The 71,183-nt window shown below is 35.3% G+C and overlaps 5 protein-coding genes and 1 long non-coding RNA gene across 12 annotated transcripts in view; 4 read left to right on the top strand and 2 right to left on the bottom strand.

The window, feature by feature from the left end:
* Positions 1-2,991, top strand: part of LOC113726937 (NADH dehydrogenase [ubiquinone] iron-sulfur protein 8, mitochondrial) — a 4,122-nt gene extending 1,131 nt beyond the window's left edge. Inside the window, exons 2-7 of the mRNA XM_027250859.2 lie at positions 1-20; positions 897-950; positions 1,038-1,129; positions 1,643-1,756; positions 2,266-2,445; positions 2,523-2,991. The exon at positions 1-20 is cut by the window's left edge and continues 77 nt beyond it. Of these exons, the coding sequence (XP_027106660.1) occupies positions 1-20; positions 897-950; positions 1,038-1,129; positions 1,643-1,756; positions 2,266-2,445; positions 2,523-2,618 (556 nt within the window). The 3' untranslated portion in view covers positions 2,619-2,991. The remainder of the gene's footprint in view (positions 21-896; positions 951-1,037; positions 1,130-1,642; positions 1,757-2,265; positions 2,446-2,522) is intronic.
* Positions 2,992-3,998: 1,007 nt separating this feature from the next.
* On the top strand, positions 3,999-13,292 carry LOC113726936 (phenylalanine--tRNA ligase alpha subunit, cytoplasmic). The gene is made up of 18 exons (XM_027250858.2): positions 3,999-4,307; positions 4,962-5,084; positions 5,555-5,647; positions 6,098-6,154; positions 6,871-6,926; positions 7,073-7,165; positions 7,968-8,058; positions 8,710-8,747; positions 8,854-8,892; positions 9,551-9,627; positions 9,707-9,791; positions 9,868-9,964; positions 10,946-11,042; positions 11,410-11,481; positions 11,556-11,622; positions 12,535-12,660; positions 12,836-12,890; positions 12,974-13,292. The coding sequence occupies exons 1-18, from the start codon at positions 4,161-4,163 to the stop codon at positions 13,040-13,042; spliced, it is 1,482 nt and encodes a 493-aa protein (XP_027106659.2). The 5' UTR covers positions 3,999-4,160; the 3' UTR covers positions 13,043-13,292.
* Positions 13,293-22,076: 8,784 nt separating this feature from the next.
* Positions 22,077-25,689, top strand: LOC113726935 (uncharacterized). Its single transcript, XM_027250856.2, has 3 exons — positions 22,077-24,176; positions 24,890-25,011; positions 25,164-25,689. The coding sequence occupies exon 1, from the start codon at positions 22,191-22,193 to the stop codon at positions 23,868-23,870; it is 1,680 nt and encodes a 559-aa protein (XP_027106657.1). The 5' UTR covers positions 22,077-22,190; the 3' UTR covers positions 23,871-24,176; positions 24,890-25,011; positions 25,164-25,689.
* Positions 25,690-26,806: 1,117 nt separating this feature from the next.
* Positions 26,807-31,490, top strand: LOC113726934 (eukaryotic translation initiation factor 3 subunit B-like). Its single transcript, XM_027250855.2, has 11 exons — positions 26,807-27,115; positions 27,282-27,516; positions 28,082-28,228; positions 28,335-28,463; positions 28,668-28,796; positions 28,876-28,959; positions 29,292-29,416; positions 29,546-29,744; positions 29,831-30,363; positions 30,589-30,697; positions 30,782-31,490. The coding sequence occupies exons 1-11, from the start codon at positions 26,991-26,993 to the stop codon at positions 31,112-31,114; spliced, it is 2,148 nt and encodes a 715-aa protein (XP_027106656.1). The 5' UTR covers positions 26,807-26,990; the 3' UTR covers positions 31,115-31,490.
* A 1,065-nt stretch (positions 31,491-32,555) lies between these two features.
* LOC113726933 (uncharacterized) lies at positions 32,556-35,596 on the bottom strand. Of its 4 annotated transcripts, none has more exons than XR_003457645.2 (6): positions 34,999-35,596; positions 34,367-34,506; positions 34,055-34,238; positions 33,826-33,938; positions 33,410-33,488; positions 32,556-32,993 (listed from the first exon to the last, which is right to left on the bottom strand). It is a non-coding gene; the product is annotated as an uncharacterized lncRNA (long non-coding RNA). The 4 variants fall into 4 exon arrangements; XR_003457647.2 differs by having other exon boundaries at positions 35,024-35,596; XR_003457646.2 differs by having other exon boundaries at positions 32,556-32,666; positions 32,745-32,993; positions 34,367-35,587.
* A 1,338-nt stretch (positions 35,597-36,934) lies between these two features.
* On the bottom strand, positions 36,935-52,069 carry LOC113726931 (DNA replication ATP-dependent helicase/nuclease JHS1-like). 4 transcript variants are annotated; one of them, XM_027250852.2, is made up of 34 exons: positions 51,430-52,069; positions 50,600-50,767; positions 50,278-50,511; positions 50,129-50,191; positions 49,796-49,987; positions 49,673-49,726; positions 49,531-49,592; positions 48,685-48,817; positions 48,413-48,523; positions 48,204-48,300; positions 47,892-47,974; positions 47,341-47,406; positions 46,836-46,985; positions 46,662-46,717; positions 46,326-46,383; positions 46,137-46,247; positions 45,991-46,047; positions 44,453-44,587; positions 44,127-44,363; positions 43,250-43,324; positions 42,795-42,913; positions 42,625-42,697; positions 42,400-42,504; positions 42,068-42,235; positions 41,629-41,698; positions 41,393-41,544; positions 40,297-40,374; positions 40,120-40,212; positions 39,899-40,036; positions 38,559-38,598; positions 38,383-38,456; positions 38,163-38,297; positions 37,432-37,551; positions 36,935-37,192 (listed from the first exon to the last, which is right to left on the bottom strand). In XM_027250852.2, the coding sequence occupies exons 1-34, from the start codon at positions 51,976-51,978 to the stop codon at positions 37,031-37,033; spliced, it is 4,218 nt and encodes a 1,405-aa protein (XP_027106653.1). In that variant the 5' UTR covers positions 51,979-52,069; the 3' UTR covers positions 36,935-37,030. The 4 variants fall into 4 exon arrangements, 3 of the variants coding, with proteins under 3 accessions (XP_027106653.1, XP_027106654.1, XP_027106655.1); XM_027250853.2 differs by having other exon boundaries at positions 50,600-50,758; XR_003457643.2 differs by lacking the exons at positions 36,935-37,192; positions 37,432-37,551; positions 38,163-38,297; positions 38,383-38,456; positions 38,559-38,598 and having other exon boundaries at positions 39,900-40,036; positions 40,120-40,205.
* Positions 52,070-71,183: the final 19,114 nt, after the last annotated feature.

The raw sequence follows: 71,183 nt of genomic DNA, 5'->3' as shown, positions 1-71,183 counted from the left end.
CTCTTTTTCCACTGATAAAGGTATCGTCATCTCTCCTTCATCTGCTCCTTGTTACTTGTACAGCTGCTTGAGTTGGTTGTTGCCAATAGCTGTTAATTGTGGTTTTGTGATGTGCAAGTATGATCCACATATTTCTTTACACCTATATTGTTGAGTGTGGATTTAGTATCCTGCTAAAATAACGTGTGAGCCCATATAGAGCAGTTTAGTAGATGGTTCCACTTTGTCTTTCTGACTTGCGTAGATGAGTTAATTCAGTTGGATATTCTCCAATCTGCAGGATAACTAAGCATTTGTTTTGCCATATGAAGGTGTCTTTATGCCAATATTTACATTGTTGATCAGCAGCAAGTATTTCTTAAGCTCCATAACATATGAGACTAATTTGAGCTTTCTGTGGCTTGTAAGCGCATCTTGCTTTTAATTAGTATGTCAAATTGAATAAGTTAAAGGGCATATCCATGGTGACTATCACACTTTGTAATTGGGTTGACTGATTTAGGAATGAACTATTTGTGATTGTACCATTACCTGCTCATTTTGTGTCCCTGTAGATTAGCATTAAATTGCCCCAATTTTAGAAGATTAAATGTGGAAGGACTAAGCTGGTGTTTGTAGTATTTCTGTATATTTTGCCACTAATATTATTTTGAATGGACTTGAGTGGTTTGAATTCAAGCAATTGGGTGCATGTCACGGGGTTTTTCTTCGCTGTAAAAGGATTGGAGAGTAGATAAATCAGTGGTATTAGAAAGTGAATCAATAATGGTGAAGTTGTACATGCCATTTAATTGGTGATCTGTATTGTGGCAAATCTTTATTGGTTCTTCATAAGCTAAGGCACAGACTCCAGTGTCAAATTTCTTAATTATGTCTGTTGCCTTAAATTACTGCAGATGATGAAGAAAGAGAAAAGCTTGCTAAAGAGATTTCAAAAGATTGGAATTCTGGTAAGAGCTTTTAAGATCTCTCGTTCAGTTATCTCAATTCGGTAATTCTATCCTCATCTTGTTCACTTGCTTGCTAACTGCATCCAGTATTTGAGAGGAGCATAAACACATTGTTTCTGACTGAAATGGTCCGTGGTTTGAGTTTGACGCTGAAGTACTTCTTTGAGAAGAAAGTTACTGTAAGTTCTTCCCTTTTCTTTTTCTACCTACTTTATCTGCTCTTTGTCCTCCCTTTCCTCCTCTTTAAACAAAAAGACTCTCCATCAACAGGCTAGAAAATTTGGTTAGTATACAAAGCAGATGAGATCTGTATTTTGAACCTCCCCTTCACCACCCCCAGAATAAAGGAGAAATATTAAAACCAGGACATATGAATGAGTAGCAGCTGACAAGCCCCCCTCTTCTTTGCTGGATTACTTTGTATCCATGGTTAATGACAACGGCTTTTCCGATTTCCACACCCTCTCTTTTGTGGCAGTTTTGTTTTTCCTAGAATTGGTCTAATATTTCAACCTCCTCCTTGAAGCCCTTCCTTAGTGGCAAGAAAGGTTTATTCTTGCTTTTACTTAAGTACTCAAATGGTACCACTTCATTCTCATGGTTTAAGGGTTTGTTTCTGGGCACGTTCTTATGGTACTTGTATGGCCTTGAATTTGATTTGGACTGTAATTTACGACTTATTTTGTTTTCAGATCAACTATCCATTTGAGAAGGGTCCGTTGAGCCCTCGTTTTCGTGGTGAACATGCTCTCCGACGTTATCCAACTGGAGAGGAACGTTGCATTGCTTGTAAACTTTGTGAAGCTGTACGTACTTCATCCTTACTGACTCTCGTATGCGTGAAAATTCTTTTGTTGTTATTATTACCTATACTCTTATGCATTTATCTCCTTGTTAGATCAATGATCATGATGACTGTTAAACTTTTGAAAACTTAATTGTCTTGCCATGACACATGTTTGTGCAGTTTCTTTAGTGTAAATGACATTAGCTAGGTCTTAGTGTGCCTGGGCTTCATGGGGATAATGCTTGTGATTTGGGTTTGCGTATGGTAGTCATTGAATTTCATTTTCTGCTCGAACCTCGTGTAGAGGCTTTGAGCATTTCACATACTTGGACCTTTTGATTGCTTACATGGATGCGTGGGTATTAGTTCTCCATCACCGTAGTTTACACTGGAACCTGATCTTCTATTTTTTTTTTTTTAACTTTTTCCTTTTCCAGTTCGATAGAAATGTTAAGTATCCTTGGATTTTTGTTCTTTCACGTGCCTTGGTAGTGTTTGTTCATATTATTACTCTTTCATTCGTGACAGATATGCCCAGCTCAAGCAATCACAATAGAGGCAGAAGAAAGAGAAGATGGGAGCCGTCGAACAACTAGGTATGACATTGACATGACAAAGTGCATCTATTGTGGATTTTGCCAAGAAGCTTGCCCGGTTGATGCCATTGTTGAAGGGCCCAACTTTGAGTTTGCCACTGAGACTCACGAGGTTAGTAAAAACATCTGCCGTCAATAGCTGAGACAACCCTCTGATAGAAATGGTGAATGAGATGTTCTTTTTTGTAGGAACTCTTGTATGACAAGGAAAAGCTGCTCGAGAACGGAGACCGGTGGGAAACTGAGATTGCAGAAAATCTCAGGTCGGAAAGCCTTTATCGCTGAGTTGGGCTGGTCATTTTCATACGTAGTTATGTGAAAATGGATAAGTTATGAGATAAAGGGGGACTTGCTTTTTAATAGACACTTTTCAGTCTTTGATTGTGATATAAATTCAGTTCTCTTTTCCCCCAAACTGCTCTGTTCCTACATCTTGAAACCCAGATGGTAAGGCGTGAGAATAAACTTCAAATTGATTTTTGAATGTTGGCTTTGCTACCAAGTCTTCTCACGCAATATGCTTCTCGAATACGCCTGTTTCGTGGTGTATTTTTTTGAAGCTCAACTGGTATGGCTACCAAGGGTAATCAAGGAGCAAATCCGTTGTATTTGTTTGACATTACAGCTCATCAGTTAAAGCTCCACATTTTTTTTACCACATCAGTGTCTAGTGTGGTTTAGACCTCAGGGCATCTGTATATATTCGGCTGTCATTATTTCCAACCACTTCCCTCGAATCAAAAGCAATTCTAGCGCTTGTTACTCGTAAAAAATCTCAATTATGTGAACTCCGTCCCTCTTAAGAAAAATTTCACGCTGTAGACAAACCGGGAAAAAAGGAAAGTTAAAGTTGCAGTACCCTTTCTTGTGGTTTTTCACTTTCCGGTTGCTCTTCTGCATTTGCCAATCAAAATTTAAGCGGCTGAGGTAAATACCGCTCAAATAGGCCGAGCATTATTTTTTTTTAACCAGAAACGTTAGATAATTTCATTGATATGTTGTAAGCTATACAATTGTTGAGCAAAGGTCCAAAATGACTTTACAAGTGCACCTTGGCACTAAGAGTGTAGCCACTCTTCATCAAAAGAAATGCTTAACGCATGCATGCTAACTAAATCAACCCTTTCCTCTGTTAAGTTAGTGGACAAAACGAATGAGCATTCTGTAAACATTGAGCACAAATTTCTGGCGATTTGGATTACTAGAAATGGGGCAATCTAATATATATAAAGTCTTTTCAATCAAATGTGCTTAATTTTTCACATTTACTACATATAGCGATGATGGAAATCAGCGCACATTGATTTACTAATAAATTCAGGCCAGTTTTTATAAGATTATAAAATTTGACAGGATTGTAAAGTTTTTTAATAAGAACGTACGAGTTTCATGATTTTATAAAAACAAAACATATTACTATATCAATAAGTTTGTAATAAGGATTTTTTTTAATATTTTCTTTCTCAATTTTTTTTTTTTAAAATGTAGTATAATTTAACTATTTCCCGTTCAAATAAAACTTTACGTGCTTTTCAGAGGTAGAGTGAAATTAAGTGAGATCTTGGGGAGCGTTGTGTAAATTATCCTATTTTGGCGGGTTGCTGAATGTAATTCACAGTGAGACGTACCAGCTCAAAGCCCTGAGCAAACCTTTTTGACTACAATATACACTGCACCAACGCTATCCCCACCTGTAGCTTGGAATACCCCTAGCATCCGTCATTTGACGGCTTTTTGGCATTCCGATTCACGGCGCCGCTGACGACGTGGGGTTTTTACAAAGTAAACAAGTACGACAACTAAACCTAAAAGAGGAAGAAAGAAAATATGGCGGAAGAGGCCGTGCTCAGATATCTGGAGAAGAACGAAGAGATATCCGACTCCGGCAAGTTCGCGGAGGATCGAGGTTTGAGCCATGACGACATCCTCAACATTATTAAGAGCCTCAACGGATTCAGACTTGTTGATGCTCAGGTATGAATTCCCATTTTATGTTTATTATCTGTAAAAAAATGCATGCTTGGCGCTTTTTTTTTTTTTTTTTGACGGCGAAGACGCTTATTTTTTAATTAGGTATTTAGGTCATTGGAACTTGAGATGAACGGAATTGATATTTACTCCAATTGATTGAGAATAAAGAAAGATCGAGAGACAGTTCTGTCTGTTGATTGCTCAAATGATGAAGTTTAAGAGAAATGTACCTTATAAAGTCAGTTTAGTTTTGGGAATTTCAATTGAGATATTCAAGCTGGCAAAATACTTTACAAAAGGCAGCTCTAATTTTTTTTTCTTTGGGTTGGCATTTTCTGACTCTTTTAGTTATCGTAGCTTGTCAATTTTCACCTTTTCAGATTCCTTATCTGCTTTTGGCCTAATGTTCCACAAATTTTGTTTTTTCTTCTTGTTAATTTTGAATTACAGGAAATTGTTCTGGTTATATTGTGATTATGATCATTTTAATATGCCAGAGGTAGGTGGATTTAGGCATGTGTATCTGCCATTTTAGTTTTAAGTGCCTGAGTTGCTTGTTAAGCAGTACCTTTTTTAAGCTTGCCAAAAAATTGTCTAATTGAGGTTTATGAACTTAAATCTTAGGGATTTTACTTTAGCTGCATGCCAATTGTGCAGGATATTAAGAAAGAGAGATGGGTGCTCACGGATGAGGGAAAAAAGTATGCTGAAGCTGGATCTCCCGAAGTCCAACTCTTCTTGGCTATACCAGCGGAGGGTATTGCACGGGAAGACTTGCAGGTTGTCAAACATTATTTGATTACATATTTTGGGTGCTTTCTGCATTGGTCTTGCGCTACTGTGCTTGATATTATTCGTATTCTACAGTCCTTTTATGTTTTCTTCCCATGCATGTCTTTCTTTCTCTCTTTTTTTTATACTGATTTTACAATCAAATTCCTGCAAAACCCTATATTTTCTGTTACTTGACCTAGAGCTTATAGGTTTGGAGTTTGATCCTGCTGTATGGAGTGAATTTTGCTTTGGTGCTTTATGTCTTCAAGACATTCGTTTCTTGGTTTGACCCTTATAGGAAACAGTAACTTCAGTTGTCACTCCTATAGTATCGTTGTGAAGCAACTTCAAAGTTCTGGCACCAACAAAAACCAACCAAGCTGCAACTATGACATTCTGATCTGAATTTTGGTTCTTTTTTGGGTCTACTTAACTATGGAAGATATGCTTGTGAAATGGGATATCCGTATGTGCAGAAAAAGCTGGAGTCCTCTATTTTCAAGATCGGTTCCCAGCAGGCCATAAAGAATAAATGGATCGAGATGGGAAAGTCACAAGTTTCCAGAAAGGTAACAATTAGATTGGCATGGAACAATTGTGAATTACATGGCTGTCAATTTGTTTTCAACTTTATGCTATATTTCCTGATAACAATATCACCATTGAGTCCAAGAGAAGGGCCAGTGTTAATGACCATCCCTATACTTAGGTTCTAATAGGTGTATCTGCATCTAAAAACTATTTGGCATTTATTTGAAATTATTAGTTGTGGAAGTAAAAGATAAGGTCTATAGTCTGTATCGGCTTCTATTGTTGATTGCGGATCGTTATGTTTTGTCTTATTCAATGTACTGCAGGTTCAGCATGTTGGGGATAAAGTTAAATTTTTACTTTTACGGATCCGAAATGCACTATTAAAAATTATTAAATGTGGAAGTAAAAGATAAGATCTATAGTCTCTGTCAGCTTCTGTTGTTGATTGCGAACCCTTATGTTTTGTCTTATTCAACACTTTGCAGGTTCAGCAAGTTGAGGATAAAATTAAAATTTTACTTCTACAGATCCAAAATGGAGAGGTATTTAGTATTTTCAATAGTTTTAGATTGGTATTTCGTGCATTTAATAGTTTTTGGATTTTCTGTTCCTCCTCCCTTGGTGAATTAGTTGCTTCCATTTTCATTTGCCATTTACCTATCCAAATAGTGCTTTAAGCTGCAAGAACAGGATTTGTTCTAGCCTATCTTAGTAAAATTACATTGGTTTGAACTATTAGTTCTTGTTTAAGTTGACAACATACCGTCAAATGATTAACAATGTACTGTATAGTCATGGTGTTAATAGTCAACATTTTGTTGCCTTTAATTACTAGATTTTTCATTTAAAAACTTGAAACAAAAGAAGAAAGAAGTAGCTTGCTTTCTTAGGGTGAATTGTTTTTACTTGTGTTAGCATTCAGCTTTTCTTTAACAAATCACATTGATTATGTAGCCAAATTGTGGATCTGTTAACTACAAGTGGGTGATGCAATTCAACATTGTTCTAAACAAGTTATCACAAGGTAGCATGTCAATTTAAGTGGGTTTATTTAGGACTGAGCTTTTTTTCTTTTCTGGACATGACCCCTTAGTCTAATTAAACCATTGAATTAGGTTTATTGCTGTCTAAGTAAGGTTGCTCTATAACAAATTATGATGTATCAGAAAATAAATACTATTTGTTGACTACTATAATTTGGACTTCACTGCCGATTAGGTACTAATCTTTTATGCTGCAAATGGTATTGTAATTGCAGGCAGTAAGTTCGGAGGATATTGACGCTCTTAAAAGAAGAAAGCTAATTACTCAACAGTAATGTCTTAAGCAATTCGTATTCATTTATTTATTTACGTTGGAGATATTAAGTTGCTTATTCTGTGTGACCCACCTTTAGGATGAATATTACCTTTTTTTCTTTATTCTTATCTTTTTTTGAGATGTTTTACTTTTTTTTATAGAATATGGAAAGGTTACTCAGTCAGAAAGGGTCCCAAATATGCTCCAAAAAGGAAAAAAGCTGCCACTGATCTTACACGAGAGAATATACAGAGGTAATTAAATGCTTATCTGTTTTTTGTCAAAATGACTGCTGTGAGTCATCGTTAAGAATGCAAAGATTTCTCTTCATGCTAGTTGAGATGGATGACAGTGTAAATTTTTGGTAATACTTCATACTGTTTCTCATTTGTGAGCTATACAATAAAATGGCTTTTTTTTTGTGAATTTACTTTTATCAACTTGTGTGCGTGTTGGCTGGAATGTCTTAAATGTTCGTACTTAAGTAAATTTGATAGCTTTCAATTGCTCACATGTGCTTCAGAGAGCAAATAATTTTCATACTTGTAGATGAGTATCTAATTTGGTTTGGTGTCTTACTATAGAATGAAAATGAGTTTGGATTGTTGATTTGCTGGATGGGAACCTGAATTTGCCTACATATGTGTACTTTAGTAGGCTTTTCTTGCTATGATATGCTTTTGAAGGAAACTGTATGCAGACTTTCAATTTTTACATTTGCAAAATAAATAACTAGGAAATTGAGCAATTTGGGCTTGGCTGGTATAAAATTGTACCATATACTTATTGAGAATGTCTTTAATGTCAACTACCTTTGATAGCTAATTGTACAAAATTTTGGTTTTTGTTTGCACAATATGTCCGTTATCACAGAGATATGTGTCTCTGTGATATCTTCAATCCATGAGCAAGGATGTGTATTGTCATATCGTTTTATTGCTTTATCATGATTGGGAGGTTAAGGATACATGAATTAGTTTATCAACATGAGATATTATCGGGATTAGCATGCTTTTATGGCTGGTGGGTTCTCATATTCTTATTTTGTCCTTGAAGGGGCGACTGGAAGGAATTGGAGTTTAAAGAGTACAACTTCAGTGCTAAAGGTCAACCACTTGAAGGTGGTCATCTACATCCGTTGCTCAAGGCAGGAATCCCTTGTTTCTGTCTGTCTCGCTAGCTTTTCATTATTTTGCTTGCCGGTTTTTCTCTTTCGCTTATGTTCATTAGTTTCCCTGAAGTTGAAGCATGAGGAGTTATGCATTGCAAACTAAAGTTGGTTCTGGTTTTGGTTTTGCTTATCCTAGAAAAGTTGGCTGGGCCTTTGAAGTTGAGGTGATTGAATAGCTTGTTTAGACAATTTATTCATACCGTTTATGAAGTCTCTGCCTTTTACTAGGATGCATAAAAAATTCTTCCCCTTGTGAGCATATTTCTAAGTGAAGAATTTACTGAATATTAGGCACAGAGATACTCATGAGGTGTACCTTACTAAAATGCATGAGACATTCCTTGCCACTGAGTAACTACTTGTGTAATTTCTGGTTGTTTCTTTGACGACTGGGTTTATGTTTCATTACTCAAGGATCCCTGTGGCCTCTTATTATAGGATAACCTACTGTATGCTGGTGTTGCAGTTGGGCTGAATATTAATTTCATAAATGACTAAACTCCGACGTTAGGCACAAAACTAGCACTTGCAGTGATTAGCCGTCAATAATCAACTTCAACAGTCATTTATAAGGTAGCATTGTTCTGTGCGCTTACTAATCGGCTGTTGTTTTTACATTTGCTATAGGTACGGCGTCAAGTACAGATGATTTTTCTTCAGATGGGGTATGACCTGGTCATTTTGTTGATGTTGCATTCGTGCTACATATATGCCTTCATCAGAAGAGTTTTTTTATGGCCTGCACCTTCGTTATTGCTTTGCTTTGTGCAGATTTGAGGAGATGCCAACAAATAATTTTGTGGAAAGCAGGTAGATTATCAAATGCATGCTTACTCCTCAGCTAAAGAAAGCCTTCTCAAGGTTTTGACAAAATTTTTAGTTTAGTAGCTAGAGGAAAGTGATGAAAATAAAGAATGTTTGAGACACTAAAACCTGCGGCTGCTATTTCACATTTAAACTGTGATTCACCCCTCCGTATTATGAGGCATATGAAGCCATTTCTACTGAAGAGCTTTTCTCTTATGTTGCTCAATGAATTTAAATGAATACAAGTAAATTTACTATAGCTCTCTGAGGCCCATTGTTCTCAATTATGAAGTGTGAGGTGATTGGGGAGTTTCTTCTCAGCTTTTGGGTTAGCAGTGGGTGGTAGACACACTTCTCATGAGTTGTCACCAGGAGTGTAGCAAGTAAATGTTGAAGACTGGTTTTGAAAATGGAACAGGGAGATGATTCCTTTTGTAATTATTATGGCCTTTAATTATGAGGAGATTTGTCAGTAAATAGATACTTCCTTTAATATGCAATTGGGTGTCAGCAAAGCTGGAGATTGCTCTGCTTGGTAAAAAATGGTGCCACAGTTTTTCTTCTTTCTATATTAACTGATGGAGGAGCTTTTCAAGTAATAGAAATAATAGTATTTTTGTTATTGAATCTTAGTTGACAAAAATTCTTTCCAATGTTGCAGCTTTTGGAATTTTGATGCGCTTTTCCAGCCACAGCAACATCCTGCGCGTGATTCACATGATACATTCTTCTTGAAAGGTTGGTTTGGTTTTAATCTTAGGATGTTTATCGTCCGTTCTGATTTTCTCTAATAAATGCATGTTCATAAAATTTACAGAACCTTCTACTACAAAGATACTGCCTGAAGATTATGTGGAGCGGGTCAAGGAAGTTCATGAAAATGGTGGTTATGGGTCTCGAGGGTATGCTAGCAAAGGTTACTTGTAATACCATTCTATATTCAGCACTGAATGCATCTAAGTAGAGCTATCTTTGTAGGTATGGATATGAGTGGAAAAGGGAGGAAGCAAATAAGAATCTTCTCAGGACTCATACAACTGCTGTTTCTTCGCGGATGCTGTACTTGCTTGCACAGGTTTTATTTTTTTTTCCCATCTTGAAAGTTCCCAGCTCCTTTTTCTTTATTCTCTAGGTCTTAAAGAAGGATAGAATTTCTAAAGTGCTGTGTGAGTTTTTGGCATCAAGAATATGTTTTACTGGAGTGGGCCAGCCCCAAAGACACTGCTTAGGAGTAGGAAAATTTACTTTTATTTTCTTTTTTCCTTTTTGTTTTGAGGAAATTGTGCAGACTTCAGGGTTAGGACTAAAATAGGCAAGTGTCTCTACCTTCAATAATATAAGAAAGTTTGCACATCACTGGAACTGGGGTATAACTGTGTATTGGCCTTCGTTCAGTTAAATTGTTCTAGATGTATCTATTTCCAAAAATGTTGTATATGCTCATGTAAGTTTGTATGTGAAGGTCTGTGCTTTAGGGGTTGTTTAATAAATGGGTATGAGGTGTAGGAACCGGTTTCGGAGTTATACATGTTATCGACTGCTATAGGAATCATTCAATTGGAATGAATGTTTTAGATCTTGCCACCTATTGTTCCCCACTCAAAACTTGGGTTTAAAATTAATGAGCTCTTTAACAGAATGATACCCATTCGACTTGCAAACCAAACCCCATACTCAGTAGTGGGGTCTATGATTCCAATTCCGATTTCAATACCAAAATTTGACCCAATAACCTCCGTAGTTATCTCCAATGTAATAATGAGTGCAGATTGAGATATGCTTAGAGTTGGTTGTGAGTTTGTTTAGTGCAAAGTGATTCTTTTCTTGGAAATACTTGTGTAATTAGTGCATTATAAAATCTCTGCTTCTCTCTCTCTCTGTCTTCCCCCCCTGTGTGTGTGTGTGTGTGTATTTGTCTGTGTTAGGATGGAGCAGGTGTGAGAGTGGGTTGACTTGCCTGCGTATTTTATGATTGTTTTGTCTGTAATGGCTTCTGCATTTTTCATATAGTGGACAGCCAGTGTAATATCATCTAAGGAACTATGATTGTATGCAGAAACCTTTCGCTCCCAAGAAGTACTATTCAATAGATCGTGTTTTTCGAAATGAAGCTGTTGATAGGACTCATCTTGCTGAGTTTCACCAAATAGAAGGTATTCATGTTTCTTAATAGCACATGTGGATCTTAGGTTTCTTTACTTCCTCAGGTGCAATTTTCCTTGTGTCATGACTCTGTGAAGGTAATTTTTTGCCCCCTAACAGAAGGGGGGGGGGGGTGTTTAATAAGTGGGAAGGGGGAAGGGGGGATTTGAAATGAGGACCTCTAATTTCTGGTGCCTCTACCTTAGCCACTAGAAGATTGATGACAAATCGGGGGAATTATAATAATATAAAATTCTTTCAGATAAAAATGTTGTTCTTGGTCTTGGTCTTGAAGTAATTAATATCTGCCATTGATGAGTACTATGGAAAGATTTTACATGCCTGTATCATCATTGTTTTTTTGGTTTGTGATTGCAGGTGTTATGTGTGATAGGGGACTTGCCCTTAGTGATCTGATTGGAGTTCTTCATGAATTCTTCTCTCGTTTGGGTAATAGTATCATAAGATTTATGCTATGCTTACTGTGTAATTCTTGTGGAATAACTATTGTTCCCTATTCACAGGCATGTCCAAGCTCCGTTTCAAACCTGCATATAATCCATACACAGAACCCAGCATGGAAATTTTCAGGTAGTAATCACCACTTTGTTTGTAAAGGTTTGAGGCATGTCCAATAGTTAGAGGTGGCAAATCAACCCACTTAACTAGATTTATCCATACCCGCCCATGAATAGATGGGTATAGGTATCTTAAATTTTTGTATATGGGTATAAATGGATTATCCAATAATACCCGTTTATTAAATGGATATTATTGGGTAACCCATCAAACCCAATTAATCCATTTAAAATTCTGTTCCTCCCAAGTCTCTTCTTTTCCCCTACCTTTTTTTTTTCAAATTTTTCATTTTGTCATGATGTTAACATTATTATTATTATTATTATTTGTTGGTTTTATCTTATTATTTTATTTTTTCTTAGTTTGTTAACTTGCTCATTTTTTAGCATTACCAATTTATGATAAATTTTAGCCTATTTTCTTATCTTTATAAAATGAAATTTTAAATTTATATATGAAAAAAATGTTAGGGGTTCAAAATTTTTGGATTAAGTTTTTATATTAATTTTTATAGTACTTAATTCAAATTTTTATATTCGTATTATTCAATTATTAAATAATAGGTAATTTTGTGACATAGAGTATAAATGAAAAAAATTGGTAATTAAGTTTATTGAACATTATAAGTAAATATTTAAAACTAATGATGGGTACAAAGAGTGGTATAAATTGATAACTTAGTTTGCAAAAATGAATTTAAATGAGTTTGCAAAAAGTTAAAATAAATGAGTTATAAATGGGTAATTGGGTTATCCAATTCATTTTTTGACTTATCCATTTATACCCATCTAATTAAATGGGTATAAATGAGTTGACTCACTTATACCCATTACCCATTTTACCCAACCCAAACCCGTCCAAGTCACCCATTTTGATACCTCTACCAATAGTAGTAAATATTCTGATGGTACTTTACTTGGTCAGTTATCATGAAGGCTTCAAAAAATGGGTGGAAGTAGGAAATTCTGGTATGTTCAGACCTGAGATGCTGCAACCTATGGGGCTTCCTGAAGATGTTCAAGTTATTGCCTGGGGCCTTTCCCTGGAAAGGTAAACAGATTTATTTAATTGTGACCACATTAACCTGCATACTTACATGTGCCATATATAATTGTGCTCATTCAAGCGAGTGCAAGTCTTTCGATTCTGTCAATGTGTCTCTTCAGGGTGGTTGATAATTATCTGCCTTTTTCTTTTTCCTTTATTATTATTATTTTTTCATTAGGCCTACCATGATCCTCTATGGAATTGATAATATCAGAGACCTCTTTGGCCACAAGGTACAACTTCTTCATTCTATGATAAGGACTGAGTTAAGGTCTGTTCAGTACACAGGCATAGACTTCATTTTGGGTTTTTGCAGGTGGATCTTGGACTCATTAAGAGAAACCCGGTATGCCGCCTTGGTCTCCAGTATATGGACTCGGCTTAGCTTTATCTGCTGTTCATTATTTTTAACATGTTAACTGATAACTGTCATCAAGGAGAGCATCAAAGAGGAAGTTCTTTGTCGAAAATATAGTACATCGTCTTGTGGTTGAGGCTATAGATGAAACTGATTGATAGATGCAATTCCAAAGCATCTGTATTAAGGGCCTTGGGAGACCCTAAGCATTCTTTTTTGACAATGGGTTTGTTTGTTGTTTCTTTGCTCAATGGATTGATTTATCCTTGTTGCACAATATTATCGGGCTTAAGAAATCTGTACGGCTTAAGACTAAACGTCCAGAAAATCCAGCAGCTTTGGGTTAGCTTCGAATTGACTTTGTTGAAGGGTTTGCTTGTTGAAATTTTACTAGGGAGTTTCTGGAGAAATTGGGCTAGCAAAAGAATGAACCTAAAATTTTCAACCCATGATCTTGTATTTGCTTTGATCTTTAGCAGCATTTTAAACAGCATCTTCAAGTTACGCAGAGGAAAATTTATTGTGGCCTTGTGCTTCATTCAGTCATCATGTCAAACCTAGATTACTGCACAAACTTATCCGGGAACAGGAATGGTGCATGAGTAGGTGTGATTTTGAAAAAAATGAGACATGATGGAGACCTCTCTCTCTTCTTGTGGTTTCTTGAATGAGATATAAGATTTAGCTTTCAAAACTCCGGTTTGGTTTTCATGCATGTGAAATAAGAGTTGCGTGTTTTCAAACTTAAGATGGCTACAGAAATTCTGTATTGTAAATCTTGAGAAGAAGGAATAGTCTCTCTCTACGGCTGTTCTTCATGTTTCAAAGGTCGTAGTAACATCATGTCCAGATCCACAGTTTACAAGTAACTCAATCACTTTCCTGTGGTGAATCTACTTGCCTCAGGTTACTTGGTTGCTCTTGGCAAAGGTCTTTAGACAACAGCCCAAGCAGAGTGAATTAAAAGATCAGAACCCTGCTTGAACGTTGTAATTTTAAGAATACACGCACAAGAAAGCAGTGGTTAAGCATATAATCCAGGCAACCTAGCTGAGACTTCATAGTATGTCAAAGACGGAAATTCTACCGTTGGAGTTACCAAGAAAATTGTTAAAGTAGACAGCTATTTAATTTTTCAATTGCAAGTACCCCATAAAAGGGCATGTTTTTACTTTCAATCTCATTTTCTTGGACAAGCTGAATGTTCTGGATAGCAAGCATCACATCTCAACCTGCTGCTGCATGTTAGAAGAAAAACAGGTTCTGGCTATGGAAATACAATTAATCGAATCAGTGGCGGATTTATGGTGGGGGCAACAGGGGCATGGGCTCCACTGCCTCCCTTAAATTCCTATAATACATATAGAATTTTGATATAATTTCAAATGTGCCTTTAGAGTTTTCTTATAAATGAAGTGAAAAAATTATGTGGTCCTCTAAATTGGTTCATGAACTAATATTATAAAAGGATATACAGGTCATAAAATTTCATTTGAAATAAGTTTAAAAAAAAAAAAACTTTTCATTTCAACTTGTTAGTGAATATTTTTTTGTTTAAAAAACTAAAAAAAGAGTAGGTAAAAAATTTTAGTGTTGCTCCGCTGAGAAAAATTTTAGCGTTGCTCTACTGAGAATTTTTTCTGGCTCCGCCTCAAGACGAAATTTTACTTATGGGATGGATACAAAGCATCACATTACCCATTAACTATTGCATGGACTTGGAGCACCTGGTTACCAGTTAGCCACCGGGTCTTCAATTGTCATTTAACTGAATGGGGAAGGTCTAGCCAGAATCACAAATTCTAGACCTACGCCTATTTGATCATTTTAGACATTTGGGTCTCGAAAAGGAGATCCAGACCAAGAAAGGAGAGCAAAACAATTAAAAGATTAAAAGTTCACATATGATCAAGACTGAAAATTTACTTTTGTTCTCCAACGTAGGATGCATAAGCATTATCAAGGATTCTACACTACATATTTTATGGCTCTTGGCAACTGATGGTTTGAGGCAGAAGATGGCAACTGGATATCCCGTTGGTACTGAGGTGCAGGGTGATTATTAGGTGTTTAACCATCTCAAGTTCACTGTTTTGATTCACAAGTACGAGAAGAATAACGTGGCTGGCGTGATTGGGGCTGAATTGATCACCACCAATGACAAGAATCTAACCACAGATTCTCCTGGTTGTGGGATTTTGAAGTCGTACCCTGCAGCGTTCAGCACGATCCTAAGCTGCTCAAGATCGAATCTAACCACGTACTCTAAAGTACCCTTCGCCAATTTCAATGCGAACCGGACAGAGTAAGCATGCCTGTGAAGGAAGCTCAGCCGCTTGCTTTCAGCTATGAGGTCTCTTTCGTCGAGATGGGATGCATATCCGAAGATGGAAGATGCAAAGGTTCATTGGCATCCACACATCAATTTTGCAAAGTTCGGGTGAGCTTTTATCAAGGGATCTCTAAGCAAAGCAATGTCATCATACCATGAATATTCATGATAATAACTTGAGTAATGAGATAATAAGCTCTTACAGCAAGTATAGGCACTACACATTTGGCACAGAAGCCGGTGCGAGGCACCCAGAAATCCAATGCAAAATTCCCTGAGCTCTGACACGCTGAAATGTTTCTCAACCCTCAAGTCTATGCATGCCCTTGAGTTCGACGCTGAACCGCAGTGCGCATTCTAGAACTAAGATAGATATCAACTTACCAGTCTCGATAACATGAAACTCTCGAGCGTATCTCCTCTCATTCTGGGAGACTCCAGAATCATTTCCACCTGCCACATGAAAAGCCCAATACTCAATCCCCTGAGCTTGTTCAAGAAGCATGATATTCTCTCCTCCTCAACCCGGCTCGTTTTCTTCTTTCTTGAATTTTTCATGATTTCCTTTCTTTTCTTCTTTCGGGTTGAACGTCTCTGCCATATATGCCACCTCTGGAGAATCTCAAATTGCAGCATGTGCTAATTAATGTAGATGGCTACGAAGAAGGGAAATTTTCATATTACCCCGCCTCTGGAGAATCTCAAATTGCAGCACGTCTGGTTTCATCTAATTGCACCTATCCTTACTATACTAAAAGTGCCAGTTGGAGTTGCTACAGTGCTCATGGGCCGGTTATCCGGTAATTTTGAGCAACTTCAGTGGCATTTTCATAGGCAGGCCGGTTATCCGGTAATTTTGAGCAACTTTAGTGGCATTTCATAGGCAGATAGACTGGTTATGCTGTAAATTTCGACAATTCCAGTGGCATTTCATAGGCATTTGTTTGGGCTTGCCCTCTTGCTCCTGAGTTCAGACGCTAGAATTCTTTCCCCTCTCCCTCCAGTGGCATTTTTTAGGAAGCATATATGTGCCATATATAAAACTTGATACCCTTTACGGTGTTGCATTGTTAGTTCTTTCTTCTTTTTTTTTTTTATTTTTTTTTTGCCTTTATTATAAAGGATAAAATGGATTTATTCTGTAACAAAATAATAAAACAACAATTTTACCATAACTTCGAATCTTCCCATATTTTTACGTTCAATTTCTCCATGTTTATCTACTATATTTGACACACATTTCTTCAGTTTTTCTTTATTAACATCACCCAAATTAAGTCCATGCACTTGTTTCCCCTATAATACTTCACTTTTATAAGAGAATTATTATTACAAATATTTTTATTCTAATTAGTTATATACACATCTGAGTGCGCCTTAATCACTATTATGTATAACAAGAAAAGATTTTTTGAACATGTTTGAACTAATTCTTGATAAGAAATTTCAGAAAAGTAATGTACTACCTAACCTTTAGTTTTAGATACTTTTATTGGTATTTTTTTCATTCAGAGTTTTAGCTCTCTTGCCTATGTAATCTTGAGAGAAAGCCATCTGAAAGCAACATATTGGATGTGTTTCTTTCTTCAATTGAAAACCTGGATTTGGCAGTTTTACAAGGTGAAGTTTTCACACTCTCACCTGGCTGATCTTGTTGAAACTTATTTCATTTTTTATTAGATACAAATAGTGTGTGCATAATTTTAAAACTGATCAGCGTCACCATATTTATGATATTTGTATGTACTTGTACATTTTAAATGAATGCATCATTTATTTATAGTATCAAGAATTCACAAAGATCTTAAGCCAAAGACTGACTATCTAAGAGAAAATTACAAATCAAATGAGTAAACGAGTAACAACAATATTCAATTTACCTAAAGTCAAAATCTCCGCATTTATTAACACCTATCATGTATTAAATATATAACCAATTTACATTAATCCACTTACCTTCATTTGATCTTGATTAACATATAGCCAGGGCATCCTCACGCATCGCGTGAGGTTGAAAAAACTAGTAATAAATAAGGGCGCGAGAGCTCTAGTTATTGGAAAATTACATCTATTTTCACTAACACTTGCATCATCATGGCTTTTAATCTTTAAAATTGATTCAGTTACATCAACTCTCGTCCTTATTAATTTTAAGAAGCAAGAAAATTAGCAAGATTTTTGTCTAATTCGTAAACACTTGGAAGGTGGTGCAACCATTCTTAAAGAGTTGAATTCTTGAAAAGCAACCAAAAAAAAAAAAAAAATTGGACTGGGGGAGTATGTAATGGCAAAACATCATACATAAACAATTGATTCAGCAACGGATTTGCTTTTGTTATTTGATCTATTAGCCGCATTTGCCACATGAAAAGTGATTTGTAGCTAACAAGGGTGAAAAATAAAAAAGCCCTCTGTGATAATCTTAATACACAGAAAAACCCCTCGTGATTTCAAAACGTACAACATGATACTCCATACTTTGAACTAAATTGTAAAGGTGACGGAGTCAGTTAAACTTAACGAAAATGGACGAAATGACCAAAATGCCCTGATATAATTAAGCAAAAAACAGCTCAAAAAATCATTTGTTTTATTCTTTAGATAGAGAGAATTGAGTGTTAAAGGGTAGAATAGGTATATTTGTTAAAAATTAGGTATAAATTTTTTTTTAGATTCCAATAAGTCATTTTCGTTAAATCTAACAGATTTCGTCATCTTTACAATTTAGTTCAAAACATAAGGTGTCATGTTGTATGTTTTAAAACTACGGGAGACTTTTTTGTGTATTAGATTTACCATATGAGACTTTTCTGTTTTTTACCCACAAGTTAATGACATATGCATGTTCCAAATCCGACTAGCTAGTTAAAAATCGATTCGTTTATATTAGTCTTCTGAATTTTGGAAAGCATTTCTTTATTTCCATCGTTGGCAAGTTATTTTCAAGAGTTAATTATCAGTTCTCAAGTATCCTCTCTGCGAGGGAGACTGATTATATACTTTTTTTGATGTTATACTCGCATGTGCTTTACCGTCTCAGTCTCCCATATTCACTACTTAGTATTCCGGAGTTTCTAAACTCTTGCTGTAAATATTTCTTGATATTCTCTTGTAGTAAAATGTTACTAGTCACTTGAAAAAAGAATAAGAAAAAACCTAGACAGGTATGGAAAGAAGCTTGCAAAATTTTTTTTTGTAAAGTTGCATAACTCTTTTTCTTTTCTTCTTCTCTCTTTTTTTTTAAAAAGAAAAAAATTTAATAACCTGTAGAGAAACAAAACCATGCATGAAGCCAATTCCAATTCTAAGGTTTCATAATATTTCTTTTAGTATTTGAAAATACTAACAATACAACTTACTTGTCTTTTGCATGTTATTAAATAGGGATAATTTCACAAACCACGCCTAAGGTTTGTCTTAATATCAATTAGCATCCATGCAGTTTCAAAATTATCTCTTATCTCCCTTGTCATATTGACTAGACAAGATTTCTCAGTCATGGATGGTAAATTGATGTTATTACCCTTCTAGAAATCCTTAATTGATTAACTAAAATTTGCACAAAAAAAAAAGAATTTGGAAAAAAATTAGGATGATAATTAACAAAACTACCATTTATGATTGTAAGTATGTAACCTTATTTATAGCAATAAAAGGTAGGGAACTTCTAATACTACTAGTATTATCTAACACACTAGAAGCACATCAAATGGACATTAGAAGCAAATTTGGATTTCTTTCGTTTTCGAATCCTAATTGTCACCTTCCTAGTATAATCAATAATATTGATTCTTTATATTAAATGATATTGGTGAATTATAAGAGTGCTTGTTATGATTTGCCACAATATCTTCTACTAATTTCCTCTTTTAAGTTGTTCCTTTGGCCATTAAATTTGTGTCTATTATTTTATTATCTTGTTATCTTTATAATCCTAGAGTAAGAGTATTAGTCATCGCAAGGTTGTAAAATCACTTATCTGTTGCACTTCTTTTTATTGCGCTTACATCTCTTCCAATTTGTCTTTTGCCTATTAAGTTTATTCTAGTCTTAATTGCTGCTCTAATATTTATATAAAGGATAATAAAAGGGAACAAATGAAAGTAAATTATTATCTCTCCTCATCTACTTTTTTATAGTTTAAAAATCTATAATTTAACCCTTCATAGTTTGTAAGTTTTCGAAATAGTGATGGAGATCGTCACATCTAATATTGACAAGCAAAATATCACTATTTCCCCTACAAATAAATGGGTTAAATACAAAACTTCTCATGTGGTTTAGTCAGGGTTTAATTTATCTTCCTATGGTTTAAAAACGTACACAATTTAACCACTCATGATTTTAGAAGTTTTTGAAATTAACACTAATAAATTTTTTGCTAAGATTGTATTGATATGTCAAATCTCTAGTTCTGCCATCTCCTAGATAACATGAAGAAAATATTCCTAAAGACATAGGAAACATGTTTTGTATTTTTTCCTTCACTATAACATAAAATAGATAATAAAATCACTATAAACTAACTAACAATATTCAATTATAAAATGTAAAATTTTTATCTCTTTTTTCAATTCACACACCCCCCCCCCCGGAAATAAACAAGCAAAAATAGTGGGATTGGTCCAATTTAATGTAAATTCTCCATTGTCGTTCTTAATCTCGAACCGAAATCCCTTACTTATATTTCTTTCCTTGGTATTGTTCAAGTCCATCCTCCATTCTAATGGAACCATGTCTAGTTTTTTCTTACGGGTTAATATCATAAACCTCCCTTGAGGTTTCTTCTAATCACACCTAGAACCCCTCATGTTTTCGAAATCACACTTAGCACCCCTAGAATGACAACTTTGGTATCATTGTCAGCCCCCTCATTATTTTTGTTCCACTTTTACCCTCCTTGTGAGCTCTATTTATGTAGAGTTAATTTCGGAAACCTCCCTTGAGGTTTTCCCTAAATTATGTAAAACTATTATGTAATTATGTAATATTTTTTGTACAAAGTGTAATTCTAATTGAACTATTTGTAAAACTTATCAACACAAATACGATTATTACATATTGGACTCATATGTACACTAACAACTTATCACACTTCTATTGTAATGATGTACAAGAAATTTACATAAAATTACAAAATGTTCAAAAAATGTTACACGATTTAGGGATGGTTGATCTAACAATTGTTCCTATCCTACTCCCTAATATTAAATAGCTATAGAGTTTCCAGTGATGTTGACTTTTGGCAATGGACATAGTGCCATTGCCAAAATTGCAATTTCTAAGTGAATAATAACATAATCTAAAAGTAGTTTAAAGATGATGGGAATTCATGAGTATATAGCATTAGCAATCCATTTTTACTTGATAATAGGGTATCGCAATATTAATAACTTACAAACTCCATTCGACTAGGATGCACAAAAAGCTATTTATACCACCTCATTTTCACAAAAATGGAAGAGCAAGTTTATTTACAACTACAACCACATATTGAAACTATTGCTGCCATTATGAGAATCCATAGTCACATTTTTTTTTATCTCCGTTCAGATCAATGTAACATTTTTTAAACAATGTGTAACTTTATGTGAATTATTTGTAAAACTTAATAACAGAAACGCAATCTATTATAAAGATGTACAAGAAGCTTACATAAAATTACAAAATATTCAAAACATGTTACACTGCTCAAGGACGATTTTGTAGTGTTACAAAAGTTGGAGGGATGTGAGTTACATAAATAGAGTTCACAAGGAGGGTAAAAGTGGAACAAAAATAATGAGGGGTTGACAACGATACCAAAGTTGTCATTCCAGGGTGCTAAGTGTGATTTCGAAAACATGAAGGGTTCTAGGTGTGATTAGAAGAAACCTCAAGGGAGGTTTCTGATATTAACCCTTTTCTTACTGCATAATTGTTGTCGAGCTAGATAAAGATTATTACTCTCATGTAGGGCTGCAAACGAGCCGAGCCGAGTCGAGTTTTGAGCTAATCGAGCCGAGCCTTAGCTAAATTTTATCAAGCTCGAGCTCGAGCTCGAACTCGACGAGCTGGCAATTTTCGAGCTCGAGCTCGAACTCGACGAGCTGGCAATTTTCGAGCTCGAGCTCGACTCGAATCAAGTCGAGCCGAGCTCGAGCTCGAAAAAAATAAAATTTTTTTTTTTAAAAAAAATTAAATAAAATAATATTTTTTTCTGAATAAATAATAAAATATTAAGGATATATCCGTAATTTCACTATGAAAATAAAAAATAAAAAATATATATATATAATATACGTAATTTTATTATTAAATAAAAATAAAAATAAAAAATATATATATATATATATTCAAGCTCGCGAGCCGAGCTTAATATTTTGAGCTCGAGTTTGACTCGAGCTCGATTAATGTCGAGCTCGACTCGAGCTTGACTCGAGCCGCTCCCGACTCGCGAGTTAACGAGCTTAATATTCTGAGCTCGAGTTCGAGCTCGAGTTTGACTCGAGCTCGATTAATGTCGAACTCGACTCGAGCTTGACTCGAGCGGCTCGCGAGCGGCTCGATTCGTTTGCGCTCGCGAGCGGCTCGATTCGTTTGCAGCCCTACTCTCATGAATGAGAGATGAGGGATGAGATGAATGGTTCAGGGAAGTTGGAGAAGATTATCAATTTTACTTTTGTACCATATCTAATTTATTCGTCATATTTTATCTGGGAATTTTTTTTTCCGTCCCTTACACAGTAATCAATCTAAATGTGCAATCCATTTTGCCAAGATTCCAAAGTCGATGCACCACAAAACTAAGCCCGCGTCGGGCAGAATCAACACCACCCCTACACCTCCTCCTCCACGCCGTCAATGCTTCTCACGAGGTTCAGCTCCCTGACCCGCAGGTACACTCATCAATCTCTACCTGTCTTCACTACATCGTCTCCACTCTCTCTAACTCTTTTTTCAACCCTCGATTCTCCCTTTAAGTGTCCTAACGACCCAGAGAATCATTCGCAGCAAAAACATCCTCATATCGACGAAGCCCATATACTGAATCAACTCTCAGACATCCTGCCAATCCGTCACAGCCCTGTAATTCGAAAACCAAATTCTTCCTCTGATAAGGGAATAGAAACCCGGGCAGTTGATGGATTTTTGCCTCCCGAAGATAAATTTCGTGGGATTTTTCTCCAGAAAATTCTCGGTAAAAATGCAATTGAAACGGCATTAACTAATGTTGGGATTGAAATTACCCCTGATATACTTGATAAAGTAGTGAATAGAGGCAATTTAGGGGGCGAAGCCATGGTTATGTTTTTCAATTGGGCAGTGGAACAACCAAGAATGACTAGAGATGTGGATAGTTTTCATGTGCTTATTAAAGCATTAGGTAGGAGAAAATGTTTTGAATTTATGGTGGATATGTTGTTTGATATGAGAAAAAGAGGAACAAATCCCAACTGCGATACCCTTTTTATAGTTATGGATAGTTTTATACGGGCTCGGCGGGTTTCTAAAGCCGTCAAAATGCTTGATGATTTAGAAGATTTTGGATTAAAATGCGATACTGAGACGTTTAACGTTCTTCTGAAATGTTTAATTCGACGATCACATGTAGGAACTGCAAGTTCATTAGTCAATAAGATGAGAGGGAAGATTCGCTTTAATAGTGTGACCTATAATTCGGTGATCAGTGGGTGGTCGAGATTTGGTATAGTTAGTGAAGTTGAGAGGACCTTGGAGGCAATGGTGGAAGATGGATTGAATCCGGATAGCTTGACTTACAGTTATATTCTTGAAGGCTTAGGGAGAGCTGGTCAAATTGATGGTGCTGTAAAGATTTTTAGGGAGTTGGAGGAGGGGGGTTGCGTTCTTAATGCTGAGGTTTATAATGCAATGATATCTAACTTTGTAGTTACTGATAATTTGGATGAGGGATTTAAATATTATGAGATGATGTTGAGAGGTGATTATGAGCCTAACTTGGATACTTATGTCAGATTAATATCTGCTTGTTTAAAAGCTCGGAGAGTAGCAGATGCAATTGAATTGTTTGATGAAATGTTGGGCCGTGGGATCATTCCTTCAATGGGTACTGTTACTTCTTTTATTGAGCCCTTGTGTGGCTATGGCCCTCCTCATGCTGCTCTTATGATTTATAAAAAGGCAAGGAAAGTCGGATGTAGAATATCATTAAGTTGCTATAAGCTTTTGCTTATGCGACTTTCTAAATTTGGCAAGTGTAATACCCTGATGAGTATTTGGAATGATATGCAAGAAAGTGGTTATTCTTCTGATATGCAAGCTTACGAGTGTATCATTAATGCATTTTGCAACATAGGGCAGCTTGAAAATGCTGTTGCAGTCATTGAGGAGTCTTTGCATAGAGGATTTTGCCCCAGCAGACTTATTTGCAGTAAATTGAACAACAAACTCTTAGGTTTAAATAAAACAGAGGTGGCCTACAAGCTGTTTTTGAAGATAAAAGTAGCTCGTGGAAATGAGAAAGCACGGATATGTTGGCGTGCTAAAGGATGGCATTTCTAGATGTTCCTGTCCATTAGCTTGTAATTGCAGTTGCTGGGAATTCTTCTTCAGATATCATACTGTGAAGGATAAGAATGAGACACTTTTCAGTGGAAAGATCGATAACAGTTTTTCATTGATTCTTCTTAAGGGTTGTTCTGGGGCTTGAGAAGTGGACTCAAAGATACTCCAAGTCTCACTCGCAACTGTACGTCATCTCTCAAGGTCAATATACAGCTCTCATGTTTTGCTTGCTGAACTGTTGAATTTGTTGAAGAAGAAATTGATGATTGGCAGGCTATTACTGAATCTTTCAGATAGCAACTGGTACCTACAAATCTCTTTTCTCTCTCTTTCTGTTATTAATACATATGATGATACACAATGATATGTCTTGTGTATATATTTGTTTATGTGCACGGCCACGTGCAATTTTTGTATTTGGTTTTTCACTTGTCTTTAGCATTGTGCAAACCTAAAGCATACTTGAACTTGGGCTACTGCATATATTTGTTACTATTTTTTTAGCTCATAGATCTGTAATTACACCATTTTATTTTTGTAAGCTCCATTGAAGCAGTGAGAATTTCATTCTGCAAGAAATAGTAACATTACCTTGAGAATCAAATCTCTAATAATCATTTGGTAGTTTAGCGTTTATTTTAGAGATGCTGTCTAGGACTGCTAACATGGATAGGTAATTAAATTGCACAAACTTCAGGAGACGCATCCTTTTCTAAATTTTTGTTACTTTTGAGACGTGTCTTATTGGTTTTTGATAAAAAATTGCATAATATTGATGACCTGTGTGTTTGCCTGTTTATAATCAAAGGCAGAGAAATTTACTAGGTAATCTTTTGTATCGTTGCTAAATTATTTGCACTGATATACATGTTGCAATGGGATTCTCATTCTACTGGCCCTAAAACCAGATCCAAGCAAAATGGAGAAAAGGCACATTATGCAAATGTAACACGAATATCAAAATTGACATTTTCTCTATTCTCAGTAGCTGTCTTCACTGGCTTGATTTTTTGTAGGTTTTGCTCAATGCTTCTGGGATGTAGTTCAGAGTTCTGATGAAAAGTCCATGAAAAGTAAATCCTGGCAAAGATTATACATTATGTGACAAATCATGCATGCATTTGAATGACTGCTACAGGCAAGTTGTTATTTTGCTCTTGGAATTAGTCTGATCTTCACTGTTTTAACTTATTTGTTGAACCATATGGAGATTTATTAGTCCATGTTCATTCTAATCCTGTGAGGCAGAGCTGGATGTGTTCAATGAGACTAACAAATGATTTTGTGCAGATAGCAAGGGAATCTGGTCATCAAGTTAGAGATGTAACTGCAAATGTTGAAAGAGTTCAATGCCTTGTCGAGATCTGGGTAAGATGAAGGTACTTCAAAACCCAAATGGCGAAATGAGTTCTTTAACTGAAATATGAATGCATGGTGACTAGGAAATTTAGTCGATCTGAGAAGGCGAAGCAGGGTGATGATTTTTTGGCAAAACCTGCTGAAGCAGATGGTCTCTGAAGAATTTAATGTGTATGCTTGGAGGTCGGATGTATAATGTCATGGCATCATAGTACTATTTTGATGATCAAATCTAAGTCTTCTTTACATACTCTGTAAGGTTGGTTGATGAAAATAGACTGGATTATCAAGCATCTGGTAGTTGCTGTTTTCTGCTGTAGTTTTTGATGCCATGGTGGCTGATTCATAGGTTCATCGTATGTTGCAGTAACATAGATAAATCGTCCTGTACGGTTCCTGTTTGCAACATCTTTTCAAGGTAAAAGATGATATACCAATAATTCTTCTTCCTTTTTTCTTTGAGCTCTTTTGGGTTTTTCTTCTATTGGGGTCTCATCTCAATAATTCATTATACTTCCTTGCAGTATCTACAAACCAGGAAAGTGATGTCTTTTAAACCTTTTGCTCTAAATTTGGCCCTTTTTAATCGATGGCATGGTGCAGTATTCTATTTGACGACAATTCATTAGTTCATGGGCTAGTTTTCTATGGACATGTGCACTCCCCTTGGGAGACAAACAAAAATAAGAAAATAAAAGAGACGTTTTTCTTCTGCAAATGATAAATTTCACTTTCTCCTTTAGTTTCATTGGAGTTTATGTCTAGTCAAACCATATGGGATTAATCTAAGGAGTATCCAAGAAGGTTACACAGAAAAGGTTTAGCAGGATTTTGATAATAGGGTAAAAAAATTTATCTTTTGATGCATGTGGCTTATACTTGGACTCGCCTGTAGGACTAAAATCATAACATGATAGAATGAAGGACTTGTAGAATTCTTATATCGTTGGCATTGCAATTATGAAAACACTTTTTAAGTTTTCAGTAAAAAATTGCATTCTCAGAATCTGTTTTAGGCAATTTATCATATTTCTGAAACATTTAGGACTCCTCGACTGGTGTTTTTTGGATCGAAATTTTCTATCAAAAAATTTTTACGTTTTCAGTGAATATATTTTTCAATCATCTTTTTATCGCATATATATCAAATCGTTACGATATGCTTTTTAATAAAAGCTCCAAAAAATTGTAAACTACAGTATATTTTTTTTATAGAAACTCTAAAAAATTGCAATTCAAACGAGACCAACAAACAAATCATAGAAGAAATTGATGGGGGTGTAAACGGAATTTAACATACTTGCCTCGGTTCAACTGCAAGGCATTTTATTGGGTCTACATAAATTGGTGGTCTAAACAGGCTTCACAATACTGGAATGGTTCAGTCTGCAAAATTGTTGACGAAGGCCATAGCATACGATCAGCGTTAAAAGTAGGATTGGGTTGGTAAGCCTATTGGCCCTCAGTTATATGGGCCATCGGCCCAATAGCGAGTTTTATTTCAACACGTAACATAATAAGTTGCTATTGAAAAGGAAAAAAGGCTCAAGACCCTGGAAATAACGACTCGAACCGCCTTTCTCATTATTTCACTCTCCAGAAGATCAAAAACCCTAAAAACACGAACAATCTCCATTACCGAAACTTCTCGGCGGCCGGAGCACTCATTCTTCTTTTCCTCCTTCTTCGGCGGTGGCGCATTCTCACAGCTTGTCTGACTACACTCAGACAAGCTCCAAATTCTAAAGCGGTATAATCATGGCGACTGAGGTGATGTCCATGGAGGACATAAGAGCCTCCGCGTCACGTCTCGGCATCGACTTCTCTGAAGTGGATTTGGATTCCATTCGCCTCCCTCCTGGCGAAGACTTCGGCATCATCAGGTTCGTATAAATGTTACAACTTTATTGTGTTGGTTTAGGAAAAGAAGAAAAAAAGCTTATATTTGAGCAAAAATACGCCTTCTGCTTAGGTCAAATTAATTCCGGCAATGGCTTTTTTGCGCTGGAATTTGAGGTTTTGGGTAATGAATTGGTTGTTGTTTTGCAGTGATGACGAGGATTTGAAGGAGGAAGAGGAGTTGGAATTCGAGGCCGGGTTTGGCAACATAATTGTGGTGGACAATTTGCCCGTGGTTCCTAAAGAGAAATTTGAAAAATTGGAAGGGGTTATTCGCAAAATTTATAGCCAGATTGGGGTGATTAAGGATGACGGTTTATGGATGCCAGTTGACCATACTGGCAAAACTCTGGGATACTGTTTTATAGAGTATAATACACCTCAGGTAGAGTTAAAAAGAAAAATCTTTTTGGATATTAATTTGTGGACTTTGCTATCGTATGGGGTGTAGAAAATTTGCTTATAATTGGAGAAAATATGTAAATGAGCTTTATTAAAACGGGCCAGAGGCATATGATATTAGCCTGGAGAGGGAAATTGTATGAAATTGCTTTAACGTTTGGAATGATGGCTTATCTTGATGATTCAATAAGTAGTATCTGGTAGCTTCTTGAAATACAAAAGCTGTGTATTAGCTGAAGATCAGACAAATGTGTATTTGTTTTAGATGTTATTAATATGCGGTGATTGCTTTTTTAGAAACACAGCAATGGTTGGTGCGTAGGCGAGGGTTATGGCATTATGCAGTCTAAAGAAACAACGACCTATTGTTTCCGTTTTTCCTTTTATTTTGGGGTGGAGGTGTTTTTTTTTTGGGCCGGGGGAGGGGGGCATTGGGGCGGGGAAGAGTTGTGTCTATATGCAAACAAACAAACAGGTTGCCATAATGTCTCGTTGCAATTGATAATTAGTTTCATCTGGCTAACTGATCTTGTTTGATGGCATTGAAGGAAGCTGAACTTGCAAAAGAGAAGACTAATGGATACAAGTTGGATAGATCTCATATATTTGCTGTGAACATGTTTGATGACATTGAAAAGTTTATGAAAGTTCCAGATGAGTGGGCTCCTCCAGAAACTATACCTTACACACCAGGGGTTGGCTTCTTTCTTTTCAAGTGCTGCTAATCTTAGGATTCTCTCTTCTGCCTGAATTGTTCTGTTCAGTAAGTTTTTATCTGAGTGGGTTGTGTACTGGTTTCAGGAAAATCTGCAACACTGGCTTACTGATGAGAAAGCTAGAGATCAATTTGTAATTCGTGCTGGCAGTGACACCGAGGTGCTGTGGAATGATGCTAGACAGTTGAAGCCTGATCCTGTTTACAAACGTCCTGTGAGTGACTTGAAATTTGTAGTTCTTTCTGTTTCATCTGGTTCATTGCTCGTAAATTTATGTTGTTTAATGCATCTTATACTGGATTTTACTTGGATGAATTGTCCTTGTACTCTTCTGAATACATTTTTCTCATTCCTTTTTAGAACTTCCATGTTTTACGTTTCTCTGATGCCTTTTTTTCCCCATTATTTTTTCACTCAGTTCTGGACCGAGAGTTTCGTTCAGTGGTCCCCGCTGGGTACCTATTTAGCCACACTGCACAGGCAAGGTGCTGTAGTTTGGGGTGGTGCCTCCGCTTTCAATCGCTTAACGCGCTATGCTCACCCTCAGGTCATATTTTAATAACTATGATGTTAGCAAGCTAGAGTACTAATCTTTCAAGCATTTGACTTTAATGTCTCAATTGCAGGTTAGACTGATCGATTTTTCTCCTGGTGAGAGGTTTTTGGTGACTTACAGCAGCCATGAACCTAGCAATCCTCGTGATACTCATGTAATGTGTTTTATCTAGTTCATTTGTTATTTAACCCATTACATACTTCCCTTATGATCTTTTATTATATCTTCTTCCTTACTGATTATCTTTTTGCTATTTGATATTAATTGTTGCACTCCCTTAATAGAAGTCATGAAACATATTCGTTGACTAATTCCTCTGTAAATTTTAAAAATCAAGGTTAATCTACAAATTCGCCTTATTATGCGATGCATTGCAATAACAAGAGTGACAGTAGAAGCATTACACCAACAGAAATGTGTGTTCTGGTGTAGCAACACGTTTTCAGATCCCTGTAGGACTTTTCCTGATATAGACTCATTTTGCAGAGGGTAGTTCTCAACATTTTTGATGTGAAATCTGGAAAAGTAATGCGAGATTTCAAGGGAAGTGTAGATGAATTTGCTATTGGAGGAACTGGGGGCGTTACTGGTGTTTCTTGGCCTGTTTTCAGGTGACCTTTTGCTTATGTATACTGATTGCCCTTGTTGACCTGGTGCATGGAGACATGTTTCACTTTTTCTATGATTGGATCTAATTGTGAAAATTTTTGACTTGGAAAAGTTGATTGATCTTTTTTCAGGTGGGGTGGTGGGAAGGATGACAAATACTTTGCCCGAATAGGGAAGAACGTCATCTCTGTTTATGAAACTGAGACATTTACTCTTATTGACAAGAAATCCATAAAGGTTGAAAATGTCATGGACTTTAGTTGGTCACCGACCGATCCTATCCTTGCACTATTTGTTCCAGAACTTGGTGGAGGGAATCAGCCTGCAAGGGTGAGTACAGAAGCTCCATGTGGTACACACCTGACTTTTTTTGTTTCCTCTAATCTAAAGGCTAATAGTTTACAATCTAATAATAGGTAAGTCTTGTGCAAATCCCAAGCAAGGAGGAATTGAGGCAGAAGAATCTTTTTAGTGTTAGTGACTGCAAAATGTATTGGCAAAGCAATGGTGACTACCTGGCTGTGAAAGTTGATCGGTACACAAAAACTAAGAAGAGTACATATACTGGGTTTGAGCTTTTCAGAATTAAAGAGAGAGATATTCCCATTGAAGTATTGGAACTTGAGAATAAGAATGATAAGATTATTGCATTTGCTTGGGAGCCAAAGGGCCATAGATTTGCAGTTATTCATGGTGATAACCCTAGGCCTGACATAAGTTTCTACTCAATGCGGACTGCTCATAATACTGGTCGGGTTTCAAAACTCACAACTATCAAGGGCAAGCAGGCAAATGCACTTTACTGGTCACCAGCTGGTCGGTTCATTGTGCTGGCTGGGTTGAAAAATTTCAATGGGCAATTGGAGTTCTACAATGTTGATGAGCTTGAAACCATGGCAACAGCTGAGCACTTCATGGCAACAGATATTGAATGGGATCCCACGGGAAGGTAATAACCGATCCATTTTCGTTGAGTTGATTAGGAGAATAAAGCTTCCATCTTGTTGTAATGTGTCTGAAGTCTCTTTCCTGGTTCTAAAACTTGAATGTTTTTTCTCAAGTTTAATTGTAGAATCTGTGTAGTACTTGGGAGTCTAAAAGACTGATAGTTGCTTAGTCTTGACATTTTGTTTTGTTTTAATTCTTTTTGATTGCATCAAATTTGCATATGCAGGTATGTTGCTACGTCAGTAACTTCAGTTCATGAGATGGAAAATGGTTTCAACATATGGTCCTTCAATGGCAAACTGTTATATCGTATTCTCAAGGATCACTTTTTCCAGGTAAAACTACACAATTTCACATTTAGTATTTTTTTTTCTTTTTTTGTGTTTGAAAACTTGAAACTTACATTGGTTATATCGTAGTTTTCTTGGCGTCCAAGGCCTCCATCCCTTTTGAGCCCTGAGAAGGAAGAAGAGATATCCAAGAACCTGAAGAAGTACAGCAAGAAGTATGAAGCAGAGGATCAGGATGTCTCCCTCCAGTTGAGTGAGCAGGAACGCGAGAAGCGAAAGATTGTGAAGGAAGAGTGGGAGAGGTGGATCAGCGAGTGGAAACAGCTGCAAGAAGAGGAAAAATTAGAAAGACAGAAGCTTCGTGATGGGGAAGCCAGTGATGAAGAGGAGGAATACGAGGCCAAAGACGTAGAAGTGGAGGAATTACTAGATGTTCAAGAGGAGGTTATTTCTTTTGACTAGCAGCTGGTACAATATTTATCGTAATTTGGTCCCAGAACTAGAAGATTTCAGAGTTACTTGCAGAGGTCCTCCCAGAACTGTGAGAGAAGGCAACTGGAGTTAATTCATTCCCAGAATTGTGGCCATAAGATCTCCCTTGAAACCCAAAGACAGACAGGAATAGTCAGGATATTGAGTCAGTTTTGCGGCAGTTATTAATTATTTTGTTGTATTAAACTAAATTTTGTATTATTCTTCCAACTTATCTTTTAGGCTTTACTGGGAAAAGAACGTTGTTCTGTTGATGCATGAATATGGTTTACTCCATATTTTATCTGGATCCCTTCTCCGTTTTACGTCGGTCATTGTTATGTTTATAGATGTGGATGTTATTTGATCTTTGGTTGGTTCAGTTTTGCTGCTCTTAGTAATCGTGGAATCAGTTTTCCCCAAGCAAATGACTGGTTTCATGAACCATTTGATTCACTATTAATTCACTATTTTAATTGTTTTTCTTTTTCGGGTTTCTCCAGTAATTATTTGTCAAACATCATAACTTTAAAAAAAATTAATTATCATTAAAACTAATTCTAAAAATCACTTCAACATTTTGAATCATTTGATTCTTTCGAGACCACTTTTGCGAAATAATCGACCCTCACCATTCGAAACTTCTTTTGGATTTCCTTTCAATAAAATTTACATCAACACAACAGCTATAAAATGCAGTCCAAATGCCGTCTATCATATAATGTAAAACTTAAGCAATCAATTCTTCATTGAAGAAGCAATTGAAGAGTGGCAAGCTCTTAGCGTACTGTTCAACTTACCTGCTTCTGGATAGTTGTTGGCATTCAAAATATGACAAAAATCAGCCTAGAAATTCTTTTGCAAGGTGGACGTTGTATGATATGACTATTAGCTTTATATTACTAAGGAAACACGGGATAATAGTATGGGTCTACAGTTAAATCAAACATTTATTTTAATAATGCACAATACATATTCCGTAAATAAATAATGTAATTTTTTTAAAAAAAATAATTCTGTTATTTTTCAAAAATGAATTATTAATTTTCATTAAATTTTTTACCTTTTGGATTTTTTTATTTTCTAAAAAAATAATATTATTAATTTCTAAGTTTGGACAATATATCTTTTTCTATCTCTCAAAAATAATATATTGTTATTTTCTAAAAAATAATTATGTAATTATTAATCAAATATATGTGATACCTCAAATGTGAAAATATCATATGTGACAGTGATACCAAATTTATCTGTTGCAAAAAAGGGCTCGCTATATCCTCTTTTTTTTTAGCAACATTTACACGCATCATTCTGATGATACGTGTAATGAGTACCTCCCATGACACGCCATTGGAGTTGCTCCAAAGGTTTAAACCACGTTAAGCGTAATTGGGAAAAAATGAAAAGAAAGAAAAAAAAAAACAGCCATAGAGAGGGGGAAAAAGCACAATATGACTGGCTTTTTGGTCTGAATATACTCGTAAGAGATACTACTGCTCTTCTTATTGTCACCAATAAGCAGACTGAAAAATGCATCCCATTTCTGTTAATCAACTTTTGTCTGTTAGTTTGACACCAGAATCAAGTTTATGTGTGCGGTTGATGGTGAAGGAGCTCTCACCGCTAAGAAGGCAACCTTTTTCTTCCCGGCCTTGTGTGTTAAAGGGACTCAAATGCGGAGATAAGCTTTGAAGTTGTAAGTAGGCCATCTTCCAGAGTCATGCTACTCTTTGCAGCAGGTCCTGCAATGGAAGAACCGTCTCTTATATACTTACCTTGTGAAACAGGATCAGCCAAAGAACCAATGTCTTGACCTTGCCATCAGGACCTTCTGGAGCAGATTCAGGATTTGCAGCGTCAGTGTCATTATCTAGGGGAAGAGGAGAATCAAAAGCATAGCATAAGTTCTTTAGACGATTACCTTCAGCAACATGATTAGAGGGAATAGCTTACAACGGTACCAGAGAAGTAGATGAAGAGGGAAGGAAAGGAATAAGACAACATATGACTTGCTGTTACAGTTAAAAAAGAAAAGACTTGCTGAGAAAAATGGAAGAGACTGAAACTAACCAAGAGTCTGACTCCTCTAAGACCTAAAGATCTTGATATACAATGACTAATTGGACATCATAACAAATTAACAATGGAAATGTTTGACAAGAACATATATAATATTGTAGCTTAATGGCATGCCTCCCATTGAGACTTCAGGTTCGTTGAGGACTGAAGGTACAATAACAAGTTAGAGAAACACAGTTATGACAGCAATCATGAACAAATTACTACCAGCGATAGTAGACGTGCAACTCCAAGAAGCCGTTCCAAAAAGCTATATTTACCAACATCAGACCTTCTCCTCTTCAAACTGAAAATGCAGTGTAAAACAGACATGCATATAAATATCCAAAAATTTATGTATATGAAATACTATAGAACATAACAGTTCAATTGCTATTACTTGTACATTAGATAGAGTAATTTCTAAATCAATTTCCCTGGCAAATAATTTTCAAATTCCAATTTTACATTTTTGAAGCCTCATGAAATGACTCAGAAAATTTTGAAGATTTATAACTTTGCAATGAACCCTCTTCAGAGTCTTGCTAATTGCTCCATAACAAGATACAAGCATCAATAAGCACAGTCATCAATGCATAAGGTTAACAAGAAATTAGGATAAGGATCCTCCTTTTTGTTTATACCTTTCCCAAAGCTGCACTTTTTGTTTAGGTCTTTTTCTATGGATTGCGACAAAGCAGGAGTTCAAGATTTCCCCCAAATTTGCTGATTGCAGAAGCCTCAAATCCCTTCTCACCTGTCAGCAGAATCACAGTTAATTTTGGGTAAACAGAAATCTAAGCCTAGAAACGTACAGGTTAGTGCTATATAATAGGTAAGTAAAATTGAAACTTCAGCAGAAGAACTACCTACCTTGAGCAGACACTGACAATAAGAGCACCTTTGATGCTGATTCTTATTTTTGTAGACAATTCTATCAAAAATTTCAAATTCTTTCTGCAGCTCACCCAAAAACAAACTCAATCTCTACTCAAGTACTTCAATTTCTGAACCCATTGCCCATAATGTTGGTAACAACTACACATGCAGCTCCGTCCTATAACCACAAGAAACAATTAACTTTACAGATGCTCACATTCTTTCAAAAGAAAAACTTGCCCAGCGGATTAATTCAAAAAAATCGAATTTTCTGATGAGATGATCGCATTCTTTGAAGAGAAAAACCTGCTAAATATTCTGCAAGTATCTTAATTCCGACTTCAAATATTGATGAAGAATCATCATGTGAGAGTTACAGGAAAAGAAGGTTGTGAATCCTAGTTAGATCAAGAACCTTGCCACTCAAGTTGCAGCTCCTAAGATTCCTAGAAAGTTTGAGATAAGAACACATATCATCTCAGTCATACTCTCTAAGCCTAACATCAAACAAGAACAATGTTCATTCCACTGAAGCACCAAGCCTGCAATTCCTATAATAGATTATTACAGAAAGAAAGCAAATTTATTGTTCATTTCCAGTAGCTTTACTGTAAAGTGAAGAGATTCTTAGTGCAGAAAAGCATATAATGCTAAAGTCATTGTGATACAAGCAGGAATAAGATTACAGAATTAGAAGCATGGAAAAGCCTTCATCAGAAGAGCACAAATTTATGAATTAAGCCAATTCAGAAGAGAGAAACGCTAAAAAGTAATAGTTGCATATCCATGTAAAATGTACACTATCAAATCTGAATCACATGGTAGGTCACAGTAATTCTTTTGACTGGTCAATAATAGCATCAAAACAAAGCAGAAACATGACTACTGGTGCTTGAATCCGTAGACATCTACATATCATAAACAGAAAAAATAAGCACCAAAAGGGGTTGAAAGTTCTGTTACGAGTCTTCTGACTCCCCTGAAAGGAAATCATATGACAAGCTCCTGGTTCCACAGACTATGAGAGTTATTGTTGAATTTATCATACATCCGTTATGGTTGTGAAAGGGGTAGGGTACTTAGTTATATAACTTTCGGAGTGAGAAGGCCCGAGAGTACCCAGCACTAGTATCAGAACCCAATTATGACAACTCCTCCCAGTAGACATTTGGATCGATTGTTGCTCGTCGGATAAAAGATTAATGCTGATTCAACTCAGAGCCGATGTGTGATAGGCCTGTCGGATGAGAGGTTGATGTTGATCCAACCAAGGGCCCAATGTGTGAGAGGGAGATTGTTGAGAGGTTGATGCTGATTCAACCTAGCGGCCGATGTGTGAGAGGGATGTGGATGGGGCAAGGTGATACTAAACCAATCTAGGGCCTGATAAGTGAAGGGAAGATTGTTGAATTTATCCACATCAGTTGTGGCAGAGTGTTTGGTTATAAGTGTGAGACGATCCAACCTAGAGGCCGATGTGTGAGAGGGAAATTACTGATTTTATCCTGATCCGACCTAGGACATGATGTATGAAGGGGAGATTATTGAATTTATTGAATTTATCCATGATCCAACCTAGGCCTAATGTATGAAAGGGAGATTATTGAGTTTATCACATCGATTATGTGAGGGTGAGATTTTTTAGTTTATCCATAGCGATTGCGGCACGGTACTTGGTTATTATAAGTGTGAGGGGATCCAACCTAGGGGCTGATGTACGAGGAGGAGATCATTGAATTTATCTCTCATCGGTTATGTTGATGCTAATCCAACCTAGGGGCCAATGTGTTGATACCGATCCCACCTACAGGCCAATGCGCGAGGGGGAGATTGATGATGGTTCAACCTAAGATCCGATATATGAGGGGGAGATTGTTGAGTTTATCCCACATTAATTGTGAAAGGGGCAGGGTGTTTGGTTATAAGTACGAGGGAAAGCCTACCTACGATCCGATGTGTGTAGGCTACACTATCAGTAAAGATTTGCTAGAAAAGAGTTTAGTGAAGTACTAGCAAAAATATACATGGATTAACTTTTTATACACCGGTAGTCTAGCGATTTCTTTTTACTTGCAGCTATGAATGTATACCGCATGTTCATGATTTGAATTTCATATTTGAATTCATATAATGTTGCATTAATATAAACCTATTATAGTGTAAAAAGAAAAAAAATTGTACATTGATAGTGTATAAAAAATTTCCAGTACAGGATACCATATAGCCCGGATTGATAGAAAATTAGGAAGTCTATGTATGTTATTCATATAGCCACTTGGAAGAAACTATGGTCTTTACTTATAGCAGCAAAAATACAATTGTTGCTGTGGCCTGTACTTGTTGCCCATCTTCCCTCTGCCTATGGTGCCGCATGAAGGAAGAGGCTGCAACTCTCTAATTTTTGGAGTGGGCGTGGAGAGCATATCCACTGGGGCTTTAATTTTGATGTCGGTATGCCAGTTGAATGTCAGTCATGTTGGTTGCGGCAATGGTTTTCTACGACTCCACAGGAGGGTGTCGTGATACCCCATCTTATCTTATTTATTTGACAGATTTGGTTGCCAAGGAATCGTTTAACTGGCATGGGAAATTGTTTAATCCGGAAGAGATATTGAAGGCTACTTGTCGAATATCTTCTTGTTTAACGCTACCTTTTCAAGAGGGCATATTTTGACATTTAGGACCAAGAAGTATCTCATAAGCGTAAGCAGCATTCGACATTTGGCAACCTTCGTTTATGCATTTAAGGGTTTACCGCACTTCGCTCCTTTTGTACAAGCACTGTGGTTCATGCCATTTTGGTAAAAGTTTTTTCCAGAAAGTTTTCTTTTTTTTTTTGGACTCACCCCAGTTACCATTTTATTAGTAAAAAAAAAACTCAAAATAATGGCTTTTATTTTATTTACAATTTCCAAAAAAGTACTCAATCTACAACATGATAAATTACATCAACATCAAAATCACTCCTACCTACCTCAATTGGGAGGAGCATCTCTTCAACTCTGGTTTCAGTTTAATGTCCCTCTTGGATATACTCATTATTCCCCCTTGTTCTTCTACTTTCTCTATGAGAAGCCTCAGCAGTGGTACTCTCGAAAGAGTTCTGCAGGAGCCCACCATGATTAACTTCTTCTGTTCAAGAGGGAGGGGAAAAACACCACATCAGTGTACATGTTTGTTCAAGAGTAGTTATGCATCTTTATCAGTCAAAAAAATAACGAAAAAGCTTCAAAGACATAAGAATGTCTGTAGCGCAATGTCCAGATGGTAAGAAATGTAGTAAAATATATCAAACATTTTCCAGCTACAACCACAAATAATTTATTGCTGAAACAAACACAATAATTAAATAAGAACAACATGATGAGAACCTTGGCCCGTGTAATGGCTACATTAATCCGGTGCCAGTCTCCAAGTAGTGAAGAGCAACAGGTCCTTGGGTTTTCACTGGATCTTACAAAAGAAACCAGTATGCAATCTTTATCCCTACCCTGCAAGCCAAAAAGATGGGAAAACAAAATAACGTTTGGTTTCGACAATTCAACAACACGAGTCTGACAAAATTGTAAATTTCCATACAATTTTCCATGTTAGTAGAGAATTTCACAGTAAAAAAAAATTTTAGCCACGAGAGTTCAAATTTCCACCAATGATAGGTCAACATTTCACAAGGATCTATCTGAGAATTTAAAAATTAAAAAAAAAAAAAAAACTATACTATTCGATTTTCTTAACCTAGAAGAAACTTTAGACTCCTTCCTAAACAAACAACAGTTTATTTGTACCAATTGAAGCTTCCACACGTGTCTTTCAACAAAAACTCTACTACTATAAAATTCCGGAACCAGTAGAAAGGATAACACCACTAACTGGAAAAGAGCCCTACCAATTTGAGATTGTTGTGATCACTATTGCAAGACAGGTGACACAAATAATCAAATCACCGAAGGGCCAAATGCCTATCAACAGCTCCCAGATTAATAGTTGACTAGCTCTTCTTAAGAGTTGTTATTTTTATCAGAGCATCACAGAAGGATAATAGGTGTGCCAATAGTTAATTTTTAAAGCCAAAACATTGTATAGACGTTGGCAAAAGTCGGACCTGGTATTTGTCGATCGTGTGTATCTCCACAGATGTGGAAACAGCTTGGCGAATAAGATTTGCCTGTGAGTTGTAGGGGGTAATAACGCCAATGCTTTCTCCTTCAATGCCTCTTTCAAGCAATCCATTTGTGACCTACAAATAGAAATGGCCATGAGAACAGTAACTCCATAAAACTTGATCCCAGAACGCAATAAGTAATCAGGTCCAAATATCGCACCTCAGATACAATACAAGCTTCAACTGGATTGTTCACTGCTTTACTGTCATTTGACTCGTGTGCTTCTAAGAAATCTGAGTTGTTAAGACGGTAAACAACTCAAGTTGTATGGGAGACAAGTTCTTCTGATGAAAAGCATGGGATAAAGGTAAAAGGAAAACAGCACTTGAACAAACCTGTGTTAATAAAAATAACTGGTCTTTCTGGGTTCAACGCCTGGTGAAATTCAAGGAATTTAATCAACCAATAAAATTTAATTACTTTTGCAACAAGAATTAAGGAAAATAAGACAATTCACCTATGAAATCTTGTCACGGTTAATAGTAATATTGTCTCAAAGGAAAATGCTGGTACCCCCATTACAGCCATCACACCCCCCCCCCCAACCATCCTCCAGCAGGAGGGAAAAGAAAAAAGTGAATGAAAAAGAAAAGAAGAAACACCGAGACAGTGACCAACTGTGATCAATCACAACAGCTACAAATTTGAAACAAATAATAACTGTCCATAAACTTGATAAAAAATTTCATAAGAACAAGCTTGAGTGTACAGGGATAAAAGAGGACCATAACGTTCCTAACGAAAAAGTTTGAGTGTTAACGCTACTGAAAATGAAAAAACAAAAATAAAAATAATAAAAAGTAATAACCATCTGCATTTCAACATATACATGGATATGGCAAAATTGAAAGAATATCCAAGTCAGAAATGTTAGTATAACAAGCAAAATGAATTGAAAAGACCAGAAACTTTTGAGCAGCATAGGTTAACCTGTCATGTACAGAATATGATTCACATGGATGCTTGAGTAAATGATCTTAGATCATGTCAGCCAGTATCTTTCGCAGGCATAAGTTACTCTTTTTTTGCCCAGTGTTTTTCCTGGTCTACAAATATCCAAAGGTTCCTCAGAACCTGCTTATAGGTATTAGAGATTCTGATTTCTGTACCTAACCAAAATCCAAATTTTTAGTGTGCATAAGGCATCCTAGACCATAAACAGAAAGATGAGAAAAGCTTGACATATGACCACAAACTCCATGCAGATTGTATCTGAAGGGAGACACCAAATGACCAATTAGGGCTCCAGAGAGAAAACATTTACTCAGATCTGGTTCAAAGCTTTATATCATGGAAAAAGGATTCATTATACCCTATACAAGGCAGAATCATACTCTTGTAGGTTACTCAGAAAAAGACAGGATGTGAGAGGCTAGCAAAGTAATATGTTCAAATTAAATGCTATCAAGGAAGCAGCAATTGCAGGCACTGAAAAGACGCATGACTCTGTTAAAATGCCACAAGAGTTTGTCTTTAGGGAACAGTAACATGCCAACAGAAAGCACAAATAGATAGTGTAATTTGAAAGTTAACGAGAGGCATTTACTTCAAGTAGCTTGACACTTCAAGCAGCCATTCAAGAAAAATCTATAAAATTATCCAGTTTCAACTTTCAACCATCTAAATGTCAGCAACAGATCTATATACAACATAACATAGAGAAATTTGTATGTACCTCATTCAGCCATTCAGGGGTAGATGATGGGCATGGGTAAATGAGTTGGGCATTCGCAATTTCGGCAGAACCACACTGCAATCTGTTCCCATATATCAAAGCATTTGATAGTTCCATGATAGCAGCACACATACGGTACTGCATTTGCAATGTATAAGCATCAAGTGTTTTTAGCTAATGAGCCGATGCAGGAAAAATTAGAACCCAAATTTAGAGATAACCTGGCTCTGCAAAGCTGAAATTGCCTGAGGATGTGCTTCTGAGAGCCTACAGAACAGGCTTATGGCCATTCCATTCTCTCTAGCCTCTGCACTCTAACATAAGAAAAACAAGTAAAGGAACGAGTAGATCATAGGGTACACCAGAAGAGTCAAGATTACTTCAGAAAAAAGAAACACCTGGACGAGTGGTGGCAATTGATAATGATCCCCCACAAGAACAAACTTCGAAGCAAACATCAAAGGTCCCAAGGACACCTGATTGACAATATAGTTTCTGTGTCACTGGAGTACGGCCAATGCAATTAAGTGTTATCATGCTTATCTTGGAGAACTGTGCAGAACATTGTGCTTAACAATCCAAAGAAATGGAAGACACTGTAACCAGGAAAACACAAAGAAACACCTGACTGTATTTTATTTCATAATTTGTACATAAATACACACACACACACATGGGTACATTTTATATTACCAACAAAATATAATAAGTAAAAAATTAAAAGAAATTATGAGTCAGAGGCAGTTGGAACTAATTAACACAGCTCCTAGAATTTATGCTTTTCTATTAGGTCCGCTCCTTTACCTCTGTACAAATCCAAAATTAAAAGGTATGAAGATTGACAGTCATTCCTATACTTCTACAAATTCAGAAGCCACTGAGTCTGAATTCTGACTTAAGATTCCATAGCTGTGTCCTTAAAATTGGTGAAAATGTTAGATTTCCATCAGAAGGAAGATGAGCGCACCAAGCTAGGGAAAGATGCATGCTAAAGAACTAAGAAGACAGTAATGAATAAAAGATCATGCTCACTTCTTGCGGATTATTCAAGTATAATCACCTTCTCCCTTTGATTTTCTTTTGGCTAACTGCTAACTCAGATGTCATATACGTGCACTTCTACTCATTGCTACAAGTTGCTACTGATCGCATACAATGCCTATGGATTCTCTTTAAACCAAAACACTGCTTCTATTGGTCCCTTTCCGTGAAGTGAAATACTTATCATTCAACTATGAAAATTTTAGTCTAACAGCAAGAACTGAAGGCATCCCAGGCAACAAATGACCATCAACAGCCTCATATCAAGAAAATTCAAAGAAAACAGCCACTGCACCATTCCCATATGGAAATGACTTGCACTTTCATAACCAGGTTTCATTTTAACAACTAGGAGTCTCTCGTTGCTGTTTTTTCAACAAAGAGCAGACAAATATTGAGTATTTCTTGGACTGCTTTTGTGGAGAAAGAACAAAGGGAAATCAACCTACATACCGGCAGTGTAGTTTGGCCAGCTTCATCCATGATACAAAAGTCAAATCTCTTCTTGGTAAGCAAAGGGCTAGCTATCCCTAAACAAGTAACAGCAACTACTCTGGTCTGATCTAGTCTCAGCTTAATCTGTTCAATGCTGTTAATGTCCATTGCTGTAAGATAAAATTGCCACAGCAAATTAGTACAACAAAGACATATCACAAAATAAAGCCCGATCCAAACAGAGGAGATTCTACCAGAGATGCAGTTGCCTCGGACCTCCTCATGCACAGCTTCACATCTTCCAATTCGGATAAAGTCAACACCCTGCAGTAATTTAAACACCAGTTACAGACAAAAGCCCTAAAGAGAATGAGATAATGAAGCAAATACAATAAGTTGTCAATCCTATTATTTGAAATACAACTTCAAAACATAATTTCAAATTTTCTCCAAAATACCCTAAACCAATTTTCCTTCTTTAAAGAAATACCAATGGGTCGCACCCTTGCTGATGAATTACAAAACTGGAACATAGCATTCCTTTTTGATGTTGCACCAGAAAAAATAAATAAAAATAAAAACAACAAAATCTAATGGCATATCCTGCACTTCTAGAGCTGATAAAGATTCAGACCCCTTTTGTGAGCAATAAAAAATAAATCAATTTAGAAGATGTATCGACACAGTTATGACCTGAGCTTTCAACTTGATAAGTAAATTATCAACAGCCGAATTTGTGTAGGACGTGAGCAATATGGATGCGCCTCTCAACAGTAAAGCTTTTACAGCATGCACCATAGTAGATGTTTTTCCAGTCCCAGGCATTCCTAATATTAGTGCGTAGTCTTTTGTTGTAAGTATCTGAAATTGAAGTTAGAAAATGTCAGTGTCAAAACTGTTATCCCAATTTGCTACCCCACAGCAACTTGCTTGCTTTCACAGCATGCACCTAAGCAAATGCTGAATTTCATTATACTAGACCTAAAGACTGATTCAAATGCCACAGTAATATTTCTGATGCATACCTTGAGAATGGCTCTGCGTTGATCATCATTTAAGTTTTTCTCCGACCAGATATATGAGATGGCAGGGTCCTGACTAAGTAGACATCCACTGTCAAAAGCTGGTGCCTGCAACAAATGAGCAAGTAAAAATCCAGAGATGATGGCAGCCTATGATTGCTTATAAGCAAGTGGGGAAATGATAAGGAAACAATAAATATGATAACAGTGTGTTTACACAGCATTTACCTCTAGGTTGACAATCACCTTCCTCAGTTTATCACTCTGTTCATTTGGCAAAAACAGTTGAACTAGGTTGAACCTTTACAGCCAATATGTAACAGTTCGTTATTTCCAAAACAACTAAAACTTTTACCCAGCAACAACCATAAGAAATGAGAGGTTGCTTACTTTACTACCTCATAATTGCAAATGATGCCATAGCTTCATCTTTGTCAATTCGCCAGCCCTGCTGACTAAGATCTGTTGCCACTGAAGAACTGCTTCCTGGAAGCCTCAAGCGCTTTGAGAAAGATACCTAGTGAAACAATATGTTGAAACCTACTTTAAACATTAAGACAACTGGTAGTTTCAAGGTTGTTTTAAGTGTTGCTGCTGAGAGATGCATTTTTTTTCTGCACCATGGATATCTATGTGGTTGCACAAGTCACCTGAGTGAAAACTGTGATCTATACAAACAGCTACTTTGGGGATGATCAAGTCATTATGCTATACAGCAATATATCAATAACCTACTCTTAGTCTTAGATGTAAATAACACCTATTCTTGGTCTTAATTCAACCACTTAAGATATGGTCATATAAGCTGGTCTCTAATTGATACTCCGTGTAACAGCTGAATTAAAGTACTTACAGAAACATGAGAACTACCGACATCCATTACAACACCGTTAGTGACTGGCAGATGACCAGGGTCAGTGCTCAGTATCTGAAAAGTAGAAGGTAAACTCATTTGAAGTTGTTGAATTACCAGTTGGAAGACAAAAGGCAGTATAAAATAACTAGCTGATAATTGTGAAGCAACATGCACGTGCTTTTAGTGGCAACATATGCAAGAAACTATTGGGCTGTGCATTTAGTAAGCAGGCATTAACAGATGGACTCTATGCACAGTTCAAGGAAAATCTTACTTAATTAAATGAAATTAACCATGTCTTTTTAAATTAAAAGTGCAAGCAAATCTGTGAAGGGCAAAAATGACGCCAACTAGGATGGTTGACATTGAAAGTCGTTAACTTCTTCACCGAAAGAAAAAGGACACTTGTCAAAGAAAGATAATGAAAGAGGCAAGGAAAGCATAAAAAAAATAACGTTTTTAATTCTAAAATGCTTCTATTTCACTGTAAAGGATCAAATTCAGTAAAAAAATAAAGCACAACTTCAGAAAAAGTTTTTGCAAAACTTCACACACTGGTAGAGTGACAAGAAAAGGTCCAACTAGACCAAATAAATTTATGTTATTGACCGTCTAATTATTGAGTTACACCTATTACTATTGGATAAGGCATATTTAAAGCTAAGTATAAACTGAAATAGAATGAGTTGACTTGTTGCTTAATTGCTTTTTCTACCGACAAATATGATCAATAAAAGTACAAAAAGGGACCTACACAGTAAGAAAGTCGCAACATTTGCATACTTAGCAGGACTGCCTCATAACATTAATGTTCATGGAAGTAAATATATGCAAAAAAATAATAATAATAATAATATTACTGCAAAGTAGATACCACATAATCCCCACTCCTAAGTGTACTATCAAAGCTGTTTAATCCAGAAGGAGAGCTTTGCTGTTCAGTGCCAACTAATGGAAAACGTTGATGCACAAATCGATAAACAAATTGGTTGCCTTTGGAAAAGCCTTTCTGAGGCATTTTGAGGGAGGTATCAAGAACAAGGGAAGATAGGCGACCAGAAAGGAGATCATTCTTCAAAATATGTGAAATCCAGATTTCTTTCTTTCCAACCTGACGCAGAAAGACATAACAAGCAGACAGTGAGATTCACAGAAAGAATGCCACAATCTTAAGCCAAAGAATCATTTCAGATATAATACCTCCAATTCTTTAGCCTCCAAGTCAATCAATCGATTCCATTTCTGAAGAAAAAGGGAATCTCTAGTTGTTAAATGCTGTACAAGTGAATCAAACATATCACCCAATCCACTGCTCTCTGTGGTCCCTCCATATGCCTTCAACAGTCAAAACCAAAGTCAGAAGCATGAAAAGTTCTAACCAAAGATGGAGGAGGCACAACTTAAATGCCTGTATGGAGATGATGCCACTTGTAACAACCAAGGAAGCTGGAAAAATTAGAACTACACTGTTAAATAGTGATTTGAACTCGCAGTTATCCACATATTTACAGAAAGATACCTCACATGAATGTAGTTTTAAAATGAAGAATCAGCTTTTATTCCTTAAAATATTAATGGCATCTTCAACAGATAACACAGCAACAAAGGCAGAATCGCCTACCATAAACAGCATCCTCATGGAACACTCCCCATAATTTGATGGTATTAAGAAAAAGAGCCTAGGAAATTTCCCCTCCTTATTTCAGGATGCAAAATGCCGTAGCTAAACCTATATTCATTATAGCTTTAGTAAATTATATTTCATCCTCTGAGTTTTGTCATGGTTATTGCTCATAAGAAATGGAAACATACATAAAACTCATCTATGATGCTAAACTCAATCTTTTAAGAATAGATCAACTCACGTTGATCACGCAGTTTTGATGAATTACCACCTCATATTGTTCTATGTACTTGACCTTAACCTAGAAAATGCGAAAAAGATTACAACGAATAAGCTGTTATCAACCATGCAGAAATGGGGAAAGCTACAAAGTTACTTCACAAGAAGGTATTTGTAATGAATAACATCAAGTAGCAGAGTTGCAGCACAGAAAGGTAAGCAATTCAGAGTTCTGGAATACATATCTGTAAGTGATCAGTTAGTACATCATGCTTAAAAGGCAAACTTGATGTATAGCTTACCAATCATTGATAAACAAGACACCATCAGCCTAACTCTACTCGTAAGATGATACCCATTTATTATGAGTATGTATTATTGAGATCCCAGCAAGAGAAATTTACCAGTACAAACTGGATTTCAGATTGTTTGAACAAAATATTACGAGCAAGATGATTATATATGGAAATTAGGACAGAAAGGAAACAAAAAAATTTTTAAAATTTTACATAGTTGAAAAATTAACAAAGGTGGGGTAAACCCAGTGGCAGCAAAACTGTAAGATTGTAGCAGAAAATACTAAAGCAGAACTAGCTGCATTTGAAAAAAAAAAAGAATAACTATTCTCCATGTATTAAAACATCAATGAATAGATCCATTTTGGGGACGCTGAGTCTCAAAACAGACACTGCTACAAAACAGGTCAAATTCCAAGAAAAGATTATGAACACTGATGAACTGTTTCCCGTTGACATTGAAAGAGGTTAGGGAAAGTGAAACTGTGTTAGCGTTTGCACCATCTCATCTAGCTTCTCCATCTTTTGATTGCATTGGCATCATCTATTCAGAGAGTGATCTAGGAATCCAACCGGAATTCAGGGATATGACTTTTTACCTTATGGTAGATGGTACAGACATCAAGGTGGCGACAACCTCTGCACATGTTTATGCTCTACATAAAAATGTCAAAAACTAGTCAAAGCATGTAATGAAAGGCACAAAAGGCTTAGAATCAAAAAGGACAATCAAATGTACATGTACCTGTTGCATTGCTGGTAGTTCTTGAGTTGTCAATGCCTTTAGTAGATCATGTGCCAGGTCATTTCGGCGTATTATTAGTCCAACCAAATCAGATCTTTGGACAGAAATTCCCTAGAGATAAATGTATCACAAATTAACACACAATGAAGGAAAAGCAAAGCAAGATGTTCTTCATGTGCTTAAAATTACCCGTGTCTGATCTATATGCAGGTAATACAGTAGACCTTGATTGATATCTTTCTGGTACCTGGAACGGGAAACAATAAAAGGCACAATTATTTTAACAATAACAACAAAATGAAAAGAAAGTTTGCAAAATCTACAAGAGCACTATTGAGGCTGCTTTTGGTCCCTTAAAAGAAATCAAATTGGCTTGCTATTGAAATTGTATTTTATGGAAATTTTTATAGATTACAGTTACATTCTCATGCCAGTTCCAAATCTATAAAGGAAACAAACACAGCCTGAGTTAATTCTAACTGGATAAAATGTAGAACTCCAAGAAGTACATGGACTTTAACAGACCTCTCGGACATTAGGAGAGTATATAACATAACTTGGGCGTTATGCTCCATAGCTGTCTGCATGAAGACAAATCATTGCCACAACACTTGGATCAAGCATGTTTATGAATAAATTAGGCCTACCACCACAAGGCCCCTGCACTGTTCTACAGAAACTATCTATACAAAAGCTTGCCTGCCCACTGGTTCCTTTCCCAGTTTTGAGCTCCATAGGCATAATCTTCCCAATATGTCCATTGCTGTCTATAATTACCCGCATGGAAGCATCAATCATTCCTTTCAAACCATATCTGGGTGCCCATGCCATCTCCTCAATGTCAACAACCTAGGTTTTTGAAGAGGACATCTCATTAAAAAAAAAACCAATTTTTCATATATAGAAGAAGATCATGTAATTTTTGTGAACAATTAGCATTGAAAGAATGCAATTGAATGACAATCAGAGAAATTTTAGTATTGAATCTCAAGTAGATATAGATATATCAGTATAACAAACTTCACATAATTCAAGCACATATAGCATTTTCCACGTCAGAAAATTCAATATTTTGCTCACCCAAGTTAAGCATATCATCTAGTAAGAGCTTCACATCTTCCAGACGACAATGGAGATGGATACTTTGTAATATAATCTTACCAAATTCGTACTTTACTGAAAGAAGATCAAGTGAGATGCTCACCTCAGATACTTTAATGTTCTGAAGTCCACCATGATGTCCAAAGTCAACTGCTTGGTTCCTGGAACCCTACACTAATTTTAAAACAATTTAGCTCAAAAATATAGAGTGACATGAATAGAACATGACAACTTGCATACAAATGGAAGAATCTACAAATTAAAATACCTCAAATATGTCAAAGTGCAGGCCATTGAATGAAGAAATTCAAGAAAAGCAGTATGCATGCAGATAGCCAAGATCCAGAGCTTCAGCTTATATGACAGGGTGAATGGCATGGCAGTCTTTTATTGATGACAAGATTGGAATTGGTGACATTGTTCAGTTTTAATTAATTAGACTTCGCATAAAACACTATTCAGCCACAAATTGCTAAACTATACAAATCTTTTCATGTGTCAGTAAGCTACAAAAGCTGCCACCCAGGCATAATGGTTTTGACCTAGGCCAAGCTCACACTAAGAGTATAAAACATTACAACATTTTCCAGACCCATCCCTACCCACGAAGACATTATATTGGGAGAGAGGTCATCAAAATTGTTATTCATTTACCTGCGAATCTCTGAACATGGAGATCCAGTTCAATATTTTTGGGATCGCTTCAACCAAGGTCATGCGAGTGTCCTTTTCATTTACTGCGATCAAGCGAAAAATGATAGTTCTCAAAGATGTCATAATGAAGACTGAAAGTATCCTTTAGTTGCTATTTGTGAATACCGTATAGAAATATATGCTAAGAAATTATAGTAACTGAAGTAATTAACTAATGCAACACCATAAATCATGTATCTGTAGAAATAAAAGACCTAGTCAACCAACGAGATGATGAAAATTACATATCGATATAACAATAAAAAGTTCTACCTCCACATGCATAAAGGGTGTCAAGATTCTTCTGAAGTACAATAGTTGTATATTGCTCTAAGAACTCTCTTGAGAGAGACTCACTGATCAGCCCAGCCTGAGGAAAGGAAACATATAAAATTTGCTATACAGAAACAACTGAAAGCGTTTTCCTATAAAAAGGAACATCGTATTTTCCAGATTAAACAGAAGATGAAACAAATTTTCACCTGAAATATCTGATGCAGCAAAGTGCCAACCAGTGCTGCAGTTGCATATTCATTAGATTTTAGCCTTTCATCCAGGACTGTGCGCCTTGAACAAGAAAAACTGGCAGCTACCTAGTAGTATAGATTGAATAACAACAATTAGGGAAAAAGATGCGCTGAATTTGATATGGGAAGTTTTCAGATAAGGGAGACAAGCGTATGTCATCTAAGATAGAAGTGATATAATTTGAAAAGCACAATTTAGACAAGTCTAAATTGATTCTTCATAATACCCGAGTTCCAGACACCAAAATATCAGGATGAACAATTAAAAAATTCTTCTCATGATTGAGATCACACTTTCCCTCGTTATCAAATTCACCAATGATGTGAACGGTATCTCCAGGTGAAACAACACTATAAAACCTGAAAAAAAAAAAAAAAGAACAGATATAACAACTAAATAACACAAAGATTTCACTCACAGATATTCACCATTTGGAATCCAATACCAAAGGAGCAAATAGGGGGTGGTTCAGAATATTTGATGAACAAAACAACTGGATGAGAAATACAAGTAACAGTTGATTTTATATGGAAACTACAGTAATGTGATCAGCAATTCTAATTGAAAATCAAAAAGTGCATCCGATTTCACTGCTTCCAGATTGAAAAAAGATGGAGTTGAACTTCTTATATTAACAGTAAAGTTCACCTTGCAACTATTGAAGATTAAGAATGTATGTTGCTAGAGATACGAAAAATATGGTGCTACTCAGGAGAATGCTCCTCATGTAGCAGTTTGTTCATTTTACTTCCTATTGACCAGTCAAAAAATTTTATGGAGACCTGTACCAAGCATGAGTGGGATAAATGATTATAAGTATGAAAGCCTAAACTTATTAACACTAGCCAATAGTCTACCAGAACTTGGTACTATCTCATCAAGGCTAAGACTCTAATAGCAAAGGCATTTTGCCCGAACAAGACATATGTAAGCTCAAGAGTTTCCAACTCCATCTTTTGAGATGGTGCGGGATAAGTCATGATGTGCTGAAAATTAAGACATTTTACAGAAAGGACTATGTATAAGACAGTAGATTAAGTGAATGCAAAGAGAAGGTTCTAGATTTGCTTACCATTCATCCCATAAATGCACTGCCTTCTCTTCTCCATTTTGCTCATTCAGTACCCGCATAATCTAGAAGCCAGAGTTTAAGCTTTTAAAATGACCATTTATATCAAACCTTCTAATTTTCTATATTTAAGTAAATTGTGAACCTTAAAAGAATTCCGTGAACCAGAAGAATCAATATTTCCATGCTTCTCAGAAACCTGCAGCGATGGGGGAAATGTCAATAAACCATCACGTGTCTAGCTGAATAGAAGAATATTGTTCCATACCTCCAATACAAGAAAATAATTGTTTGAAGGTTCCTTCTCGACTAGTTCTTTTGTGTTTATTAACTGTTGCTCTACAATGGAATCCGGCTCATTGATGGCTCTACCTATATCAAACCACGCTTCTGTTTTATCACATACCGATTCTTCAACAGAAATTACGTCCTCTACTTCATCCAATAGTTCAATCAGTGCCTGAAACCATAAATAAAAGAGACTGGCACAATGAGCAACTCAACTCATGTAATTCTCCATAGCAGTATTTGAAACTTATGGATGAACATTTAGGAACAAGATGATAGCTTTGTTGAATCAAATGCAAGGTAGTCTTACAACCTTTTTATGTGGCCTTGAATTGTGCTGATCAGGTTCTCCATGAATAATGACTCCATCATGAGGCTGCATTTAATTTATGGCATAAATCGTTAGATAAATAAATTTTCTTGAGTTAGTCAACTTAATCTTGCAAAATGAAGAATTATCACCTTATCATGGCAATAGGACAGGGATGGCGGAGTCTTAAAGGGACTTTGACTACAAACCTCTTCAGAATCATTCTTACTATTTCTGATTGCAAGATTTTCAACCTTACACACAATGTGTCTTCGTGTATGCTTTCTCAAACTAACCCTATCTGAGCACGTCAAAGAATTTTCAGCAGCCTTGACAGGTGGAGACGAAAGCCACTTTTCAAGCTTTCCTGCTGCACTGGGAGAAGTCTGTATATAACAATACCAACATTGAGGTTCAGCCTTCAGTGCCTTGGGAAAAAAGAACATTAAGAGAAAAGGAAAATATTTGCGAAACCTTTGTCATGGAACTTGGCTGAAAATTTAAACAGTTAAACCGTGTAGAATCCTTCAAAACCTTGACCACTTCAGGAAAATTCTTTGACATTGAATGAAGTCGCTCATTTATTGGAGAAATTTTCCATGTGACCTCATCGCCTCCATCATCCTGACTTTGCTGTATCAGCTACCACAATGACGTTCAAATGTTAGACAATATATTTAAAAACCTCACAAAAGTACTTTTCTTCCTCTGTAGAAGGATTCAGTTTAGGTTCTCATGGCATCAGTAACACTTAAAGCAAATAATCCCACCCTCCAACTTGTGAGGCAGCTCTTTCAATTATCTTAATTCGAGAACCAATTTTTTTTTTTTTTTACTATAAGGTATATCTGCAGTAATAGTTGAACTTAAATGCAGTTTAAATATTTTAACCCAAAAATGAAAGGAAAGCAAAAGAAATTCAGCTATATGACTGCAATATTAAAGCTAAAAATTAATTTCAGCTCTTCATCCTAGAACTCATTATTAGGGTTGGGAAGTTTTCTTCCATAAAAACGCTTCTTTTGTATGTATTTTCTCTTCTTAATTTTTTGTACATTGTTTAAATTTTCCCTTTTTCAAACAATAATACATGATATTTGCTAGCACGGAGCATGGAAATCGCAAGAAGTTGCTCATTACTTTTTTTAAAAAAAATTCTAGTAGGGGAGGGGGTGGGATTTAAGAAGCTGGGAGAGGGAAGGGGGCGATTAAATATGGTACAATATTTGATTAAGCACTATAGCTTAAGTCCAAAATCAGACACCTCCAAAAAAAAAAAACACAAAGCTTGAAAAAACAATTACCATTCCTGGCGAAAACTTGAACCGCTTGGGAGGCTTTCCCTTGTAAACCTCAGGTGAAACCTCCCGAACCTCATCTGGATTCTCCTCGATTTCTATTACATCTGTAGGCGTAATCTGAGACGGATTATTCAGCTCATTCCCTTCCTTATTTCTCTCTTTTTCCAATTTCTCAACTCCGCCAACTTCCTCATTCACACCAATTCTCAAGTTTTCACAGCTCAATCCCTCATTTTTCGTATCAAAGCTCCGAGAATCGGACTCATTTCCAGACTTCTCAGGCACGGAAGCCGAATCATTACTAGCGTTCGGAGGAACTGGAGGATCACCATCCGTAAATTTGGGGACTGCAGCGATCGTAGAACTATTAGAATTACCAATCGAGGGATTGATGGGCTTTTTAGGGTTTTGAGATTGGTTTTGGGAGTGGCGCTCAAAGAAGTGTTGGATTCCAAATTTAGAGGGCTGAGATTGCTTCTGCTGGTGAAGATGATTGTTCTGATTAGTTGCCGATTTCTTAGAAGCTGTTGTAGCTTTCTTCCGAGGAGCCATTGTTCCCAATCTCTCTTCTCCGGCGGAGTAGTAGCAGTGGCAGTGGTAGCGGAAGCTGGAGAGAGAGTGTTACTCCTTCCTGAGGTTTTCAGTTTCACTCACTTTTCCCGCCAAAAGCCGGAGATGGACGGTGCTTTTGCAATTTTTTGGTTGCTATATGGAGGGAGAGAACGTCAACCGTTGGATCACGATGGACGGTAGAGATGCAGGGTAGAGAATTGGGCCCAGAAGACAGGCTAATCCTCCGTTGTCCGTATACTATCATACAAGTAGTTGGGCCTCCGATTTGCTAAAGGGCTCATTAGAGTCCAAAAGTCAAAGAGCTCGAAGGAATGGTTCCCCAACCAAAAGAGGGCAAAAAAAAAAAAGACATTTGTTGGGAGATCAGGAAAGATATTATTGAATCAAACAGAGATCAAATTTTGGGGCTTCCTTCAGTTCAGTCCTAAAATCACATGAATTTTCCAAAGAATTAAGGGCATATTAGATAGGTGAATAATATTAGGGTGTGTTTGGATGGGTGGATTTGGATTTCCACATCCAGCCCAAATCCATCCCACCGTTTGAATAATCTCTTATGGCTAATATATATTTGAAGTGGATTTCAACCATTTAAAACTCAGAATTTGAATTAATACCATTTAAAACTCAGAATTTGAATTAATCTCCATGAGTTAGGAATTTGATATCCAGTCTTTACCATCTCCTAGCCCATCTATTTATTATTTTTTTTTTACTAATTAGAAAAAATCACATGTAAACTTAAAGGAGATATGCATGTCCATTTGTGTATCGATGAATGTACACTTTCCATGTTGTATTTTCCTCGTCTAGTTTCATAAAATAATTTGTCACGGACAGGGAGTATGTAAGGATCCAAAATCCGTTCTTAGAGGAAAAAAGAGCACATTATTAATTAAAGTAGGTATTAAGCATCACTGTTGACCAAAGAGTTGAACGTTCGCGTGATAGGTTGGAGTTCAAATCCTGCCCGGCAGGTTTGGGACAGTGAAGGAATAGGGGAGTGGGGGAGGTTTTTTTTAAAAAAAAAAACGAAAAAAATTAGGTATTAGGCATCTGTTACTCGTAGTCTAAAGTATCTGAGAAAAGATCATGAATATCATCTACCTACATCTAAGCCTACAATTTATTGTAGCCGACAAAGTTAAAGGCAAATAAGTCATCTATGCCTAAAAAAAAAATGCAATTTATTGTAGGACCGAATTGCCATGTTCATCTACTATTTTTTTTTTTGCCGAAGGAAAATAAACACACACACCCAAACAATGAACAGACACGCAGAGATAATACCGAACACACCGGCCCAAACGAGCAATCTAAGGTGGGATCCACGAGAAACATCCATCCAACCAATTAGTGACAGGAGGATGCTCCCATGGACCTTAAATCCAGAGTGAAGATCCCACGATCTTTCGATGTGGGATAGACCCATGTTCATCTACTATTGCTTGATAATGATTGTTTACAGGACACTGTGAGAAATTATTGTTCAACATTTCTAAATATCTATTTGGTCATGTGATCGTACCAAATTTTGGGCCTAGAATAAATCAACTGTATCTCATTGACATGTCACACTAAATTTCATCCAAGAGAACGAGTGCTGGTTGTGAAGGCATTAAAAATTGATGCCTATTCTGTTGGTGACACAATTTTAATCACTTAGGTTTAGGGTATTAGATGCAGAGATATTTATTGATGACACTAAACTTTAAATGACAAACTTTTTATGCATTAACACACTTCTTCCATCTTTCAAGTCATGTTACACCAACTCATAATTCCAATTCATAAATCTCATTCAATAGCATGTGAAACTCTGTTGGAGAAATAAAAGTAGCTCAATGATTGTAGGCACCGTATAGTCTTGTGAGTCAACCTAATTAATGTTTAGAGTGTTTTATATCATAGTAGGGTTGGAATAATAAATAGAGGAACAATATATTGGATTAATATATTTATAAATAGATATAGTAATATTGTTGTGATTTGTATTTAATTTTTTAAGAGTAACAGGATGTAAATATTATTTAAATTAATGGAATGTAAATCATTTGTTAAGAGTTGAGATAAATTAATAATTCAAAATAATTTCGATATGTTTATTTTTATATTGTTAAATATAAGTGGAAGTAGAATAAAGAAAATTTAGGAAACAGATAATTGCTTTGTGCAAGAAGCTATAGTGGACACGTTTAATTATGATTGTTGGATAAAGTCTCTGCTGATGAGTTGCAAATGATAATTGTTTTCATTGAACAGGGTGAACAGGATGACACTTCCTTCATGTAAGAAGTGTTTTTGTGTGAATATTGGCCAACCTTCTGTTATTTCTATTCCTTCTAGCTGAAAGATCCATCGAGTTTTAGCATGATAGCAATTAATGACTCTTATGTTGTCTGTTTGTATATGCGAGGGTATATCACCAATGAGTATCTGAGATAGAAAATAGGGAAAAAATGTAGTTGTATTATGAAATGAGAGTAGCAATGTAGTGTATGAATTATATTGATTGGAATGTAATTTGTATGAAACTCACCAAAGATTCAAAATCGTGTGTTAGATAATAGAAGAGTTTAGTATTAGAAAAACTAAAAGAAAAGAAATATAGTGAAGAATATAAATTCATAAATATAATATATACAAATTAAGGATTTTTAACAATTTGAAATTATAAATTTAGAATCATATATTTGTATTTATTTATCGAATAATTGTTTTTTGAATCAATAAATATTGGATTGATTTATTTTTAAGTTTATATATATTAGATACATGTCAAGTACATATGATTTTCATTCATTTGTATTAATACGAAATAGCATAATCAATTTATATATTTGACTAGATACACATAGATTTTGTATTCATTTGCATATATAAGATGCACGCAGAATTTTTAGCGATTTGCATATTTTTTTCATATTTAATATTTTTGCTAATATATACATTTTGGAGAAAATTAATTAAATTTATATACATTAGATACATGTTAAGTACATATGATTTTCATTGATTTGTATTAATACGAAACAACATAATTGATTTATATATACTGATTGGATACACATAGAATTTTTATTCATTTGCATATATTAGATGTACCTAGGATTTTTAAGAATTTGCATTTTTTCATATTTAATATTTTTGCTAATATATATTTTGGAGAAAATTAATAAATAAACGAAAAAACATAAAAAGAAGGCTATTGTATGTATTAGATGTGCATAGCATTTTTAGCGATTTGTGTATTTTTTTCATAGTTAATATTTTTTGTCAATATACATACTTTCGACAAAATTAATAAATAAGCAAGTTAATAAATAAGCGGATAAATATAAAGAAGGAGAGAAAATTATAAATATAGAAATAGTCTCGAAATTATAATTATTTGACATAAATAACACTTATTATATGTTAATACAAGCCAGTATTATTAATTTATATATATTAGATATAGGTTAAACATATATAATTTTCATTGATCTGCATTAATACAAAACAGCATAATCGATTTATATATATTGATTAGATACATATAGAATTTGTATTCGTTAGTATGTATTAGATATACAAAGGATTTTTAGTGACCAGCATAATTTTTTGATATTTAATATTTTTTTCAATACACACACACACTTTTGACAAAGTTAATAAATAAGTGAGTTAATAAATAAGCGGATAAATATAAAGAAGGACGGAAAATTATAAACATAGAAATAGTGTCGAATTATAATTATTTCACATAAATAACACTTATTATACGTTAATACAAAGTAGAATTATTAATTTATATATATTAGATGCATGCTAATCATATATGATTTTCATTGATCTGCATTAATACAAAACACCATAATCGATTTGTATATATTGATTAGATACATATAGAATTTTTATTTGTTTGTATGTATTAGATGTACATAGGATTTTTAGCAACTTACATATTTTTTTGATATTTAATACGAAACATCATAATTGATTTATATATACTAATTGGATACACATAGAATTTGTATTCATTTGCATATATTAGATGTATGTAGGATTTTTAAGAATTTGCATTTTTTTCATATTTAATATTTTTGCTAATATATATTTTGGAGAAAACTAATAAATAAGCGAATAAACATAAAAAGAACGCTATTTTATGTATTAGATGTGGATAGCATTTTTAGTGATTTTCATTTTTTTAATAGTTAATATTTTTGTCAATATACACACTTTCGACAAAATTAATTAATAAGCGAGTTAATAAATAAGCGGATAAATATAAAGAAGGAGAGAAAATTGTAAATATAGAAATAGTCTCGAAATTATAATTATTTGATAAAAAAACACTTATTATATGTTAATACATGGCAGTATTATTAATTTATATACATTAGATATAGATTAAACACATATAATTTTCATTGATCTGCATTAATACAAAACCGCATTATCGATTTATATATATTGATTAGATACATATAGAATTTTTATTCGTTAGTATGTATTAGATATACATAGGATTTTTAGTGACCTGCGTAATTTTTTGATATTTAATATTTTTTTAGTCTCGAAAAAATAGTCTCGAAAATGCAAAAGCTTTAAATTAATAATTTAGTAGTTAACAAATATTATGGAAGTTACATTTTTGAAATTATTGTTTCTTTACTTTTGTTTGTTGTAGTTGTGCAGCTGCTACCTTCCATTCCTTAATGCAGACGCGATTTTTTGGATTACCTTCCCAAAAACAATAAGATTTTTTGGGAATTAATAAGATTCAAAAATTTAAAGATAACCCAATTTCAAAGAGTCTGTTAGTTTATTGATATCGAAAATTAATAATGCTTGATTGAATAGCATATATGAAAAAAATATTTATTTAATCATGAAGCAATTTATTTATTGATCAATCAATATCTTAGTCAATTTTTTTGGGAATTAATAAGATTCTAAAATTTAAAGATAATACAATTTTGAAGAGTTCGTTAGTTCATTGATATCAAAAATTAATAATGTTTGATTGAATAGCATATATGAATAAATATTTATTTAATCATGAAGCAATTTATTTATTGATGAATTAATATCTCATTCAAAATCAACGAATAGATAATGTACCACATAGAATTTATATTGTTCTGCATATATTAGATGCACACAGAATTTTTTTTGATTTGTATATTTTTTAGAAAATTAATATCTTTGCTAATATATATTTTAGAGAAAGTTAATAAATATAAAAGAGCAAAGGAAATTATATTTTGAAGAAGGAGAAAGTTAAAGAAGGAAGTTAATAAATCAAATCGATAAATTAATATATTTTTGTCAATAAAGTTAGATAACAATTGCAGCAGCGGAAGATGCACAAGAAACAAAAGGACAAAACTGTTAGATAACAATTGCAGCAGCAGCCGAAGGATGGACAGCAAACAAAAGGACAAAATTGAGCATAAAATTACAAAGAAAACCAGGACAAGAGCACAATTGGAAGAAGGGAACAAAAGCAGAAATGAGCAAAAAGGCACCAGCAGCTAGGGCTGGAGCTGAACCAAGTAGCTCAGCTCGAGCTCGTGAGCTACTTGGTCAGCAGCTCGAGCTCGAGCTCGAGCTCGAGTTGCTCGTTAGAGCTATCGAGTCAAGCTCGAGTTTGGAAATATAATACTCGAGAGCTCGACGAGCTCTATCGAGTTTTTTATAATATATATTTTAATTTTTATTATTGTGAAATGTCAATAATATTTTTTATTTAAAATTATATATTAAATATTAATTTTTATTACTTGAGTTCGAATAAGCTCGATTGAGCTTGATTTGAATTAATTACATTTAATTAAATTCGAGCTCGAGTTCAAGCTCGAGTTCCATAAATCGATATCGAGCTCGAGCTCGAGCTCGAATTTTAAAAGCTTGACGAGCTCGAGCTCGAGCTTAGTTATTTTGCCTCGAGTCGAGCTCGAGTAGTGCACTACTCAAGCTCGACTCGACTCGACTCGACAGCACCCAGCAGCCAAAGGGGCTGCACGGAAGCTTGGAAAGGACCAAAAAGGATGAAATCAGCTGGAGAATCACGTTGAAACCAAGACAATCAACTGTAGCTGGAGCTTCTCCGCTCTATGTAGTTTAAGATAAGATAAGATATTTGTGGAATTTCTCATTATGATAGTAAAAGGTAGTAATATGACCAACATCCGTTGGCCTAATTGGCAAGGGGACTTGATGTATTGCCTGACAAATTAGGGTTCGAACCTCGCTATTAGATTTGGGGGTAGGGAAGGCTTAGGGGAGGGTGGGAAGGTTTAAAAAAAGAAGAGGCAGTAAAATATTAATAGTACTATATTGTACAGGCACGTATATTGAACTAGAATAATGGTACAACATTTTCTTTCTGAAACTCTATGAGAGTAAATTTAACTACTAAACTATTTCTTCATTTGGGCAAGAAAGGGAGGTATGTTGGAGTTTAGTACCCGTGTTCGGATAATTAAGTCACATACAACGGCACATTTGTCTGAGAAAATGCATGTTAATCAATTGGAAGTACAGCGTTGACACTCGCATGTTCTAGCAGCACGAAACATATTCTAGCAGCACGAAGGGTTGCATAATTATGATTAGATATATAGCTGTTAAAGCTTCGTTTATCCATGATAAGCCTTCGAAATTGATTACGAGAAAAAAAAAATTAGATTAATGTTTCCTACGTTGGCTAACAGTGTAAGTTTTGGATGAATGATAACTATACAAAATTTGAATATGAAATTCAACTTTTGCATATGTGTCATAAATCTAACGGTGATAGTATATACACTATCAATGTATGTAAAATTTATCCAAAGAAATTTTGGGCTAACTTTGAGGTTGAAATTCGATTTAACTAATAGGCGCCTAATGGCCACTCATTATTAAGAGAAGGTACAAGTATTTAATTTTTTTAGAAAGTGTAACTAATTCAAAAAAAAAAAACATCTAAACGCAAGGAGTAAATTAATTATGACTGTGTATATCAGTATGGTAAATGAGATATGATTTAAATGTGCTGCTAATAGGCATTCAACATTAGGAAAATCCATGTCGTAGATGGTAGTAAAGTACGTTTCTCAACAAACTCGTAAATCTGTATCTGAAGCTCTTCTTTTCCCTGAATAACATCAGCTGTGAATTATTTGTGAAAAATGAGGTTACATAAATTCCATGCAAGATTGCTATTTTTGCGTAAAAGTGTCAATAAAATCAATTCCTGTGCCTAAACAATGCTTCCCCTTGTGTAACGCAATAGTTGTTCCTAAGAACAATAGTTTTTTTTTTTTTTCCTTTTTGTTTGGGGGTGGCCCGCCCCCCGGTGTGTGGTGGAGAAGTACTTCAACTGTGCAGCACTAGCTGACAACACATCACTTTTAGCCTGCAGCAAAATTAACACTGAAAAAAGAAACTAAAGAAAAAGAAATCCAGCTCATTTTGCTGTATACATCATTCCGGCAACATCGCCACAGCAAAGAGAACTAAAGGTGGAAATCAGGAGAATTCTGTTCACCTGAAAGCCGAACAACCATTTATGGAGAAGGTTAACACATTGCCAAAAGGAAAGGATAACGCTTTAGTTTTTAAATGGACAGAAAGCCATCCTGATGGAATTTCTCTCTCAAAATTTGAGGCATACACAGAGAATACATATATAATTGGTATGCAGTTCCTTGAACTACTAAAGCAAACCTTAAGAAATATATCTAGAAAAGAACGAATTCAAACTTAGGGAAATTTTAGCCCATTTCGTTATCTTTGCATCATGATGATCTAATATTATACAGGTAAAATGTATAGAAATGTTTTAATTAGCAAGAAAATTTTTTTCTTAGGATGAATAAGGTGATATAGAAGGGGGGAAGGCAATAGTATAACTGATTAATGAAGGGTTTTTCTAACGGGTATCCATTGGATACTCGTTAAGATATCTAAAATTCACCTAACTTACTATGTGTGTGTGTGTGTGTATATATATATACACACATATTAATAATTATTATTCTCTTTTATATTTATATACTTTTTCTATTTAATATTATCTACCATCCCTTATATCTATTTAGTTTCGCTAATTAATCTTATACTTTCAAAAATATGATAGCTGAAATATATCTTAACGAGTGTCCAATGGGCTCCTGTTAGACCCCTTAATAAAATAGTATTGTTTTTCAACAAACGCTTCTGTGGTAAGAGATACATCTAGGTAGTATTCTAAAATAGAAAATTGAATTTGCAGCCTGAATTTTGATTTTGGACATAAATCAAAGTACATATAAATATTGCAAACTAGAAGAATATACAGAATTCAAGTGTATTCGACCTCTATCTTTTAGTCACTCAAGCATGTTTGCATATCCATTGATCTCTAAGCATAGTCCCATGGCCACCAGGAAGGGACAGTCCCTCCTCAAGTGTATAGGCGGTGGTTACAAAAACCCCTGCATCTCTAAATCCAAAATATCCCAACACTTTCTATCAACGGTGCAGTTGTACCTGTTTGGGTTGGTGGAAATTTAATCTTCAAAGGCTCTCCCATGGTCCCATTAAATCAATTTCCTTCCCCACAGAATGAGACAGTTGTACCGTTTGGTCCGATCCGGTGACGGTTTAATCCCCTTTGATTGGCCGGCTCCCTAAAATTTTTTTGTCGAACCTGTCACCTTCACCATTAATCTTCAAAGGCTCTCCCATGGTCCCGTTAAATCAATTTCCTTCCCCAGAGAATGAGACGGTTGTACCGTTTGATTCGGTCCAGTGACGGTTTAATCCCCTTTGATTGGCCGGCTCCCTATGATTTTTTTGTCGAACCTGTCACCTTCACCATGACGTAAAAGATGAAGGTATAGATTTTTGGCATTTCAAACAAAAAGGCATGTGTAATTGCTTACCGTCGTAATGTAGCATTTTTGTTTCTCAAAATGCTTGCAGGGCTTTACCAAATAAGTTGGCGACACGAGGCACGCGTGTTGAATGAGGTTGGTTAGCAGGAATTCATTATTTATTAGGCGGTGCTCTCGACTTTCCGTATTTATTAGGCGGTGCTGGCGACTTTCTGTTTGATTGATAGTGAGTTACCATAGATAGCACTCTCTACTTTGTTTGTGCCGCTATTTTCAGAATTTGCAGTCCTAGTCTTATGTGGGAGAATAAGGAACACTAGTCTAATAGTGAACGCACAACTGCAAAATATACTACTCCCTCCGTCCCACTTTATTAGTCTTGTTTTCCTTTTTCGTCCGTCCCAAATTATAGTCCACTTTCCCATTAAGAAATGTAGTAATCTTTCAAATTGTCTAAAATACCCTTATTAAATATCTTGTTATTAATACATTGTTATTAAATACTAACCCACTACATTGAATACATTGAGTTTTTCCAATACATTGAATACATTGACTACATTGATTAGCATAAGAGTATTTTAGGAAATTATTAATCTAAATTTATGTTTCCAACCAAATTAATTACACTTTCTTAATCTGTGTGCAAAAAAAGACAAAGACTAAGAAAACGGGACGGAGGGAGTATCAAATTAATGGATGATGCAATAAATGTCGAGAATCAAGGCAAGCATTCTAGTTGGTTGCATTTGTCAGCAATGACGTCGGTTTAGAATGACCTTTTAAAAGAACCCATCGACTTTGATGAAAAAGAAGTAAATTATTACGTGATTTAATAAAATTTTTCAGAATATTTAGTTTGTGAAAAATTTTGTTATTGAAATCTAATATTATCACAAGGATAATTTGAGTATAAAATTTTTAAAGTTTGATAAATGTATTCATTCACTACTACAGAAGCAATCGGAGGAGGATCGTAGATATATAACACTAAGAAGGAGTAATTTTTCGCACATGGTTAGTGTAAGCTTTCTTCTTCTTCTTCTTCTTCTTCTTAACATGAATATACATGTTTGAAAGTACGATATATAACCTATGTTTAAGGTCAAAATTCACTTTTTATACATGTAGCATGCGTTCAAATGAACCGTATAAAAAAAATTTACACTTGCATTTTAAGATATTGTGATTAAATTAGTGAGAAATTCAGATTTATCCCCTTAATACGCACTAAAAATTGAATTTGAATGTATAATTATTTTTAAATAAATATAAATGAGTGAGATGAGTCAAATTGCTGCACGTGAATCAAATGGATTTAATTGTATCATTATTTAAACCCATTCAAAATATATTGCGTATCCAAATCCACTTATTAACGAGAGCATGCTCGGTCGAACCAATACAAGTAAATTACTATGATTGACGCCTCTAGTTTGACAGCAGCGGATCAGCAGAAATGGCGTCAGCAAACCAGAGGCACCTACCATTATGGTGAGTTTATAATTAAGGCAGGCTGAAAAAGACAACTACTATGGATTAAGAAAGTTGGCCAAGAATTAGGGAAGTAAAGTTGAGGGGTCTAATGTAACCTGGATCTTGGCTAGAATTGCTGACCACGGTTTACGTGGGACCTGTACCTGCTAAAGCGGAATTCGCAGCTGGCTATTATCCGCGTTGATTGGTTGATGATGAGATATTGAAGAACGATGAACAAGATGAAGATCCACACTAATTTGATGAGGTTGACTGGTATAGTTCGCAGTTTGGAACTGCATTTTTTAATGGTAGATCTAACTCAATGGCTCAATTCATTAGCCGGCGGGACTAATAAATGAACCGATAACGTTCGCACTCCCGATTCCGAATTGATGTCTAAGGTGGGAGCAAGGGCAAAGGAATGGAAACATGGTGTTTTAAAAATGTTAAATACTGAATTCTTTTTTTTTTTTTTTGGTTGAGTAAATACTGAATTCAACTGAAACCATATTTAGATTGCATTCGTAGCTTGATAATGAAACTATTAATATCAAATACAACACCAAATAATTCTACTCTCCATATCCAATAGGTTAACATTGTTACAAATGGTGAGTAAAGTTAACATTTTTGCCAACTTATTATAGCTCAACTGAAAAGACACCATTTTTTAATTGCATTTGTAGCTTGATGACAAAAACTATTAAATATCAAATACAACACCAAATAATTCTATTCTCCACATCTAATAAGACGACCTCTAATACAATATAAAGAGAGAGTATCACTGTGTGGTATAAATACACAATATCGCTTTTAAAAATTTCTAATATACCTCTAATTATAAGGGCAACTTGTCCCAATTTATCCAAAAAAAAAAAAAAAGTTTTCCATAATCAGCATATAGTTATTTCAATCAGAAGGTAGGTATTTTTTTTAGTATAAATGGAAAGGTTCGAAACAAGACCTCTTACTCACACTCCCTCCCTCTCCCGAACCATCCAACCTAACTAATTAGAATAGAGTTATTTGTTTAGTTATCCATTAACTATGACTTCCTCACACAACTCCTAAGTCCCAAGTGTTTTGCTATGTACACTTCCATCATCTTTCTATATGTATTTATATTATAATGGAATTTGACCCATAAACCCATAAAAAACTATTTTAAATGGACAATTTTGATAAGTATATTTTTTTTGTTAACTGCATACACGTTAGAGTGTACCTTAAGCACTATTTGTAGTAAACGATGGTGAGCAAAGTTAACATTTTTGTCAACTTCTTGTAGTTCAACTGGAAAAGACTTAGCTATTGTACTGGAAGCACTCGATCCGAATCTCACAGGTAGATGAAAACTACTAAACCTACGTATAATGTCAGGCACGCCAATGACATGCCTTGTTATTAAGGTGAGCATCCCCTTCTTATAAACAACCAGAAAAGAAAAAAAGTTAATTTTTTAGCAGTACATGAATACAAGTTGCTAAATAATTGTCCAAACATCTCGATTGAAGAATCCAACTACCTTTTTCTCATTTGTAAAGATCGAAATACACTGAATTGACTTGTTATTGGACTAGCTAGCTACCATATTATATGCTCTCCTAAGGATAAGAAATGAAATTTATTAATGATCCAATATTTTGTCCAATTGAAGTTCCTCGTACTCTACTTGGTTGTTGGGTTTGTGAACCAGTCCATTTGTGGGCCAAACCACAAAACCAAATACTTTTAGGTTTAACTTAAGATTTGACTTAAAAAGAAAAGTGAGCAGCCGCATGAGGGATTTCATTCTTCGGTCCTGGTGTGAGAACAAAGGTTACAGCCGCCACTTTGAGAGAGACGAAGAGAGAGAAAGAGTGAGAGCTAGAGAGAGAAAATTCTTTGTAACTTTGAAGTCTCAGTTGGAAGGTGATTTGAGGTTCGATTGAGACAAAATTTTACACACGCGATCCTCTTGTCAATCTCTACTCATCTACACGTTCAGATTTCAGATTTCCTTTTCGTTTGGTAACACATTTCCAAACCTACTTCTTTGACTGTTGTAGTTTTTGGAGTGATTTTGTAGCAATTTTGCTTGATTGGTATTAATGATATTATTGTCATCCGAATATTTCGGGTAGACTCGTCTATTCTCATTGTTGTGATAGTGGAGATTTTTAACTAGACTAGGTCCCGTGATTTTTTTTAATTTGGATTTTTCACGTAAAAATCTTAGTATCCTGTGCCCTTATTTTTCCTTACATTTTTTTATCACTGTTGATTTTATTATTTGATGATTTGATTTATTCCTATTTTAACTGGTTCTTGGGGAAAGAGAAATTTGTTCTGGGCTAACTCTGATATTGTGTGCCTATACCGGTACCCTTTTCCCAACAAGTGATATCAGATCAGTCAGGTTAGGTTGCTCATTTGTACTGGTTAAAAATGAATGATTCGAATAGTGGTTGCATGATAAAATTGAATGCTACTAATTATTCGATTTGAAAGTCTTGAATAGAAGATTACTTATATTGTAGAGATTTGTTTGAACCTGTTCCAGGGGATAGGGTAAAACCAAGTGATATGAGTGATGAAAAATGGGCTATTATGCATAGAAAAATTGTTGGTAATATTAGAAAATGGATTGGTCAAAATATTTTTCAACATTTTGCAAATGACACTAAAGCTGATGTATTATGGAAAAAACTTGAAAGTATGTATGAACGGAAGACCGGTTTGAACAAGGCTAGTTGTCTGAAGTAGATTACTCGGATGAGATATAAAGATGGGGAAGATATGACTGAACACCTGAATAATTTTCAGGAATTGATAAACCAGGCATCTATGTTAAATTTGAATTTAGATGATGAAGTGAAGGCTTTGTTATTATTTAGTTTACTATCGGATAGTTGAAAGATCATGGTGGTCTCCGCCAGTAATTCAGCTCCAAACAGTGTGTTGACCATGGCCATTGCAAAAGAACCCATAATGAATGAAGAGTTCAGAAGGAAGGACAAGGAATTATCTATGAATCTTAGGTCCTGGTGACAGAAAAGAAAGAAAGAAAAGGGAGAAGCAAAAGTAGAGAATCCCACAACAGCAAAAACAAATTCAGAGACAGGTTTGAGTCAAGGAAAAATATTGCATGCTATTATTGTAAGAAAAATGGACATTATATGAAGGAGTGCAGAATCCTAAAATAGGAACAAGTTGAGAAAAAGGGTAAGACGAAGGAAAAAGATGATGAAGAGACTACAACAGTTGTGGCAGCTCATGATGATATGTTTGTATTCTGTGATGATGGTCAGGTGAATATTATTCATTGTGACAGCGATTGGATAGTTAATTCGGGTGCATCTTACCATGTTACTCCTCATAGGCATTTCTTCTCAATCTATATCGAAGGAAATTTTGGATATGTTAGGATGGGAAATAAGATCTCATGCAAAGTTATTGGCATGGGAAACATATATTTGGATACATATATCGGGTGCCAGCTGATATTAAAAAATGCTCGACATGTTCCTGATATTCGTCTTAATCTTATTTCTATAGGAAAACTTGCCGATGAGAGTTATCATAACTTGCAAGATGGAGGCAAACGAAAATCAGTAAAGAAAATCTCGTTGTTGCAGGAAAGAAGCAAAGTACCCTCTACTTGATGCAAGCCAAATTGGGGAAGGGAGAAATTAATGCAATTCGTGATTCATCAATTGACCTTTGGTATAGGCGACTTGGGCACATGAGTGAAAAAGGGATTCAGACACTTATTCACAAACAACTCCTTCATGAAATTAGAAGTAATGCACTTAAATCTTGTATTGACTGCATTTATGGGAAACAACACAGAGTTGCATTTCAAAATTTTCCTCAATCTAGAAAATTGAATCCTTTAAAATTAGTGCACATTGATGCTTGTTATATGAAAGATAAATCTCTTGATAGTACTATTTATTTTGTAACTTTTATTGATGACTTTGCTAGAAAGGTTTTGTGTTTTGTTTTGAAATTCAAAGATCAGGTTTTGGATGTATTTAAAGATTTTTATAACAAAGTTGAAAGAGAAACTGGTAAACAGTTAAAGTGTGTACGTACTGATAATGGTGGTAAGTACAGAGAACCATTTGAAATCTATTGCAAGTCCCGTGAAATTAGATTGGAGAAAACTATGTCAAAAACTCCTCAAGAGAATGGAGTAGAAGAGATGATGAATAGATCCATCACTGAACGAGTCAGATGTATGCTTTCTAATGCTAAGTTGCCAAAGTTTTTTTGGGGTGAGGCAATGAGAACTGCGGTCTATTTGATTAATCTTTCTCCATTAGTTCCTCTAAATGGTGACATCCCAGGGAGAATATGGACGGAAAAAGATATATCTTTTAAGTACTTGAGAGTTTTTGGTTGCCGGATATTTGTTTATATTTTCAAAGATAAGAGATCAAAACTTGATGTAAAATCAAAACAATATATTTTCTTAGGTTATGGACATGAATATTTTGGTTATAAGTTGTATGATCCTATTAAGAATAAGGTGATCAGGAGCAGAGATATTATCATCTTCGAAAATCAAACCTAGGGGTGTGCATCGAATTCGAATTCGGAAGTTTGAATTCGAAATTTTTCGAAAATTTGGCTTCAATTTCACCCACCGAATTCGATTTCGAAATGCTACTTTCGAATTCGAATTCGATACCGAATTGAATTCGGAATTCGGTGAAATCCGAATTCATCGAATTCTCTCTTTTATTTTGTGCCCTCTCCTTTCTTGAAAGAAACTTAATTTCGCCTCTATTTAATAGGAGATTTGAAAGCCGTTCCTCCTCCAAACCAAAACAGGTTGTTAACCAGAATAAAGTCATAAAACACCTTCAGCACATATTCCACGACTAATCAACTTAAAAATAGGCTAAACAATCAAAAAGCCAAATAAAGCTTAGGATATGATTTGAACAAAGCAACTCAAAGCATTTGTAGATACTATAAACCACAAATCAAGGAAACAACAGACCATCTACCAAAAAGGTTCTTCAATCAAATTAAAGTTTCAATTTTGTGACTTCGAATGAAATGAAATTCGTTCAAGACCCACAATGAAACAGTCATAAGGATAATAACAAATCAAAAACAGAAAACCTGTTCAAAGTAAATGCAATCCCCTTAGATTCCATATTTCACAGGTCAGCTGTCTCAAATTCAATAGGAAATGATAAAGCTGAATAACAATTCCACATTCCAGAGTGCCTATTCAATACCATAAATCACAAGAACTCTACCACTTTATATGAGAATACTTATACAACTATTCCAGTCCAAATTTCAAATACAAAACAATTCCAGTAAATAATACAAATCAACTATTATCAAACAATTCCAGTCTTTCATACGATAATACTTATACTGTTATACAAATGTAACCAAAGTGCCTTTCACACAAATAAGACAACATTTCAGTTTGACAACATTTCAAACTTAAATTTCTATGAGCACCAAATCAGAATCACCATTAGAGAATTCAAACATCAACAATTGTGGCTTCTGCACCTTCTTTGATCAAACCTATTATTCAAGAAAAAAAAAATAATGAAGGAGCTTAATTGCATTTATGAATAGAAAAAATATTTCAAGTTTGTCAATAAAAAAGAAGATAATTTACTAGATTCAAATTTCTCAAGATTCTCCAATTTTTCTTCTACATTCAACTCATTTTCGGATGTCCGAAACCAGTCTTGAGCACAAATCAAGGCTTGCACAATCCTTGGAGTTAAAGAGCTTTTGAATGGGTCAAGAACACGTCATCCGGTACTAAAGGCAGATTCGGAAGCAACCGTAGAGACCGGGAAAGCCAACACATCACGAGCCATTTGCGAAAGTATTGGCAACCGAAGACTATTACCTTTTCACCAATTCAAGATATCGAACTCGGGATCCTCATCCTCACAATCCTCACTCAAATATTTGTCAAATTCAGATTTAGCATTCTTTCCTCAAAGTTCAACTTTTCTTTTCTTGAACTCAATTCTGTATCTATCATTTATTTTTTTGGAGACTTCTCCATCAAAGGGAGAGATGCTATTTTCAGATCCACTAGAAAGTGAGGAAATAGAGAATTGAGAAGATCCAGCAGAACTATTGAGTCTCTTGTAATCATTAAACAATTCATACATTGCATCCTTGGCTACATGAGCCACAACAGCACCTTCGGTATCACCATACATTTTACAAGCAACGAATTCAAAGTACTCAAACTTTGTACTAGGATCAAACATGTAAGCAATGAAAATCAACATGTTCATTTTCTCCAATTTTCTCCAATACTTATCATACTTGTCTTTCATTATTTTTGCCATTCCACATAAGTCGGGATTAGCACTTTCTGCCATTTCCTTTAGGATGCCATTAATGTGACTAAGTTCATTGAAAAGATTATTAGATGTCACATATTTGGAACCAGAAACCTTTACTGTGAGATCATAAAAGTTCTCCAAAAATAAAGTTAAGAATCTTGCCTTTTCCCAATCACCTTTTGTTGGCAAGTGCTCTAGCTCATGCAGCATATATGGATCTTGCTCCTCAAACCTCTCAAATGCCCTCTCAAACCTATGAGCACTGTCTAACATTAAGTAGGTTGAGTTTCACCTAGTTGCCACATCTAAACTTAGTAACCTTTTATTGTCAATTTTTTCAATTTCAGCACATTCCTCGAATTTTTTCAAACGAGAAGGTGATTGTCTAATGTATCTCACAGCTGTTCGGATAAAATCAACGGACCCCCCAAATTTTTTTAGGCCATCACTCACAATCAAATTGATTATGTGAGCTACACATCTTATATGAATCCACTTTCCCCCTAATATAGATTTACCCCAATTTTGCAATTTTTCAACCAAATATTGCACAGCCGTGTCATTTGAAGAAGCATTGTCAACTGTTACTGTGAAAACATCATCAATCCCCCACTCTAATAAGCATTTCTCAATACTCTTTCCAATTTCAGTCCCTTTATGACTACTAATTAGACAAAAATTTAAAATTCTTTTGTTCAATTGCCAATCACAATCAATAAAGTGAGCTATCAAACACATATAATTTATTCGCTGGATAGATGTCCAACAATCAGTGGTAAGATAAACTCTAATAGCTCTATGCCTTAACATATTCTTCAACTTAATTTTTTCATCTAAATAAAGTTAATAGCAATCTCTAGTAATTGTCCACCTTGAAGGAATTTGAAAAGAAGGACAAGCAGTTCTCATGACATGCTGAAATCCTTTACCTTCTACATGTTTGAATGGCAATTCATCAACAATCAACATATAAGCAATGCTTTTTCTAATTGCATCAGGGTCATACTTCCAACTAATAAGTGCACTCTTAACATCCCCCCCAAGACCACCAACCTCACCCAAGCATAATGTACCTTGCCCCTTAGACTTATTTACAGGATTCGTTTCACATGATTTAACATGGGATAAGAGAGGACTAGTACCATTAGACTTTGGATCAGCAGCTATCATTTTCGTACAGTAATTACATATGCCATGACGAACACCTTGGACATAGTGAGGCTGAAAATGATCCCAAGCTGGTGACATTTTCTTGTACTCACCTCTCTTCTTCACAGCTGTTGGAAATAGGAGCTGGACTTGAAGATGGTGTTGAATCACTTGAACCTTCTATCTCAAAAGTGGACATGCTTACTGATATGCAAAAGAAAGTGAAAATAAAATGAAGATATGTTTCCCAATATATGCAATAGATTAGATAATAAAATGAAGAAATATTGAGAGTTTGAATCACATAATGCAGTTTCCTGGAGAACTTGTTTCCAATTTAGCACAGAAAGTAAGAAAATAGAGCCAAACATAGCAGCAAATATAAAGTTTTGCGATTTATAAACTCGGTATACAACTAAAATATCTTCACCTGAACCTCATCAAAATAGTGAAATCAATGCGATTAAATGCTTTTCAAGAAAAAAGAACTCAACTTTTGTGATTTGACCATCAATAACTGTTGGCTCTCTTGGTAAGCCAAACTTTTCCTAATTACAATGAAACCACTGTCCACATGTCTTACTATTGTCATCTTGCTTAAAGTTATTGTCACTGCCACACACATGTTCCTACTGCACCAGCACATCATACTATACAGAGGAGATACAATATACAATACAAATAATCACACATTGATCTCTAAAATATAATTTATGCTAATAAATTATGCATAACTTATGCTCCCTAATCCGTTTACAACAACACCATTGGAGATGATAAATAAATGAATCTCCCCCATTCCCCACACCCAAAAAGAATAATAATAATAATAATAATAAAGCCTCTTCTTACACATGCGTCCCAAAAAAAAATTTCCATTCTCCAAAAGTTAAAACATTTTTGGTTTGGTGAAATTGAGAAGCCAAATCACCTGCCATTTTGAGGGAAACAATTACCTATCACTGGAGAAGCAAAATTTTTGACATTAAGTTGGGTAAAGATTACAAAAAGGATGTTGCGGAAACAGAAAGATATCAATCAAATTAGTAAACAAGAAACCAGCATCATTTTTCAAATAACTTTTTTTATTTCTTATTCTTGGGTGTAAACCATTTCACTTAACATTAGTCAAACGGCCACCAAATTAATTTGTGGGCTCATCAATTTTCTACAGCATAAATTTGATTTACCACTTTATCTTTTCTGGGTTTTACTTTTACCTAAAAATAATGAATAATATTACAGTGAGTTGGACTAGAATCAGAATGATTGAGCAAGTGAACTTACTTTGTTGGAATTGGATACTTTGGAAAGAGTTTGGCCAAGATTTCAACCACTTCACCACGATGAAGAACACTTTCGGCGCAGAGGTATC

The sequence above is a fragment of the Coffea arabica genome, chromosome 2c (assembly GCF_036785885.1).
Source record: "Coffea arabica cultivar ET-39 chromosome 2c, Coffea Arabica ET-39 HiFi, whole genome shotgun sequence".
Taxonomy (NCBI): Eukaryota; Viridiplantae; Streptophyta; class Magnoliopsida; order Gentianales; family Rubiaceae; genus Coffea; species Coffea arabica.
This window is presented reverse-complemented; position numbering and strand designations above follow the sequence as displayed.

Coding starts and splice junctions, on each gene's coding strand:
- LOC113726931 (XM_027250852.2), bottom strand. CDS start 51,978: ATGGCTCCTCGGAAGAAAGCTACAACAGCTTCTAAGAAATCGGCAACT. Junction 50,512..50,599: donor AGCCAAGTTCCATGACAAAG/GTTTCGCAAATA, acceptor TGTTATATACAG/ACTTCTCCCAGTGCAGCAGG. Junction 48,524..48,684: donor TTTTGGTGTCTGGAACTCGG/GTATTATGAAGA, acceptor CTATACTACTAG/GTAGCTGCCAGTTTTTCTTG.
- LOC113726935 (XM_027250856.2), top strand. CDS start 22,191: ATGCTTCTCACGAGGTTCAGCTCCCTGACCCGCAGGTACACTCATCAA.
- LOC113726934 (XM_027250855.2), top strand. CDS start 26,991: ATGGCGACTGAGGTGATGTCCATGGAGGACATAAGAGCCTCCGCGTCA. Junction 27,116..27,281: donor GAAGACTTCGGCATCATCAG/GTTCGTATAAAT, acceptor GTTGTTTTGCAG/TGATGACGAGGATTTGAAGG. Junction 28,960..29,291: donor GCAATCCTCGTGATACTCAT/GTAATGTGTTTT, acceptor CTCATTTTGCAG/AGGGTAGTTCTCAACATTTT.
- LOC113726936 (XM_027250858.2), top strand. CDS start 4,161: ATGGCGGAAGAGGCCGTGCTCAGATATCTGGAGAAGAACGAAGAGATA. Junction 11,482..11,555: donor TGAATTCTTCTCTCGTTTGG/GTAATAGTATCA, acceptor CCCTATTCACAG/GCATGTCCAAGCTCCGTTTC. Junction 12,661..12,835: donor TGGGGCCTTTCCCTGGAAAG/GTAAACAGATTT, acceptor TTTTTTCATTAG/GCCTACCATGATCCTCTATG.